Source organism: Jaculus jaculus, chromosome 12 (genome assembly GCF_020740685.1).
Source record: "Jaculus jaculus isolate mJacJac1 chromosome 12, mJacJac1.mat.Y.cur, whole genome shotgun sequence".
Taxonomy (NCBI): Eukaryota; Metazoa; Chordata; class Mammalia; order Rodentia; family Dipodidae; genus Jaculus; species Jaculus jaculus.
In genome coordinates this window covers 78731830-78803918 of record NC_059113.1, presented here as the reverse complement: position 1 = coordinate 78803918, position 72089 = coordinate 78731830, and the positions used below count along the sequence as shown (strand labels likewise).

General features: G+C 37.4%; 1 pseudogene; it reads left to right on the top strand.

Moving 5' to 3' along the window:
• Positions 1-26175: 26175 nt before the first annotated feature.
• LOC101614578 lies at positions 26176-40140 on the top strand (annotated as a pseudogene).
• The last annotated feature ends 31949 nt before the right edge of the window (positions 40141-72089 follow it).

Here is a 72089-nt window from a genome sequence, read left to right as displayed (position 1 = left end):
TCAGACTGATATAGCCAGTAGAATTGCATCCTTGGCTGCAAGGATGGTTCAACATAGCACATCAACAAAATAAAGGGCAATTACTATCTGATCATTTCAGTAAAAGCATAAGTGGCAATAGAATTCAATATCTGTTCACCATAAAATGCTGAAAAGTTAAGCATAGAGGCTACCTCCCCTAAAAACCATATGATGTGCTTTGAAAAAATGGTGTATATAATTAGCCCAAACAGCTGATACTGTATTGAACACAAAAAAGATAGGCAAGAGGAATCAGGCATGAAAGAGCAATAAGGCATACCAAAGTGAAAAAAAAAAAAAAAAAAAGTAACCAGCTAATCACTGTTTGCAAATAAGGCATGCTTTTCTGGAGAAATTCTCAGACTGCATTGAATTTATCCTTTGTTCTAGTAGTGTGGAAAGTTTTCAATGTTAAAACAGAAGAGATCAGAAGCAAAATAAATGTGTGATATTTGGATTACTCCTGAACCATCAAGAGTTCCTAATTGACCAATTAATAATAATCATTGACAGTAACAAAATCTAACAAATGAAATATAAAACTGGTAGAGCCATAAAGTGTGATATTGCTAAGTTATTTTAAATGTAATTTTGACTGAAGTGTATGTAATATATGAACAGCAATTGCTGAGGTGTGTATTTCATCAAGAAAAAGTCATAAAGTAAGTGAGTTTCTCACTCAGCTTCTCCGCTCCACCAGAGCCATGGAGAAATACAAAGGAATGGGCAGTGTCTGCTTTTATTATCTAGTTTATACAAGTTGCTTGGTGATTATCTTCGCAAAAGAATTTCCCAAGTACATCTTTTTTATGAAACAAAGTACTGTAATAACTCAGAGTCTAATAAAATCTTAAGGATGCGGGCTCTCTAGAGATGGCTCAGTAGATGAGTGTGCTTAACATGCAAGCATGAGCCCAGGCCTGACACTGCCTGAGGTTGATTCCTGAGCAACCATGTAAACATCCGGGTGTGGCCACCCATGCCTGGCTTGTAGGAAACTGAGGCAGAAGCACTGGTGCTCACTGATTAGCCAATCTGACTGTAAAAGGATCTAGGTTCACTGAGAGACTCTCTCAAAGAATCAAAGAGAATGACACCAATGGATACTCTGTCCTCTTTATCTAAGCATACATACACCACACACATACCACATCAGACATACTGTGTTCACACGTGCACACACACACACACACACACACGCACATAAAAAAAATGTCTAAATATTTGAAGATACAAGGTATCTTGGATTGGTTATATTGTGACATTAAGGTAAACATTAATTGTACATCTTTAACTGAAGCATTTATTAATGCCATAGATGAATCGGTACAATCGTGAGCATGTTATTTTATGACTGAACACTAAGACCAAGTGAAAGAAAGTATCACAAATCTACTTGTACAATGCCATAGCATGGGCTGCATGACCCAGAAAAAAATATGAATTATTCTGACTAGGAGGAATTACTTTTAAAATTGAATGAAAAAGGTAAGGACAGTGTAACCCAAGCCAAATGCCCAAGTTATTAGTGAAAAGTAGCATTAAGAAAAGGGAGAGATAATTGAAGTGGCTACTGAAGCCATTATGGGTTAAGCGTCGATGGCGAGGCTGTGCCTTGGTGAAAAGGATAGCAACAAAATTGCTGATAATTTTTCCTGTTCATAACAATTATAAAAATGTGATGATGACTTAAGAGCTAAATCGATAGCCTCTTCAAATCTGGAGCAGATCAAAATGGTTTGAGATGCAAAAGGATATTGATCATAAGTGACTTGACCTTCGGAAAGGGAAGCTATGGTCCTTTTAGTAGATGTGGCTAATAGAGCCCAATAGGGGTGAGGAGACATGTTTTAAATTATCAAACATAAGCATGAAACACACACTGGTACCTAAATTCTCAAATGTAACCTGAGTGGCAACATGTTAACTTATGTGATATGGTGATGCTACTGAGTAAGGAAGATCAGAAGTAAGTTCATGACTTCAGTTTAGCTTTCTAAATGAGCATAGTGAATCATGGCATCACCTGCACATGTACCAGCATTGTCAAGGATGTGATAACAGACTGGAAAGTATTTATACTAATTCTAGAAAAGGAATTGTGTGTAATTATGTTCTTCCTACTTTTCAGCAACAATGATTTAACCAGGTACAGTTGTAATACAATAAAGTAATCATAGAGTATATTTAAATCACAGAAATTGATAAATCTTGACAATATAACTAAACCATGTGCCTTCAGTAGATGTTTCCCCATCTTTAGAGTCCCCTATTTTCCATCCTCAGAAAATAATTTGTTTTTTCTTGCTATAAATTCGCTAGCATTTTGCTTGGATGTTAAAAACATAATTGTTCAGTGTGAATTTGATGTTCATGGGAGGAGGGTGTTATTGGTTTCCTTGTTTCCCAGTATAATTCTTTGAGATTGGTCAATATTATTTCCTGCATCAAGAGTTTTATTATATTAATGAGAACAGGTTTACCGTGACACCTGCTTCACCAATCCTATGTATGGATATATGGACTGCTACCTGTTCAAAACCATTAGAAAAAAAATCAGTAATGAAGATTACAAATATCTGCATGGCCAGGTAATTTCTTTACTTGGTAGGAATGGCTAGAGGATTCTTTGTTCAGTGGATGAATGAACTGCTTTTTCCCAAACACTCTACCTTCCTACCAGTGGTGTGAAGTTTGCATTTTTCCCCATGTATGTCATATTTTTAAATTTTAGTTCTAAATATGCAGTCTGAATGTGACAGTTTATATGGCCCCATAGACTCAAGATTTTTTTTTTAACTTTTTAAAATTTCATTTATGTATTTGATAGGGAGAGACAGACATTATATATATATATGGAGAGAGAGAGAATGGGTAAACTGGGGCCTCTAGCAACTGCAGACTCCAGATGTAAGCACTACCATGTGCATCTGGTTCACGTAGATACTAAGGAATCGAACCTGAGTCTTTAGGCTTCACATGCAAGTGCCTTAATTTCTGAAACATCTCTCTGGCCCAACACAAGCATTTTTGATTAAACTTCCTACTTAATCCCCTAGCAGGTAGATTCCTTCTAGAGGGGCCACGTCACTGGGTGCGGAACTGAATCCAGCCATAAGGTATGTTTGAGAGCAGGCCTGAATTTCAGACCAAAGGTGTGGTGACAGAAGTATAAGCTCTGTTTGAGCTTGTTTGCTTTTGATATTTGCTGGGTGCTTGGAAGTTTCTATCTGCTTGGATCTATAACAGGATCCAGTCTCTTAACCATTGACAAACTTCCCCAGGATTTGTAAGCTGAAGTAAACTCAGTCCTTCCATAAACTGGTTTTGTGTTTGTCCCAGAAACAAAGACCTAACTGCAACATATGGGTAAATATTTCTCTCTGTGGCTTAATTTGACTTTTCTTAAACACCCATGGTATTTAGCAACCTGTCATATATTTATTTACCATCTCAATATTTTGTTGTAACATGTCAATTTGTATTGAATTGTTGTAGATACAATATTTTTATTCAATATTGGAGACTGAACCTATGACAATGTACATGCTAGGCAGATATTCGACCACTGCATTGCACCACTAGCCTTGTTACTGAGTTTTGAGAGTTATTTACCAGAAATATGACTAAAAATTTTATCTCTTTTTCTAGCTTGTCCTCATTATCTTATCAATTTTCCCAAGACAACAGGTTTGAATTTCAATATTTTTCAATTAAATCTTATTTATAAAGTTCTTTATTCTTCAATTTAATTCTTTGTATATACCCTGTTTTCAAGTGTCCCTAGGCTTCCTGAGAATTTAATAGCATTTAGATTAATAAAATATACTTAATTATAAGGATTTAAGGTAGGAAGCAATTGATAGATCTGGCATACAGTCAATGTGTTACATATTCACATTCATCTCTTTACCATAGATTGTTTGCCTCAGTGGGTGACTGCTTGATTATTATATAGAAAAGATTATTATAGGAGTATCCATTGTGCCAAGACTCAAGAGCACACAGACTCCTTTCTTGTATTTCAGAAACACTTAGGAGCAAGAAGATATGTAGGATAATAGTAGTTGAATGATTACAGTATTGTCAGCTGACTCAATTATCCAGAGCACATCCACTCTCAGTGGTGTGTGCTTCTTCATAGTATTTCATAAAAATGTAAGCATCTGGTTGCTCTTGGTCCAGTGTTTCCTATGTCACAGGTAGAGCTATTATACTGCCACACCAATCTGTCTTAGCTAGAAAGAAAATACAATAAACATCCCACATTGATTTGCCATACCAACATAAAACACATTTCATATATAAAAACAGATTTTAAAAGAGCAATTATCATGTGTATTACTACTTACATAATAAATGATTCATTAATTAGCATATACTCCACCTGCAGATTATGGCCCATCCTCTGTAATGTAAACCCCACTAAATATGGCTGCTTTGGGTTAGTTGTTGTACTAGGATCCTCTGTCCAACCAAACAGAATCAACACACATTGTTTTGATTTTTTTCTTAGAAAATGCTTGGCTTGATACAGATGCTTAGTTTCAGGTAAGAATATTCAATATACTAATAATATACAGATTCTTAGCATTGATATGATACATCAATACAAAAATATTTTCCATCACTCTACAAACATTATTATTTCATTTCTTGTCATTGTCACCTGACATATGAGAACCAACTTGACTCAGTATAAATTCTTCCTTTACTCCTGTGTGATATTAGGCATTGAGATAAAACAAACCTTACTAATAACATGATCATTCAATGAGTGAGTTGCAACCCTAAATTTTGACCCTCAGTAGGTGCTTTATCCTTTCTATGTATTATCCCTACACTATAAAATAAGCATGAGAAATATCTTATAGACAATAGAAGAGTTCTAGAAGAGGTCAGATACACTTGTGCCACCTACACAATTGCTCATATTCTGAAGTTAAAATCATGAACTGAAATATTTGCAATATTTGATCGGTTTCTCTCTATTCATTAATTTTACTCTTAGAACACATACAGTATTTCTGGATTAAATGCTAATTGTTATTCAAGAAATAGCTGAAATCAGGTAGCTACCCCATTCACTTATATAAGGATGCCTCACTAAGGGTCAGAATGAAAAACAAAATGCTCCTATAAACAACAGATTCCACATGTGAACTTCCAAGTATATATGTTACACAATACTCCTTCTCTTTCTGAGAAAAGAGAGGAAGAGATTTTCCTAACATTTCTCTAACATGTTGTAAACTTGGTATGGAAATCACCATCTCAGTGATTCAAAGTTTATTATTTGAAATATAACCATATTTTAGGGCAAATTTCCAGTTAATTTTGAAGGTTTTTCTCATTATCTCTAATCAGTCTTTCTTTAATTTTACAGCTTGAAGCTGGGAGATCATTCAGTGAGTAAAATGTTCTCACCACATAGGCATGAGGACCTAAGTTGGATTTTGAGCACCCAAGTATAAAACATGCATAATGGAGTGCGCTTATAATCCAAATGTTAAGGAGGCAAAGAAAAAAGGATCCCTAGGGATTGCTGGCTACAAAATCCAATTGAAGCAGTGAGGCTATGATTTTTGTAGAAGGTAAACTACGTGAGACTCCCAACATTAATCTCTGGCTTCAATACGCAAGGGCATATATGGCATAATGCACCTCTAGGCACACATATACCCCCACACATAAGCACATGTAAATTATAAATTAGACTATTATTTCTCAGACTTATACTCTAGTTACACTTGCAGCAACTTTTCTGTGAAGACCAGGGCAAAAGTACAAATACAATTTCCGATAATGTTAAATTTGTTAAAATTACATATAATTATGAAGACTTAGAGTCTGCATGAAACAAATTAACTATGAAATTAATACCTGTATATGGTTTCAACCCTCCAAAAAGATAAACCAGTGTTTACACGCTATAAATAATGAAAGTTGCACGTATCATTGGGTCTTCCCTGCACAACTCCAAAAAGTCAAATCACTTCTAATGAAAATTAAACACAACATGATGTGTTCATCTATATAATTGCCCCTAACATGGGATATAATGGAAATATTTCATTTTAAATAATTATAGATCATGCTTTCTTTCCTTTGAGACTTAATCTACATGCCAACACTTTAATAAGAGAAAGTCAATGAACCTCATGTACCTTTTATAAAACATGACATAAGGCGATATAATTAAAACTAAACTTATTTCCTGGGTGAAATTAACTTACAGAAATGAAGGTGTTTATTTATTAAATGGGATCTCTGGAGCTCAAGCTTTATTCTTTCCCCTCCTGGGGAAGGCTTTGATTGTCTGCCTCCTTTCTCTTGCCTGCTTGCTGTGTAATTTAAAACTGATGCCTTCCTTTGGGAAACAAAATTTGATCAGAGAGCAACCTGCACCACCAGCTAAACAAATTACCAATGTTTTACCCACTTTTCTTTCTGCATTTTTTAAGAATCAAAAGAATTGTGTGTAGTGGTTTGCAAGTCCTGCTGTACTGTTTGGATTTAATTTACAATAATATGGAAGACAGATTGGTCCCTTTAGTGACATACAGCTGCTGACTAGAGCAAGCATAGTTGCAAACTGGTTATTATTCTCCCTTCCCCATGGCCTGAAGTTTGTCTTTCTGTGACAAGCTTTTGGTTTCAAAGGAAATGGATTTTGATTACAACTGATAAATTTATGAAGGCACAATAATTTTAAAACAAGTCATATTAATGTTAGTTTCCCCTGGTTGCATACAGCAGGAGGTAAGGAGTTTTGATGATAAAGTGATGTTGAATATTAACAATTATACAAATAATATTAGTTTGTTAAATAAAACATAAACATTTATTTACTATATATGTATATGGCACACACACACACACACACACACACACACACACACACACACACATATATTTCCAGAGTCTAAGGAAACAATTTATAAATACAAATAGAAATAATATTCCACTTATTCTGGACATCATTTAAGTAACATTCTATTTAATACTGAAGAAAATAAACCTGAAACATTTTGAACCAGCAATCCCCAAGATAGCTCTAAGTGAAATTTCATTATTCACATTTCATGACTAGATAACATTCAGAAATCTGTTTGTGGGTATAAGTAAACTTAGTAAATCATGTGCATTAGAAATTATTTTTCTCTCATGTTATTCCTTTTTTTTTTACAAAGAAAAATCCAATAAAATCCTTTGAGTTTTAAAACAAATCTAACTGTACTTTACAAGTTATTTTTAATTCCTGACTTATTTGTAATTAATGGATATTTTCTGACATGAAAAATAAGTGCCAAACTATTAAATTATTAAATTACATATATGAACTTAATGCTCTGTAGCCAACATCTGTTGAGTCAAGTTAGAAAAATGAAAACATCCTGTCTGTTAGGATGAGTCATGTCTGTGCTGGATAAGTAGTTTTCCCTTCTTCGGGAAACCAAGAGGACAGATTTTTCCTCAGTTGTGACTCTCCTGTTTTAGAATGTATGTCAATTGTTTCTGGGTCTTGATATCCTCCATTACCAGAAAGACAGGTGACCTACCAGGGGCCAGTGTAGAAGTGTCCCATCATGTCCAATGGCCTCATGATCTGGGAGCACAGGCCAAAATATTGGTCTTTTTAGCTCCGATGATTCCAATTGGCTTTGGTTTCTACATAAGTGATTAACACACTTAGAAAGAAAGTTAAACCCACCTGGATGTATGTACATATAGTGAACATTTAATTACTGAAATATATTTAAAGAATGGCACAAGAACTTAAAGTCATTTTGTCCAATCTTTTTAGTGTAGTTGTTGTGTGGAAGCATAGGCCTTATCTGAAGCACAGAAGGTCGGCATATTTTATTGTTTAAATATCTAATAACTCTAAATGCAGGCAGAACATGTATCAGAGAAGCTACTCCTAGGCCAAGATAATTTCTTTTTTAGTTTTTATGCCTTCCTCAGTTCTTTTTCTGTCCGTTTTCATCACTCTTCCCTTTCTTTTTCTTTCTTTCTTCTTTCCTTATCTCTCTCCATTTTTTTCCTTCTTTCTATTTTCCTTCTCTCCCTCCCTTCCTCCCTCCCTCTGTCCTTGCTCCTTTCCTTCCTTCTCTCTTTCTTCTCCTTTCTTTTTTTTCCTTTCCCTCTTTCCCTCTTTCTTTCCTTCCTCCCTTCCCTTCCCTTCCCTTCCCTTCCCTTCCCTTCTCTTCCCCTTCCCCTTCCCCTTCCCCTTCCCCTTCCCCTTCCCCTTCCCCTTCCCCTTCCCCTTCCCCTTCCCCTTCCTTCCTTCCTTCCTTCCTTCCTTCCTTCCTTCCTTCCTTCCTTCCTTCCTTCCTTCCTTCCTTCCTTCCTTCCTTCCTTCCGTCTTTCTTTCTTTCTTTCTTTCTTTCTTTCTTTCTTTCTTTCTTTCTTTCTTTCTTTCTTTCTTTCTTTCTTTCTTTCTTTCCTTCTGGTGCTTATCTTTGAACCAGATTCTCAACTAGGAATTAACATTCTCCAGCACTTTGTATAACCCTGGCCCTTTTTGTTTATGTGTTTCTTTAATTTTTTGAGAGACTCTCAGTAGTCAAGACTGGCTTTAAATTACCAATTTTACTGCCTCAGGCTCCCAAGTGGTGAGGTCAGTGGCCTGTACCACCCAACATACACAACTTAATTTACTTTCTTCTTATCTATTTATTTTTTCAAAGCATATCTATCCAGCCACAACACCCAGTGATACAGTTTAAATGTAGCCTCTCAGGAAAAAACAAAACAGTAACCACAATTCCCAGGCAAAGATCTTAAGAATGTTTCATAAATGTCTTACATGGCCCTATGGTCACTAAATTTTCTCTGTGGAGCTCATGGAAAAGCCCTGTCTCTCCTTGTTCTGATGCAAACTCGCTTTTTCTTTTTAGGGAATATTCCTTGTCAATGTTTACTCTTCACTGGTTCTATTCTTTGAGAGATTCGCCATATCCTATAATCTAAGTGACATCATCAAAAAATCAAAAAAGTGGGAGAAGACTGTATACGTTAGAGGGCTAAATGCAATCATATGCATGTGTGAACATTCCATAGTAAAACCCATTATTTCATAAGCCAAATTAAAAAAGTAATAATAAAAATAGGCTTGGAATAATTGGCTGTCACTGCAGGTGACATATCTCATCAGTTCCCAACATACATGCAGACATTTGAGGTACAAAGCATAGTGTGTGAGTGTGTGAGTGTGTGTGTGTGTGTGTTTATAGCATCAGGTATGAAACTTAAAGCCTTACAAAGGCTTAGCAAGTTATCTCACACAGAACTATACCTCTAGCCACTAAAGCATACTTTTGTCCTCAAGACAGAGTGTCATTGAGATATAACACTTCTATTCATGTTTTAAAATATTATATTTATTTTAAAAATAAAAATTTTAAAAAATTAAATATTTAATTATTTATTTGAGAGAGAGAAAGAGGCAGATAGAAAGAAAGAGAGAGAATGGGTGTCCCAGGGCCTCTAGCCACTGCAAACAAATTCCAGTCACATACACCATTTTGTACATCTGGCTTTACATGGGTACTGGGGAATCAATCCTGGGTCCTTAGGCTTTGCAGAAAAGCTACTTAACTGATAAGCCATCTCTCCAGCCCCTTATATTCATTCTTATTTGTGTATGTGGGTGTAGTCTGTATATGTTGAGTGTTTTGCATGTGTGTGGCTGCATGTATGTAGACAGGCTGAGTTAACATATTTGTGTGGGTAAATGTGTGTAGATGTGGGTGGATGAGGGGTTTGCTTCTAATGTATTTTTCAAATGATCTTTGTCTTATTTTCTAAGGTGGTATCTTTCACCTGGGCACAAATCTCATGGATTCTGCTAATCTAGCCAGTCATTTCTGCCTCCAGAGAGTGGGGATGAGTGCTGGGATTATGAGCAGGAACCACACTCACCACACATTTACTTGGATACTGGGGTTCTGAAATCAGGTCCTCACACTTAAGTGGCAAAATCTTTATTAACTGAGCCATCTCTCTAGTCTGATGACTCTTTTCTTTCTCAGAATATATTAGCATAAAATTAGCAAATCCAGTCACATATTGCAAGATGGTGAATTAGCAAATGGTGAATTTTCTATGTTTTGTTTTGATTTAGCTTGATGTTTTAATAAGGTACCTCCTGGGCTGGAGAGATGGTGTAGCGGTTAAGCGCTTGCCTGTGAAGCCTAAGGAACCCAGTTTGAGGCTAGATTCCCCAGGACCCATGTTAGCCAGATGCACAAGGGGGAGCACGCGTCTGGAGTTCGTTTGCAGTGGCTAGAGGCCCTGGCATGCCCATTCTCTCTCTCTGGCTCTCTATCTGCCTCTTTCTCTCTCTGTCACTCTCAAATAAATAAATAAAAATATTTAAAAAAATTAAGGTACCTCCTACACCTTGTCTATCTTTAAACTCAACTTAATAGTGAATCCCTTGAGTATATAATGGCTTAGACCATAGCCTTAATAATTTGTTTGCATTGAGAAATTTGGATTGCAATAGTTTATGAGATTTAAACTCTGTTTTTACTGTTACTAAAAATGCATGAAAAAAAAACAAAAAAAGAAAAAATACATGAGATCCAGTAATCTATAAACGTCAAAACTTTCTTTTTCATATTTCCAAAGTCTAAACTGGTATATTTTTTGTCAGATGAGAGCATCTATCCTTCTTTCAAGAAAATACTTTGTGGCATGTCTTGAAGAAAGAATGAACAGTACATCCTTACAAGACAGAAGGGTAAAGGAGACTCAAAGGCTAAAGGCTATGTGGCATTCTCATTTATAAGAAACTTAATCCCTCATAATCCTATACTCTTATAAAAGTCCCACTTGTTAATACCATTCCATTTGATAACATTGAATTAGTGTTTCATCATGGACTTTGGAAGACAGCTATGCTAAGCACTCTATCACCAACACCTTTCACCATGTATTTTGGATGGACACAATATTTACAGTGTAGAAATAGCTCACCATTTCACCTTTATTTTTCTGTGGGCATGTTAGTCATTTGAAAGATGCCTGAGTTTGCAAGTGCATACTTTCCAATCATGATTTTGAACTCTTTGGAAATGAAAGTAGTACTTTGCTGATGTTGTTTTTAAATACAAAAAGGTATAATTTGGGGGGATATCTGTATTAATTTCCTGTTTTGCTTTCAATTTTTCATTTTCTTCCTAGTCTTTCTCTATTATATTTTAATATGCCACTGACAAATAAAGGTAAACAGATTGAAACATGTTAAAAATTATAATTTTATTATTTTCTTCTATAGTTCTAAGCTCAATAAACACCAATTATTTAATCCATTCAATTTTAGCAGATTTTTTTTCAGAATATTGTTCTATTTTATGCTATAATTTGCCATTTTAAAATCTTAGATATACATTTTTCATTATAGGCAACATATTTAATTTTTCTTCTTCCTTAGAAAATCATTGGAACACCTAATTTTTAGCCCACTTTCTTTTAAAATTTTTTCAACTGTAGTTCCATAATTTAAAATGAAAACAAAATCTCAGTGGGTAATCAAATTAAGACTTAAATTTATGCTCCAGTTAAAGTTCAGTGCATGGACCCAGCACAGTGTGTGTACAGGTAGGGGAGTTATAACTCAAGAAAGTGTATCAAGGATAAACCAACATCTTCTGGATAAGATGTCCATCTGCAATAAATATGTCTACACTGCCAAACCAAAAGGAGAGAGATTAAAAAAGCACAAACCTACGTTGGATGTGGTATCCATCACATTTTATCTCACCTGGCCTTTGTGACATAGTCTAAGCAAATCAGTTTTTTTAACAACTTGTACCTTCTCTGTCTCATTTAAAAGTAATGTATTCCTGGTCTATCTAGTAGACATACTTGATCTACATTAGATTTGCAACTGGGAAGATTAAAAAAGTTAAAAAATTCCCACCCACAGAATACTTTGTTTTCTTTCCTGAATAAAATTAAGTAGAAATACATTAGCTGAGGATACTTAATTAATAACCAATTAATCGTTTAAAAAATTAGACTAAAAGACATGGAATAAGAATTTCAGGTGTGAGGGCTGGAGAGATGGCTTAGCAGTTAAAGTGCTTCCCTGCAAAGTCACAGGGACCAGGTATGATTCCCCAGGATCCACATAAGCCAGATACATAAGGCAGTACATGGAGTTTGTTTGCAGGGGCTGAAGGCCCTGGTGCACCTGATCTCTATCTCTGTTTCTGTCTCTGTCTCTTTCTCTTTCTCTTTCATGTTTTCAAGTAAATAAATAAAATAAATAAATACAAAAGAATTTCAGTGTGAAATTAATTTAACTGCTAAAAATGATACACACAGAAATTTATAAATAGTAAAAAGTTGTATCTGTCAAGTGATTATCAAATTTTACATTATATTTTGCTACTATTATTTTTAAACTTATGAAAAATATCTAATAAAACATTTGTTCCATTCTGGTGTATAGTTCCTACTTACTGCAAGTATATTCATTTTGAAATAAATATTTATAATGCCTAAGAAATTGGAATGTATGCATTCATTAAATGAAATTTTTCTAAGACTTTATAGTATAAGCATTAGTAATAGATATTACTTCTTTAGATAACTAGCTTTGTTAATGGATGGAAATAGGATGAAATTTCACAGTGAGTTTTTTGTCAAGCAGGCTTTGAGGGCTCCAAAATATTTCAGCCTATTTCCAAGGCCTCTGGTTACCACCCAGACAAGATGGTATTGTCTTATTACTAAAGATATACTACATGGTTCAGTTTCAGGACACTGAGAAAACAAGCTTAAGCTAAGCTGAATACCTCCTCCCTGCTGGTCATAGGGCTGGAAAGTGCTATTCAGCCTACAGGGGGAGAAAACTCTTAAATGGTCATAACCAAAAGTGGACCTTGCAAGCTGCACACTGGCCAGTAAGGCAAAATGGGTCCACCATTATAATAATGGCATGACTCAAACCAGGAAATTCAAGCTTAGAAAATGAAATATAAAAATTAAATAGGAATTGATGTATAACAAAATATGAAAGTACAAATAAATTAACTAGACTTAACTATTGAGGTAGGAGAGATAGCTTTGTGGTTAAGGCATTTACTTGCCTGCAAAACCTAAGGACCTGGGTTTGATTCCCCAGTACCTCCCCCAAAAATAGAAGCATAAAATGGAACATGGATCTGGAGTTTTTTTGCAGTGGCCTTTCTGTCTGTCTGTCTGTCTGTCTCTCTCTCTCTCTCTCTCTCTCTCTCTCTGTCTGTCTCTCTCTCTCTCTCTCTTGCTTGCAAATTATAAGTGAATTGAAAAAAAAAACTATTAGAATGTGATTTGATTTAAATTTTTCCACTCCACTCTCTTAGTATCAACATTTTTTTTGTCATATAATCTTGGTTTGGCAAATTTCATAGGTTCATTCCCATATTACCCTTACACTTATTATTACATAAGGAGAATTTACTACGTAGATGCACCTGACTTTGAACTTGCAGCAATACTTCTGCCTCTCTCTGCCTCTTGAGTTGGCTTTGAACCCCTTATTTTATTTGAATATGTGTGCATGTATGTGTATAGGCATGAGCAGAACATGCCATCATTAGAGAATACCTTCACCATGCCCATCTTCTCATTCAACCTTCTTTGAGGCAGAGTCTCTCTCATTATTTTATCTCTGCTTCTGTCCAACAATTGCTGAAGAAAGACCCAGAAATTGAATAGTATGTAAAAGCAAAGAATATTTATTCTGCAAAACCAGCCAGCATGCAGGGGTCATTTCTATAAAATGGCAACCCTGAGAGTACCATGCAGACCCCTTTTAAGCACAGTTAGGGGAATTTTAGGAGGGTTAGGTCATCTTCTAATGTGATTGGCTAAGCAAGCAGCAGCTACATTTGTACATCTTTTATTGGCATGGTCCAAATTTTATCATCCTTGGACATGTTTTGCAGACTTTGCAGGAACTCACTGGGCCCTGAAGTCTGCTTCCTTGGGCAAGTCCTTTTTTAGGTCATAGTACAGAGGTATTGCAGGAACTGACTCAGTCCTCTGGGTGGCTATCTTCCCCAGCCACATGTCAGGATTGCTCTTACCAGCCCTTTGTTCATATTTTTTCTTTGTTTGTTTGTTTTGTTTTGTTTTGTTTCGTTTTCAGAAGTTTTGTCTGCCTCTCCAGGAAACCAAAAATTAGGCCTAGCTATAACGGGAGCAAATTTGATCCTCTCATTTCCCCTTTGAGATAGGTTCCATCACAAATCCTTAAGAGGGGTCTAGTTGTTGATATTGGGACTTTAATACCATAAGCTGAACAGTAGACATGCATTCTTTGACAAACATTATCAGAGTATTAAGGATATTGGGCCTACAGATGAGGGCAAGTAGCAACACTATCAGGGACCGAGGGTAGTGAGCCAAAGGGACCAATTAAACAAAAAAAGTTTTCATACCACTTGTCAGATTTTGGTCTCGATTTTTTTCTATCTTGTAATCTTTTTGGTGTTAGAGACATTGATTTTTTTGATGATTCCAAAGTAGTTAGCTTAAATACAGCATTGTTTTGTTAGGGCTAGACATAGTCCACCTTGTTGGAGTAATAGGTGGTCTAGTACACAACTGTTCTGAAGGGTAGCTTTGGCTAGTGAACACAAGGAAGTCTCAAGATGTGAGACTGACTTTTCTAGCTCAGATAGATCAGCATCTGTCACTAGGCTTAGGGTCTTGTACTTTTTGTATTGGAAAACTAGGGCTGAGGTGCCCACTCCAGTGGCCCTGGCAACTCTGAGCACTAGCAAAGTGGGGACTAGGACTGCAATGATTGCCACCCATTTTGATCTTCCAGTCAGGAGAGGAGATCCTCAAATCTCCATGTCTTCACCTGAATCATAAAGGATCTTAGGAGTGAGCTGGACCAGCACCCAGCACACAGTGGCTGAGAGTTAAAGTATGAACACAAGAAGTCAACCCAATAGAGCAGGGCCACCAGGCATCATCTGGTGGGGTGAGGTACAAGTCCTGATTTGGGGCTTGTGTGGCATAGGTGTCTGAGTATGGGGGACAGGTTTATGGCCCCCTGCAATGTAGAGTCCGTTCCCTTTAACCAGTTCTAAAGTTAACCTCCTGATGTCCAGGTGATGCCAGCCGCAGGGCCCATTATCCTCAGAGGTGGTGTAATTCCCAAGAATGGCTATTCACCTTAAAATAGCAAGGCCTTGCATCTAAGCAAAACCAGCAATCATCGGTGAGTTCAGGCCTAGAGTTATTTATCACTTTATAGATGGTCTGGAGTAAGTCCCAAGGTCTGGATTGGGGTTGGGGCTCCTGACTTGGGGCAGGATTTCTGGATGAGATATAAGTCACCCTAGGTTTATTTGTTAGGTTGGGCCTTTCAGTAAACATGGCCTCCTGTTCCTATGGTGACATTTTAATGGGTGGCAGGACTGGGTTGGGGCCTCATGGTACTTTAGGCTTGAATTTTATCATTTGAGTTAGGAGCTGAATAGTGAATAACATCCCAAAATTACTATTTGATTAACAGAACTGTAGTCATCATGTGTTTCCTGTTCCCCAGTTGGTGGCTTTTTTTACCTTTTGGGCTAAACTTCATAGTGATTGGATTACAGGTACTAAAAGTGTATGGTCCACCGAAAGTATTTGAGTAGAGTTTGGGCTCCAGTCCATATCCCCATCCTGGTGCATCTGACCCTGGGCTCCATTTTACTATAATGAGGTCATCCTTAATTGGGGGATACCAAGAGATTGTTCCTGTTGACATGCAGCCCTGGCTTGAATAAAAAAAAAAAATGATTCCACTCCCCACATTTGGTTTTCTGAGACTTGAATCTCTTGGACCCTGGGTAGACACAGCATGTTGTGCCTGCTTGGGTGGTAGCAATTTTGGAGATCAGCATAGGCATTCCAATCCCCTTCATTCAATGTGTACATGTCAAATACTGTCAGGGAACCAAGTTCCGATAGGGGCTGAGTGGGATGTGGACTTAACAGTCATCCCTGTAGCCATGTTAGTAACCACCCATGTGAGGTTATATGGCTCACAAGGGTTAGGTACAGTGAAGGCCAAACCCATAGCAGAGATCAATATCAAGATTTGTAAAGTCTTATCTTTAGTGGGTCCAGTGGGTGGGCCTGAATCCTTCATCATGGATTCCAGTCATCAGAAGGCCTCTCCCATGGGTGTTGCAACTGTTGAGTGGTCTGTCATCCTGCAGGTTTGATGTGGGAGTGATGTATCCAGGTTCTGACTGTCAACCTTCATGGCTGTGGACATGGTCAAGATTACCATGTGAAGGCCTTTCCAGTGTGTCTTGAGAGTCTTGTGATTGTGTCTCTTAATCCAGACTTCATCACTTGGTCCAAAGCAATGGGGATTAGGAGGAGGAGCTGTCTATTGGTGTATATCCAACCAAATCTGTTTCTGGAGCATATGGAGAACTTGTAGGGATTCCAGGAACTTCTGATTGTCAAATTCTGCAAGGATCTCAGGTTGAAGGTTAGATAAAAGGGGAGAGGGCCTCCCATGTAGTATCTCAAAGGAAGTTAGGCTTAGGGTATAGGGGGTGTTTCTAGCCTTATATAGGTCCTAAGGAAGGAGGGCTAACCAGTCGCTGCCAGCTTCTAGGGTTAATTTAGTTAAAAATACCTTTAATGGCATATGGGGTAATTATGATCAGTTCCTGACCCATAGTAATCTTATCTGCATCCTTAACCAGCAACAAGGTGGCCACCACAATGTACAGGCAGGCTGGCCATCCTTGAGGTACTGGGTCCAGCTTTTTGGACAGATAGTTTACTCGTGTTTTTCAAGTGCCTAGAGTTTGAGTCAGAACCCCTTTAGCTATGTCTTTGTTTTCATCTACATACAGGTAGAAAAGCTTGTAGATGTCTGGTAGGGCCAGTGCTGGGGCTTTAAGGAGTGTCTCCTTGAGCCGGTGGAAGGCTCTGTCCATCTATGCAGTCCAGTCCAAGGCATTTTCCTACCCCCTTGTGGCCTCATATAGAGGCTTAGAAATTTCTGTGGTTCCTGGCTCCCAGAGTCTACAGAATTCCACTGATCCCAAGAACTCACAAACTTGTCGACAAGTTTTGGGAGTGGGAAAACTGAGGATCATGTCTTTCCAGGCCTGAGGCAGCAGGGGTTGCCCCCCTACCCCCATGCTTGAGTATGTACCCTAGGTTCATTATCTCCCTTTGGCAGAGCTGTGCCTTTTTCCACAGACACTCGATATCCCATCTGGTCCAATTCTCTGAGCAAGGCACCAATCACCAAAAGACAGGTTTCTTCATCTGGGGCAGCTATAAGCAGGTCATCAACATACTATAGGAGGATTGTTTGGGGTGTGCCTGCTGGTAATCACCCAAATCTTCATGGGGTGCTTCATCAAAGATGGTGGGCGAGTTTTTAAACACTTGTGGTAGCCTAGTCCAGGTCAGATGTCCATTGAAACCACACTCCTGGTCACTCCATTCAAAGGCAAACTAGCTGAAGCCAGTGGCAGGCTGAAGAAAGCATATTTGAAATCTTACACTACATAGACATCCTGCTCAGGTGGCAAGCTACTCAGCAGGGTGTATGGATTGGGCATTGTGGGGTGAATGTTTTTTAGCCTTTTATTAGGTTTCCTTAAGTCCTGCACAGGCCATTCATTCCTGTAAAAGATGGTTAGCCTTCCTGGCTGTACTGTTAAACCCAGGTTGTCAGCCAGGCATCGGAAATCCTTGAAGTGTGACTGGATTCGGTCCAGTGGGGTGGAAATCACCACCTGTCCCATGGTGTCTCACAGGAAAGTAGAAAAGGATAAACACGACACACACAGACACGGAAACAAACCTCCCAGGGAGTGAAAAAGAAAACAAAATGATGCTAAAGGCAGCTTATCCCATAAATGGGCTCCTCAGATGGCCATGACCTGACAGTATTTATCAAAACTAGAGTCAGACTGGAGCTCTCTGGCTCCAACAGATGGGGGTGCAGAGCATCCTCAGAAACCCCTGGCCTGGAGGTAATAATTGGTGGGTCTGCCTAACCTTCATGGGCCTCCAGATTGTGTCTGCACACCAGATCTCCCAGTAAAACAAGGAACAGAGCCAAACAAAAGCATATACTACAGAGGGGCACCCCAAAATCGCTGATCAGCAAAGAATCAATTGTTCCCCTAGAGACTCTCCATTATCGAGTCTGTGGTATCTCCAACTATCCCAAGATGAACCCTCCAAATGTATGGGTCTGAGAATAACTGAAGAAAGACCTCTGACTCAAATATTATGTAAAAGCAAAGAGTGTTTATTCTGCAGAAACAGCCAGCATGTGGAGACCAACCATTTATATAAAATGGTTACCCTGAAGTAAGAACTGATGATTCTCCCAATTTCACTTATGTCTGTTGTGATGTCTCCTTTTTCATTTTGAATTTTGTTAATTTGAAGCACTCTTTTTTTTTTTTTTTTTTGCTTGATTAAATTGGCCAGGGGTTTGTCAATCTTGTTTATTTTTTCAAAGAACCAACTTCTTGATTCATCAATTTTATTAATTGTTTTCTTAGTTTTGAATTCATTAATTTCTGCTCTAATCTTAATTATCTCTTTTCATCTGGTGTTTTATGAGTTGGATTATTCTTGCTTTTCTAGTGACTTTAGGTGGATGGTTAGGCTAATGATTTGGAATTTTTCTCTCTCTTTTTTTTTTTTTTTTTTTAAATGAAAGAGGCAGAATGGGTGTGCCAGGGCCTCGGGCCACTGCAAAGAAACTCCAGACGTATGCGCCCCCTTGTGCATCTGGATAACGTGGGTCCTGGAGTATAGAGCCTCGAACCGGGGTCCTGAGGCTTTATGGGCAAGTGCTTAACCTCCAAGCCATCTCTCCAGCCCTCTCTATCTTTCTTATGAAGGCATTTAATGGTATGAATTTTCATCTGAGGACTGCCTTCATTGTGTCCCATAAGTTTTGGTATGATGTGTCCTCATTGTCATTCATTTCTAGAAATTTCTCTGTTTCATTTTTTATTTCATCCACTACCCAATTATTGTTTAAAAGTGTGATGTTTAGTTTCTAGGAGCCAATGGGACTTTTGGTGGGTGTTTTGTTGTTAACTTCTATCAATATAGCATTGTGATATGATAGCATGCAGGGGATTATGTCAATCTTCCTGAATATATGGAGGCAGGCTTTGAGAAGTTTCTGTGAGCTGCTGAGCAGAATGTGTAGTCCATGGATTTTAAGTGGAATGTTCTTTAGATATCTGTTATGTCTAAATGTTCTATTTTTGGTTTGAAGCCTATTTTATCTGATATTAATATGGCTATGCATGCTTGTTTCTTATTTCCATTTGCTTGGAATATCATTTTCCACCCTTTCACCCTGAGGAGATGTCTGTCTTTAGTGGTGAGGTGAGTTCCTTATAGACAACAGGTTGAGGGGTCTAATTTTCTGATCCATCTTATTAGCTTGTGTTTATTGATGGGTGAATTAAGGCCATTGATATTTAGGGTGATGACTGTGAGGTTTGATTTGATCTCTGCGGTATTATGTTGGTTTAAGTGGTTTGGTGTTTTCAAGGACTATGAAGTTTTTCGTGTCTTCTCTGAGTTAGGTTAATGGGATCTTCTTCTTGTAAGTACTTGACGTTGATTATTTGTTTCTTTTGTGTGGAGAATTTCTTGAAATACTCTCTGTAGATTTGGTTTTGTGTTCACATAGTTGTAAAGTTGAGTTTTGTCATGGAAGGCTCTTTTTCTTTCACCATCTATTATGAGGGATACTTTTGCTGGGTAGAGTAGTCTACGTTGGAAGCCATAGGCTCTTAGGGTTTGCAGTGCTCCATTCCAGGCCCTTCTGGCTTTCAGGGTTTCCATGGAGAAGTCTGAAGTGATTCTGATGGGGTCACCTTTAAATGTGATGTGTTGTTTTTCCTTAGCTGCTTTTAGGACTTTCTCTTTGATATCAATATTTAGAGTCTTAATGACAGTATGTCTTGGAGAAGTGCTTCTTTGGTTCAATCTGTTTGGAGTTCTATTAGCTTCTTGTATCTTGATGCCCCCCCCCTTTTTTTGAGAGAAAATGAGAAAGTTTTCTTTGATTATTTTGTTGAAAAAAAATTCTCCATACCTTTGGTTTGAATTTCTTCCCCTCTTGTATTCCCATGATCCAAATGTTGGGATGTTTGAGGATATTCCATGTTTCCCTCATGTTATGTTCACAGAAAAATTTGAACTTACTAAAACTTTTGCACTCTTTAACTGTTTCTTTTGTTTTGTCATCAAGATCTGAGTTTCTATCTTCCACATGGCTGACTCTGCTCTTAAAAGCCTCTAAGGAGTTTTGGGCTTATTCAATTAGGTTTGCATTTTCTGCTACTTTTCCATGTATGGTTTCCATCCCTCTTTCAAGTTCCCTTTTCAAATCATTTTCTGATTTTCTTGATGCTTCTTGGAATTCTTCTTTGAATTTATTTATGTTTCCATTTAGCATAGCCAGCTGGTTTTTTAGGTCCTCTTTCTTTTCACTTTGCATTATATCCTTTAACTGTGTTTGGACCCCTTCTGTTTTCTTCTCTATTAGGTCTAGTCTAGTGATGGCAGTGTCCCCATGATTTTTAGTTATTTGCTGCTTTTGTGTAAGTTCTAAACCAATAGCTTCATCAGGGTTTTATGAGAAATAACTTCATTTTGGATTTCTGATCCTATTGCCTCGTCTATCTTTTGATTAGCCTTCCATGGTAGGACTGGGATGCCTTATTGGAATTACTTGCCTTTTTTTTTTTTTTTTTTTTTTTTTTTTTTTGGTTATAGTCCAGAGGTATTGCAGGAAAAAACCCTTTGTGGGTTTTTTCCCAGTTTTGTCTGCCTTTCCAGGAAACTGAGACTTAGGCCTAGCTGTAAAATGGAGCAAATTTGATCCTCTGGTAATGCCAGCATTGGTAGCAACAAACTTAAAGATTCTCCTGGCTCTCTCCCATAGCCATAGGCATGTTGAGATGGCAGATGCAACCCCAGTAGCATCAATTTGATTCCCTCTTAATGTGGATGCTGGGAAGGGTCAAACTTGGTTTCAGAGCCTTGAAAGTTTCTTAATTCTAACCACTGAATGATGATCTCAACCCAAATATGTATACTTATAGTAGCAATGATTTGGCTTAAGAGTAAAATCTAAAAACAAACTGAACATTGAATAAGGTCTATGGAATTTACCTTTCCAAATTATCTAACATTTTTGAGAATTATTCTAGGTTGAGAATTTGGAGGGTTGCTTTATTGCTTTGCACCAACTTTTCAGAAACCATTTATGGAATAACTCCCTCAGGAAAGTTTGTTTTTCTTCATTTACAACCCCTACCCATGGTTCTTCATTCATGAGCTGCACAAATCCCACTGTAGAACCAGACTTTGCTTTCTTGCAGCATTCTTTGACAAATATATTCTCTTAACTTTTATTTTATCTGTTGTGTGAGTACAAGATTATTTTCATATTTGTCAGAGAGTCCCTGTGGTAAAGGAATCAACCTTCATCTTCAGTATGTTTAATTTTAATTTTAACATATAGTAGAAATATATCTTATTTTTAATAATATCACTGGCCCTTACAGAAAATTTATTTCTTCTCTGAAGTTCTTCTTGAAGGTTTTTTGTGTATTCCATGCATGCTTATAATTAAATCCATTCTTACAAATTTATTATTTGAATGATTTGCAATTAAAAATAAGGTATTCCAGTCCCTCTTTAGGATTTCTGTTTATATTCCCAGAATCTCATTAACCTATTCCCCAGTAGTGCTTGGTATTGAAAATGAATTTTGATTTTGCCATTCTCAGGACTTGGTATGTGTCCAACATTACTTGTCAGTACAAACGATCACATTTCCTTGCTGGCTTATTTACATTCATATCTTCACCCAGAAATATCTTCTAAAAGGGATATTTGATAAGGAAATACATTGAATTTTAATTCAAGTGATCTTTTTTATCAACCCTAAAAATTTAGAAGAAAATTAGAATAATGAAATTTAGATTTTCTTTATGCATACACCAAAGGGCAAGTTAAAACCTGTCCACAAAAGAAAAAATCAATACAGGTGTCACTCTGATAATACATGTACCTAATTTTGGAAGCCCTATTTTACATTATGTTGCATATGTATGATGTACACTGATGGGACACAACATATAACTAAATGCAGCTAATAGAAGGAAAGAGTTTAGTATAGCATACATTCTTGAGTGGAAACTTCTTTATGTCAGAAAAAAGTTGATAGAGCAGAGGCTAGACATCACTCCTTGCCTCAGCAGGTGGAAGATAGCAACAAGATTGAGCTAGGGGCACATAAACCTCAAGGCTCACCCTCAAGAATGTACCACCTTCAGTAAGACTCCATCTCCCCAACTTCCACCAGCAAGGAACCAAACACTTTAACTACATGAGCTTATGTGGGAACATTTGATTCAAAGTATTATAATCTTCAATTTTATTTTGAGTACAAAAATGAAACTAATAAAAGAATAAGTTTCAACAAGAACATGATGAAGATTCATATGTGTCTTTTACTGGAAACAATAAAATATGTGGTATCATATACATTATCAGTAAATGACTACAATGAGACAAGCACATTATTATGGTGTGCATTGCACTTTAGAAGTGGCATGTCTTCCAGAAGAACTGTTGTTAAAATTTGGTAATTTTTTTTTTTTTGGAAGGTGGCATAATCTTTAAGAGGTAGGCCTAGTGAGAAATAATAATATGGGCTATGGTTTTAAAGAGATGGAGCACTAGTCTCTTTCTCCCTGTTTATTTTTTTTAAATTTTTTGTTTATTTTTATTTATGTATTTGAGAGCCACAGAGAGAGAGAGAGAGAGAGAGAGAGAGAGAGAGAGGGAGGGAGGGAGAGAGAGAGAGAGGGGCAGAGAGTGAGGAGAGAATGGGCTTGCCAGGGCTTCCAGCCACTGCAAACAAACTCCAGATGCTTGTGCCCACTTGTGCATCTGGCTAACATGGGTCCTGGGAAATCGAGCCTTGTACCAGGGTCCTTAACTTAGGCTTCACAATTAAGTGTTTAACCGCTAAACCATTTCTCCAGCCCTTGTTTATTGTTTTTATTCCTTGATTTCATAAGCAATCTCTCTCTCTCTCTGTGTCTCTCTCTCTCTATCAAATACATGAACACAGTACAACTACCACTGCCAACATGATGGACTGCTTAGCCAGGGTCCTAAAAGAAACAGAGCCAAGACATCATAGACTGAATTCTCTAAAACAGACAAATAAACTCCTTATTTTTATGAGTTGATGACATCAGTTATTTGTTATAGCAACAGGAATTTGACTAATACATATGTGTTTAGTTGTATATACTTAAAATAGGAAGACTACTTCAAATAGTCTGCAAGTTCATACTGGATGAGGCATAAAGAACAAGTTAAGGAATGGAGAGAGAGATGGGATAACTATCATTTGGAATATTTTTGCTCTATTAATAATTTAAGACTTTTTTGGAAGGTTTCAGTATTCCTTTTGGCCTTTATCCATTATATAGATGGCTTTTCTAGTTTGAAATAAATAAGTTTCTCCTCCATCAATTGGAGAGAGACAATTGGATAGAGAATGGAATGAGAGTGGTACAAATGCTTTATTAAAGGAAAATGAGAAATTTCATATAACTTATATTCCATTTCATTCTTTAGATCATTGTGTGCATTAGACAGAGATGAATCTTGAGGAAATTGATTAAGACTCTTGGGTGCCACAGAGGAAGGAGAGCTACTCTGTCTGCCTTAAAATCAGCAGATGTAGGTGTGATTAGAGGTGGTGAGAAAAATTATAATTGTTGTTTTAAAGATAAAAATGGTGAAGTAAAAATCAGGAAATAGAGAAAGTACAGAAATGAAAGACACCAAAGATTTTGATTCACTTTATAAGAGAGTTGTGAGATTGATTAGAGGTTCAAAATGGCAAAAGATATTATGTTTAAAGGGATTTATGCTCATAAAACAAAGTTGGCCTGGTTAGCACAATTTTTAATAATTGGTAGTGTAGGAATACAAAGGAGGAATCATGGGGGAAAGAAGATAAAGACATCATGTTTTTAAAAAATTGAGTAGAATTTCTAAAGAATAACATTAATGCTTAGATTCCAGTTGATAACCAGCTAAAATAATAGATCAAATGCTAAGGTCAATTCCATACTAAAAAGTTTACAGAGATAATCTTATGAAACCTAAGAGCTACACAGGCTGAACAGGGAGGAAGAGAAGGAGTTACAGAACACAGACAGGCATGTTGTGAAAAGGTCTCATGTTATAAGTGAAGGAGAGAAGAAGCCTGATAGGATACTTTTACTCTATTTTATTGATAAATTTCATACATGTATATAATGTATTTTCTTCATAATTCATTCATTTTCTTCCTTGTCCTTTCTCTATGATCCCTTTCCACTGAACAACCCCCTTGTTTTTCCAGTTTGTGCCTCTTCTACTTTAATGCCTTAGGCCATTCTAGTGTGAAATGATTTTTGGGACTGATAAGTTTGTATAACAGTAGGATGATGGATATTAAATAGGTATGTAGAGTACATGGGGATTAAGTTTTGTAGAAAATCACCTGTAACAGGGAGAAATAGAACAGGTATATAACAACAAAGGGGGATGGTATCAGTTATTATAGGATAAAGATATTGATGATGGTCATGTTAATAACATGTTTATCATCTAGTTAATGACATCTTCATCATCCTCTTGTTTTTGAATTTTTGTTTGCTCCTTTCAATAAGCCCAGAAAACCACTACATCAAGCTAAAAATTATCATTACCATCCATCACCACCTCCTTAAAACCTGTAAAATAGATTTATAGCATCCACAAAAAGCACAGGGCATATATATCTGTACACACACATCCTCCACATACAATCATATACTGCATTTGCCCTACTCACACCTAAAGATCATAGTTTACAGTCTAAATAAATCTATTCAAATTACATTTCTTCAAAGTTACCTCTGAATAACTTGAGGATAAGACGATTCATGTCTAATTTCAGAAAGCATTAAATTCAGAGCTAACTTTATAACAGAATACTTAAATTTATTTATTCACAAATAGGCCAATATTACACTGAATCAACCTGATTGCTTTGAAATAATGAATTCATTTGGGTAAATTAAATTAACCAACAGTTTTCTAATTCTGGAGGACTATGTATGGGATACTAAGCCACTATATCAGGTTCAGGGCCAGTATGTTTATGGATTACTGCACTACTTAAGTAAAGGAAGGATAACATTCCTTTAATGTCATCACATAGCGATAAGAGTCAGTCATTAAACCAAGAATGATTTATATTAAGAAAATAGAAGAGTTTATCAAAGAGAATAAAACATTTGCAGTTATACATTTGTAAACTTTTCATAAGATTTTAGAGTGTCACCTCAGGTATGTTAAAAGGACTTTAAATTTAAAATTTAAAATAAGATTTAGAAAGGCATGGTTCAAGTTTCTCAAGTAACAGAAAAATCCCACACAGAGAATTGGAAACTAAATGTCATATTCATATATAGTACAATTTGTACTAGGATCAGATTATGCACTTTAAAGATAAAGGTGTGAAAAAACATCTCTGCAAGTTCATATTTCTGGCAGACAATGGGGATCCCGAGTGGACAGACCAATATGTAGAATGAACAACACAGATTTCAGGGGAGGATAAAGATTTGACAATGTTCCAAGACATTGTCATAATGATAGAGAAAATAGGGCTAAAGAGATAGCTCACTTAGTAATGTACTTGCCTTGCAAGCAAAACTAAACTTCAGTTGTCAAAGTCCGCTTAAAAAGCCAAGTATGATGTGCTTATAATCCCAACTCTGTAGAGCCAGGCAGTCTAGCCTAATCATTGCGTTTCAGGCCAATGAGAGAAGCTGTCTCAAAGGAGCTGGCAGTGTTTCTGAAAGTGACACCTGATGTTGCTCTCTGTCCTCCAACACACACACACACACAAAGGGCATAACAGCCTTTTAATGTTGGTTTTGGAAGATCACTAAAGGAACTGTAGAGGTTAAAATACCTGTGAGTTGTACAGACAGGATTATTTAAATGCAATGAGCCTGAAAATTTGGGTTTTAAGTGAAAAATGAAAACAGAGACTAACTATGTCATAAAATGGCCAAGTACACATCCCAGAGAAGAAATGAAAGGAACAAGATTAACACAGCAGCATTTTTAGGAGAAAGGTAACTCCTCCCTATAATATTGGAAACTAATGTAAGAGAAAATATGAAGTATAAGACTTTTAATACTATGTCATTCCTCAAGGAGATAAAACAATTATTTCATGTTATTTTCTCCCATCTTTCAAATTCCACATCGATTTCTAGATTATTTATTTCAAGCTTCATAATGTAATTGAAGACTTACTGAACACTAGAAAATGAGGTTTGGTTATTTAAAAGTCCCATGACTTAGAGCAATTCAGATTTATTTTAGTCACTATTATAACTCTTATATACCAGACTTAACCTGCAACAGAAAACACAAAATTGTAATTTTTTTCAAAAGAAGGCTAAAATCATGTGTATTTTATTGTTTATAGCCACAAAGGCATATGGTTTTTGCATTTTATTTTTGTTGTAAATCTTAATTATGGAGTGAAGGAAGTATACATTGAAAGTACTTTATGAACAGAAAATTCAAAAATCATTTTTATTGAATCTTAAAACCTTTGGTCAGTTTCCTTTATCCACTATACTACTCTGTAAGTTCTGTTCTCCAACTGTATTATCTTGTTTTCCAGGAGAGTATAGGGCAGTTGAAACATTTATTATTAGTGATAAGGGGAACAGATTAGAGAGGCAGGAGAGATTGGAGTAGATGTGTATTAGAATGTCTACATACAGTCAGTGAGAAAAGGCAATCATAGAGAAGGCCACTGTGTTCATTATTCCACTCTTTGGGCAAAATAAAGGGGTAAGATAAAACCCTCTAAAGAACAGATTTCAACTTTAGTCACTTTCTCTTCTTAGAGTTAAATAAGTTAAGCATAGCATAGTTCATTTTATCCATTTTTGTTGTTGTTGTTGTTGTTGTTGTTGTTTGTTTGATTTTTCAAGGTAGGGTCTCTCTGTAGCCCAGGCTGACCTGGAATTCACTCTGTAGTCTCATGGTGGCCTTGAACTCATGGTGATCCTCCTACCTCTGCCTCCTGAGTGCTGGGATTAAAGGCGTGCACCACAACACCTGGCTTCATTTTTCTCCATATTTTAACAACACAATTTCACTGGATCATCTCAGTATTAAAAGGTAATTATGCACATTATTGTCCCTATTTTTCAAAAGAAAAAAAGCAAATCCAAGGCTCATGTACATTACAAAGACAATGGTACTGATCAGTGAAGAGTTCAAATGCAGATATTCCGTTTCAAAATCCATTTTCCTCTGCTTCCTTCCCCCCACCCCCTTTACAGTGGCTACTTCTCTCCTTCATGGCTATAGTCTTTTTTTTTTTTTCATTCATCAAATATTGACCATGTTTTACCATTTAGATGTTTTATTGACAACTTACATAATTATAGACAATAAAATAAGACAGTGTCTTAAATTCAAAAGCTTATCTAGAGTAAACAAGGATCCCAAAGTACATAGGATTAATTTGTTGAAAGCAAATTTGTATAATGTATAAGCCAGCCATGAGAAATTGTGTTTCATAACTTCTTATTCAACTGATGGCAAAATCAAGTACAATGCATTTCCTAAAAAGGAAATTATGAATAGCAGGCATGTTTTCTGATTGTGGAAGACATGGAGGATATGTTTAAAATGCACAGTTATCATCAGTTAAATCCCCCAATTCCTGTTGGAGAGACACATAGCCCTTTAAGATATTTTTATTGAAATACTACATTTTTCTCTAATTTATGTGCAGACTATGTTTTTAACCTTTCTCCATCCATCAGCAAACTTAGGTTAGGCATAACATAAAATAGCATTGAATAGTCTGATTGGGCATATAATTGAGTACAAAAGATTCTATAGGAAATGAACTTATTTCTAAACATTCTTCAGAATTATGTTTTTTTTTTTAATTTCATTTTATATGAAACATTACAAAGTTATACTCCTCCATCTTGTTTCCCCAGTGCCTGCCACATGGGGACCCTCCCCTGTGCATCATGTTATCTACTGTGGTCCATGAAGGCCTCAGTTAGTCCCTGTGGGGTAGCAGAAGGACCATGTCTTAGGGTATTCCTCTTAAAAACTTTCCACCTCCTCTTCCACAGTGTTCCCAGAGCCATGAACCAGTCCGATTAAGTGTTGAATTGTCTATAGTCTCTGCCTTTCTATTTGATATGTTTTGATTGGTCCACAAGTCTTTTCTATCACCGTGGAGGTGGTGGTCAGGCTAGCAATAAGGGCAGTATTCATATGTTCCCTTCCTCTGCAATTTCTGCTGGGCCCTGGCCAATACGATAGAAACTGGAAGTCTTGTGGTAGGCAGTCAGCTATCTTCTTGTCTTATTGATGGACCTTCATCTCCTTCATTTTCTCTGCTATCTTTAAAATAAAACAGATCCTCCAAACAAGTTAAACCTAAGTTAAAGGGGGTATACAAAATTGAGAGACTTTATAATGTGCAAGCCCACTGTTCTTCAGAGAGGAGTAGGGGCTTATCCCTGCAATCTGAGTTTCCTGACCATGGCATTCTGACTTGGTTTCCAGTATGTGATATGAGTTATCTCTCTCTGAGTGGTTCTCATGTCCAATTAAGGGAAATCTGGTTACCCACAGAGACTGAATGTTATTATTGCACAAGTATATACTTCTTGTCTAGCTGGTTGATTTTGTAGTCTATAGATCCACTGCTGATTCATTTTGTTGGTGACTGCTGTGCTCTGGCAGCTCCTATCGGGCTCTCCAGCACTATGAGGGGCAGCCAGGAGGAAGTGAGTTTCCCTTTCCATTCTATCATGGTATTCCAATGTCCTGTGACCATAGTCTGTGGTGTCTTTAGCAACACGGTCATACCTTTTAGCTCTGGTAGATAATCAGGTGTTTTGGCAAGGCCCTACCTTGTTTTGGGGACCTCATGGATATCCCTCGCCAACAGCTTGCTGTGGGAGATAAACCAATTCTGGGCTTGGAATTTACTGTCAAGAGCCCATGGTTTTAAGGTAAAGCTTTTTCCATCTCCTGTCTGGGTAGCTCCCTTTCCCCATTTTGGTGGTTATATCTTTTATTATGCTAGTTAGGAAGGGGGTTTCTGTGGAACTGTTTCACGTTGTCTTAATTCTTGTGTAATTGCCTCTCTGTATCCTACCTCTTTAAGCCATTCCCATATCCAGTATTTTGTCCTTCCCCTATTCTGCCAGGTAACTCCTCCTCTCCTCTCTCCCTCTTTCTTCTCTGTATTGGTCTAATTCTGGTTTTATGATCATATTTCTAGTGCTTAGAACTATTTGCACATATCTAAAATTAATTCCAGTTAGTATCTAAAGCTGACAGTACATGAGGTGTTTATCATTCTGAGGCTGTGTGACCTCACTTACCAGGATATTTTCCAAGTCTCTCCATTGTCCTAAAATTTTAATTATTTCATTTTTCCTTAGGTGAGTAGAATTCCATTGTGTATATATGCCATATCTTCATTAACCATTCATTTACTGATGAGAATCTTGGCTTATTCAAGTTACTGGCTATTGTGAATAAAGCAATAACAAAAATAGTTGGTCATGTGTCTCTGTGTCTTTAGAATGTGTACCCAAAAGAAGTATAGCTGGCTCTATTTTCAGAATTTTATGAATTTTCCATACTGACTTCCATAGTGGCTGTAGCAATTTGCACTGCCAGCAGCAGTGGATGAGGGTTCCTCTTTACTCACACCCCTGCCAGTATGGTCTGCCTTTTGATATTTTAAATATTGAGGTTTTAGTTACCTTAGAGAGAGAAACAGGGGGAAAGGGAGAGAGAGAGAGAGAGAGAGAGAGAGAATGGACTCAGTGGGGCCTCCAGCCACCCACTGCAGTCAAACACCAGATGCATGAGCCACCTTTTGCATATGATTTATATGGATAGGAGTTGAACCTGGGTCCTTTCCTTAGGCTTTGTAGGTCAGTGCCTTAATCACCAAGCAGTCTCTCCAGCCCTCGTTTGATTTTTGATGTTGCCATTCTGATTGGAATGAGATGGAATCACATACTAATTTTAGTTTGCATCTCCCTGATGAGTAGTGACACTGAACATCTCGTTTTGTGCTTAATGGCCATTTGTATGTCTTTGAGAATTCTGTTCAATTTCTTGCCCCATTTTTTGAATGGAGTATTTGATATTTTATTGTTTAGGTTTTTTTAAATTCTTTGCAGATTCTTGATATTAAAGCTTTGTCTGAGTTATAGCTGATAAAGACTTTCTACCATTGAGGAGGCTGTCTATTGACCCTATTGATGGTTTGTTTATCTGTGCAATAGACCTTTTTTTTTTTTTTTTTTTTTTTTTTTTTTAATTTCATGTTGTCCTGTATTTGCTTGATACCTTGAGCTACTGGCTTCTTACTCAAAAGTCTTTTCTTATGCCTATATCCTAGAATGTTAACTCTACTTTTTCTTCAAGTTGATTGAGAGTTTCAGGTCTTATATTAAAGTTCTTGATACACTTGGAGTTGACTTCTTTTGTGCAAGGTAAGAGGAAGGGGTCCATATTCAATCTTCTACATGTAGCTATCCAGTTTCTTCAGCAGCACTTTCTGAAGATGCTGTCTCTACTCCACTGAGCATATTTGGCTCATTTTCAAAGATCAGGTAGGTAAAGCCAGGCGTGGTGGCACACACCTTTAATCCCAGCACTCGGGAGGCAGAGGTAGGATGATTGCCTTGAGTTAGAGGCCACCCTGAGACTCCATAGTGAATTCCAGGTCAACCAGGGCTACAGTGAAACCCTACCTCAAAAAAAAAACAAAACAAAACAAAACAAAAAAACAATCAGGTAGGTGTATATACTTAAACTTGTACCTGTATCTTTACTTCTATTCCATTGATCTATGTGCCTATTTTTATGTCAGCACCACACTGCTTTTATTACTATGGCCTTATACCATAATTTGAAATCAAGTGTGGTGAACCCACCAAAAGTGTTACTTTTGCCCAATAAATTTTGGGCTATCTGTTGCCTTTGATACAACCATTTACGTTTAGAGACAGTTTTTTCTAACGCTGAAGAATGTTGCTGGGATTTTGATGGGAATTGCATTGGATCTTTACATTCCCTTTAGCCATTTTAACAATCTTAATTCTCCCAATCCCCCAGTGCTTTCTTCAATGCTTTTTTGTTTTCATTGTGTTTCCTTGGTTCAGGATATTAAAAAGTATTTGATTTCTTTTGTGCACATTTGTTTGTGTGTGTGTGTGTGTGTGTGTGTGTGTGTGTTGTCATGGTGTACATGAGCCTAGTGATTTTTGTTTGTTGATTTTGTATGCTGCCACTTTGTTGCAGTGTTTCTCACTTCTTAGGTGAGACTTTTGATTACAGTTCCAATCGAATTTGATGTTCTCTTTATATACGGGGTTTTTTTTTTTTTTTTAAATCTCATCTGGGTTTAGTTTTGGTTGGTGGTATCAGTGAAGGAACTTATCCATTTCTTCAAGGTTTTCCAATTTTGTAGAATTTAGATATTTGAAGTATATCCTGATGATTCTTTCAACCTCAGTAAGGTCTATTGCAATATCTCCCTTATTGGTTCTGGACTTGTTGATTTGATTTGGTTCTGATCTTGTTTGATTTGAATCTTCTCTTTTTGTTTTCTTTTTAACAGATTTACTAGAGGTTTATTCATCTTGCTTGTTTTGTCAATGTACCAGCTCTATAATTCATCAATTTTTATTTTTATTTCCAATTATTTGATTTCTGCTGTGATCTTGATTAATATTATTTTTCTGGTACTATTGGGTGTTGAAGGTTCTTGTTATCCCAATGCCTTCATCAGGATGGTTAAGTTTCTGATTTGAGATCACTCTGTTTTTCTAATTAAATTATTTGATGTTATAAACTTCTCTTTGATGACTGCCTTCATTGTGTCTCATATATTTTGGTATGTTATGTTTGTATTATCATTCAGCTCCAGAAATATTTTAATATTTTTGATGTCTTCAGCCATCCATGCATTATTTAATATTGAATTGTCCAGTGACAAGGTGTTGTATTTTTTGTTGTTTCCCTTTTTGCTAATCTGTAGCTTTATTGCATTGTAGTCTGATGTAGTGCATGGAATTATGTTGATTTTCCTGATGAGGTTAAGTCATGGTGCCCCAATATATCAGGTATTATAGAAAATTCTGTGACCTGCTGAGAATAATGTGCATTATATGGAATTAGGATGGAATATTCTGTAGATGTCTAAGTCCAATTGATGTTTGGTATTTTTTAACTCCCTTTGCTCACAGTTAACTTTCTACTTAGATAATATGTCTAATGAGGATAGTGGAATATTAAAAAGGGGCTATTTCTGCTTAATTATCCAACATATTTTTCTTTGTAAAATTGTGTTCATATGTTTGGTGCAAATAGGTTGTTTATTGTAATCACCTCTTCCTGTATTGTTCCTTTGATGAACATGAAGTAGCTTTGTTTATCTCTCTTTTTTAAAATGTTTTTGGTTTTTCAAGGTAGGGTCTCACTCTTGTTCAGGCTGACCTGGCATTAACTCTGTAGTCTCAGGGTGGTCTTGAACTCATAGCGATCCTCCTATCTCTGCTTCCCAAGTGCTGGGATTAAAGGCGTGTGCCACCACGCCTCTCTCTTTTGATTACTTTTTGGTTTGAAGTCTATTTTGTCTGGTACCTGTATAGCCACTTCTGATTAGTCCTTATTCCTATTAGCTAGGAATAACTTTTTCTATCCTTTAACCTTTAGTTGTTGTCTATGTTGTTTGGTAAGGTGGGTTTCCTGATGACAACAAATTTTTGTGATCCAGGTTTTAATCCTTGGTCTTTTGTCAGGTGCATTGAGTCCATTGATGTTTTGTGTTAGAACTGTTATATGTGAGTTAATCCCTGTCAAGTTAGAAGCTTTATGAATTTTGGTATTTTCTTGTACCAAAAGTATAGACTGCAGCTTGGAGAGAAGGCTTAGCAGTTAAGAAACTTGCATGCAAAGCCAAAAGACCCAGTGCCCACATAAAACCAGATACACAAGGTGCACATGTGTCTGGAGTTCACTTACAGAGGGTAGAGGCCCTAACCAGCCTATTCTCTCTATCAGACTTTTTTTCTCTTTTGCTTTTCAAACAAACAAATAAGCAATAAAGAATGTTTCACGAATTTGGCTGTCATTCCTGTGCTGGGATCAAGATAATCTCTGTTTAATCCAATTTTAGTGTGTGTGGTGCTGATATGAGCATGGCTACATTTTTAAGTGCCTTTCATGAGCATTAGCCTAAATCACCTCTAAAATCTGTTTGTTCTAAGACTCCAATTTCTATATTTCCCCTTTTTTAGTTTCCTTTTTTGTACTAAGTGAATACAGTCAAGTTGGTACCATTATTAGCCTTCTCCCTGTCCTACCTCTCCTCTGGCCCCTCCTTGTTGAGGTATATGGGTCATGCATTGTGGAGTTAGCCCTCAGTTATGGGTAGGAGGAAATGTCTCTGTGTATCATTACCCAACGTGCAGAGCCAAATGTTTTAAAATTAGGCTTTACTTCCCCACCCCCCATCTCAGGATCCCTTCTTTCCAGAGGTTTCATATCCCTGTTGAAGATTAAATATTTTAGTCTACCAACAAGGAGAAAAGTTTCAATGTTACCAATTTATTTTGGGTATAATTTTGTGTTTATTTACCCCCAGCCTCCTCTTTCCACCTCCAAACCCTTCTTCTCTATTGTCTGGGCCCCAAGTTACCTGTGAGGTATGCCAGCAACTGTAGTTGTTCCAGATTAGGAACCACAGATGAGTGAGAACATGTGACATTTTTCTTTCTGTGAGTGCCACTTGGCCAGTGCACCAGGCTCATAGACATCAGCCAACTCCCTGATCTTGTGAGGGCTGTACAACCCGGCCACTTCTACTACCTATGCAATGCCCCATCCCACTGCCAGTAGCTACTTAGGGCACCATATCAGATTCAGAGAAGAAAACAGGAAAACAGCCAATCAACTGCCTTGGGGAACCAATGAGTCCTCCATAACCAGCCCATCTGTATTCAGTAGGAGAGCAAGGACACAGAGCCACAGGAAGGACACAGTGGAGATCAAGTCAAAAGGATATTAGACATCCCACCTTTGGTACTAAGGAACAGCCAGAGTGGCTGGTGTGCATACACCCTTTAGAACCTGAACATCTCAAAATATAGAGCCATCACTAGCATATTCTATTCAAACATAAAGTAGAACACTCACTGAAGACACTACAAGGTAAAATTTTTGTTTCAACCTTAATTAAACAAGATGCCCATTCTGTAATAGGCAGACCACAACACAAAAGACACAACATGAAACATCAAATGGAGGGAGCACCAAAACACTGCCTAGTCCCACAATAGATGTCTCCAAAGAAAACAAAGAGGAGAAAACAGGAATAGAACCCCAAAATGAAGACATGAAATATTTAATCCTGACCAATCAAATGGCAGATCTGGCAGCAAATAACAACAAAAATCAAACACATAAATAAAATCCACACAACAGAATTAAGCAGACTTCACCTAACATACAAAACTCAGAGAGACCTCAAAATGGAGTTTAGTGAAATGAAGAAGAGCCAAAAAATTAGAGGATATCAATAACCAGCTGGTTAAGCTTAATGAAGATATATGTAAATGCAAGAATGAATTCTAAGAAGCATGAAGAAAATCAAAATATGACCTGAAACTCTAGCTCAACAAAGGGAGGGATACTATAGAGAAGAAGGCAACAGAAAATACAAACCAAATTAAACTAGTGAAAACATCTCTAGAAACCCTCAAGGACAGAGTTAATCATATGGAGGACAGAACCTCAGACATGGAGGACAAAACAGAAGAAATAGTCCAGGAGACAAAAACTTAAAGACATTCAAAAAATCTTATGAACAGAGCATGAGGGAACTGTGGGATACCCTAAAATGACCTAACATTTGAGTTACAGGTATACCAGAAGGGGAAAAAATTAATACTAAAGTCATTGAGAAATTATTCCACAAAATCATTGAAGAACTTTCCCGTCCTCTCAAAAGAGAGTACCATCAAGATATGAGGAGGTATTGGTCATTTTCCCCCAGTCGCCCATGTAGTACCTTCTGGCTCTAAAAGCATTGACTGTCTGGGGACTGACTCTATTCCAACTTCCAGTCATGCCATTCCATTTTACATGTCAACTACATAAGGTGTCTTAAGCAGTAGGGTCTTACCAACAAACTTTGGTGGGTCATTGAGTACTCAGACAGAAATCTGTCTGTCTTTTAGGAAACCTTGTAAGTCTCTCTGATCAAAAGCTCATTGTGGATGATGGCCACATGCTGATACTGGGAGTTACAGGTCAGTGCCTACTAAGAGAAGGAGGAAAAAGATAACTAATATACAAGAGTTAGAGAGAAGAGAGAGGGAGAGGGAGACGGAGGGAGGAAAGATGTAGAAGATTAAGGTTAGTCTTCATCATATGCTCTCTGGTGTCTTGTGGTTCATGTGTTCCCTGTAAGGGCCTGGTGAAAGTTCAACCATTTGGCCTGCCTTTTAGGAAGTAGAACTTTATGGTACCATTGCTGTTTGGGTCTAGATTTGTGTGTCCCACCCTTCGATGCCCTCCCCTCCCTCCCCACACATCTTATTGTCTAGTCCATGAGATGCTTGCTGGGTATGTAAGGCATCTTGGGTAGATTCAGGGTTAGGTACTGTAGATGAGTGAGACTATGTGGTGATTTTTTTTTTTTTTTCTGTGATTGGGTAAGTTCACTGAGAATGATCTGTTCCAGGTTCAATCATTTTTCCTCAAATTTCACTGTGTCATTTTTTTCTTACTGCTGTATAGAATTCCATTGTGTAGATATACCACATCTTAGTTATCCATTCTTCTAGTGATGGACATCTGGCTTGATTACAGCTCTTAGCTATTACGAATTGAGCCACTGCAAACATGTTTGAGCAAATCTCCATGGCCTGTGGTTTGAAGGTTTTAGGGTACATGCCCAGTAAGGGAATAATTGGGTCTGTTGGTATCTCTATAATCAGCTTTTTCAGGAATCTTCATATTGCTTTCCAAAGTGGTTGTAGCATCCTACATTCCCACCAACAGTGGATGAGTGTTTATACTTTTCCACATCCTCACCAGCATTTATTTTCATTTGATTTTTTTATGTTTGCTATCCTTATTGGGATAAGCTGGAATCTCATAGTTGTTTTAATTTGCATTCCTCTGATGGTTAGGGATGTTGAACATTTTTGTCCAAGCAACTCATGGTCTAACTACTTAGCAGCAAATAATCTGTTGTGATGCCCACACAAGTGCAATAGCGGCACACAGCCATGGTAGGAACCCATCTGCTCTTGATTTGGATAACTGATCCCCTCAGTGGTGTGGGACCCATAGCTGGAGCTGGGAAACAAGTTAGAACCATATCCAAACATAAACCCACTCTCCATTATCAAGCTATCATCAATCATGGGCGACAAGAGGGCCTACACCTATTAAATTCTCTATAAAAAAGTAAGGGTTATTTCATTTGTCCTGGTGCTAACTTACTCTACATTGGAGAATCTGCTACTCTTTTTCAGATAGATGTAGACCCTAAGGAGAGAGCTACCCCATCATACCTCAAAAGGGCCCCGGCTGCAACTAAGAAAAATTGGTGAAAGAAGCAAGGTGCTGTTTTCCTGGTGAACCGGAAACCAGCACAAGGGGGAAGGAGATCAACACAGAGAAAAATCAACTCCTACCAAATCAGAGAACCAGAGCCCCAGAGGACCCCAACACCTCATCACTGAAGTAGACCAAAAATGAACCCAACATAGCTCAGGGAAATTTTGCAGAAGAGGTGGCGGAAAAAATGTCAGAGACACATGTTGGGTCATGATATGAAGAGACATTTATCTTACTCATAACTGTGGGCTAACTTCACAATGCATGACCTATATACTTCAACAAGGAGGGGCCATGGGGAGAGGGTAGGTGTCAGATGAGCCTAATAACGGTAGCAAACTGACTGTATTTGCTGAATACAAAACTAATTAACTTTAAAAATAAATAAAATGGGAAAACAAAGATATGAGCTAACAGAACTCCAAACAAAAGTAAAAACTCTCCAAGGCACACCATTATTAAACTTCTAAACAATGAAAAGAAAGAGAGTGTGCTAAAAGTAGCAAGAAAGAAACAACACATGATGTACAAAGGCAACCACATAAGAATTACCTCTGATTTCCCTCAGAGAGCCAGAGATCCAGAGGCCCACAACACCTCATCACTGTAGCAGACCAAAAATGAACCCCACATGACTCAGGGAAATTTTGCGAAAGAGCAGGAGGAAAGAATGTCAGAGCCACATGTTGGGTCACGATATACAGAGACATTTATCATACCAATAACTGTGGGCTAACTCCACAATGCATGATCCATATACCTCAACAAGGAGGGGCCAGTGGGGAGGGAGTAGGACATGGATGAGCCTAATAATGGTACCAAACTGCCTGTACTTGCAGAACAGAAAACTAATAAAAAAAAAAAAACAGTGAAAAACAATAAAATAATGAGAAAGTGACATTAAAAAAACAAAACAAGCAACAAAAAAGTATTGCCTCTGATTTCTCAATGGTAACCCCAAAAGCCAGAAAGGCCTGCAATGTAGCATTTCAAAGTCTAATAAAATCTGGCTTCTAAGCAAAACTACTATGCCCAGCAAAAGTATCCCTGAAAATAGATTGTGAAATAAAAACTTTTAATAATAAAAGCCAACTTTATGATTATATTAACACATAGCCTAATCTACAGTGTAATCCTGTAGAGTTCAGGGACTTCTCAACACAGAATAGTTAAACAACAAATCTCAAGAGCCTTCAAAAATAATATCACAATATAACCAAATAATAATAACCAAATCTAGAGCAGTCTCAAAAAAAGTCCAAGAAAACACAACACAAGCACCCCAACATGGCAAGGATTAAAAGAAACCTCACAGTTATAACATTAAGCATTAATGGTCTTAATCCACCCATCAAAAGACCCAAGTTAACAGGGTAGATAAAAAAAAAATGGACCCTTCAATTTGTTGCCTTCATAAAGCTGACCTCACCACTAAAGACAGACTCTTCCTCAGGGAGAATAGATGGTACATGATATTTCAAGCAAATGGAAATAAGAAAGAAGCATGTAATACAATATTAATATCTAATAAAATAGACTTCAAACCAAAAGTAATCAAAAAGGACAAAGAAGGCCACTGCTTACTCCTCAAGGGAATGATCCAACAAGAGAACATCACAATCATAAATCAATATGCACCAAACACAGGTGTACCAACGTTTTATATAACAAAACTGACTTGAAAACAAAACAAAAATAAACACGGACACCATCATAGTTGGGGACTTAAATACCTCACTATCATCCATATACAGATCATCTAAACAGAAAATGAACTAGGAAGTAAGAGAGCTCAACAATACCATAGATCAATTTGGCCTAATGGACATCTAGAGTATTCCACCCAAAATCTACAGAACACAAATTCTTCTCCTCAGCCCATGGAATAGTCTCCAAAGTAGATCATATATTAGGCCATAAAGATGCTTCCATAATTCAGGAAAAATTGATGTAATTTCCTACATCATATCAATTCACATTGCTATAAAGCTAGAAATTAACAACATGAGGCCATGAGGAGAAGGAGAAGGTAGTGGTCATGGAAGAGAAGGAGGAGGGGGTATGTCATGGAGAGAGAGCAAACAGAAAGCTGGAGGTCAGGGACTAAGCCACTGGCAGTTGCCTCCATTTGCTATTGAGAGCCCAAGCTGGCTCCTTACTTGTCAGCAGTCTGCAAGAGTAGTGCCAGTAAGGGGAAGGGCGAATGAGCAAGTTACTGCCAGTAGGAGGTGGCCTGACCAAGAGGGCACCACAGGTGTAGTGTGAGGGGAAGCCTGCTGCCTGATAACTCCCTTTGCCTTCCCTTTACTCTCCTTCTCTCTCCTCACCTCATGGCCATGGAGCCACACCATGCTGGTGCCCACTGTCATTCAGTAAAAAAGGGCTCAACTCCAACCATGACAGGCCCTATAAGACTTCAGAAAAGAAAAGCAAGAAGCAATTGAATATATTAATGAAGTACAAAATGAAATAGACATAATGAACAAGCCAGTGATTTTTGAAAGTAGAAAAGAAATATAACATACTTCATCAACGATTTTTTCAGAAGAGGTCAGAATTGATTTTCAAAATCCCATATTTTGGGATAACATCATTTGTCACCCATCTACATGGACCTGCATTGCTTGGGGAGGAAAATGAAGACTCACTGTATTATCTGACCAGACTTGAGGTGGCAGAAGTTGAAGATATAAAATCAGGCTATGAAATAGATTTTTATTTATTTATTTTGAGGTAGGGTCTCACTCTAGATCATGCTGACCTGAAATTAACTATGTAATCTCAGAGTGGCCTTGAACTCAGAGCGATCCTCCCACCTCTGTCTCCCAAGTGCTGGGATTAAAAGCATGAGTCATCAAGCCCAGCTAGATTTTTTATTTTGATGAAAATCCTTGCTTTGAAAATAAAGTCATCTCAAAAGAATTCCTTGAATGAGAGTGGTGATCCATCTTCAAAGTTCACTGAAATCAAATGGAAGTCTGGAAAGGATTTGACAAAATGCTCAAGTCAACCACAGAATAAAACCACAGAATAAAGTAGGAAGAGGCAGCATGAAGGGCTGAGAACTTCTTTATGGTCCATTATGATGCAGGTTCAGATGAGTTAGGAGAGGTCATCAAAGGCACTATTTGTCCAAATGCCAACCAAGTACTACTTGGTTCCTGACATGGATGGCAAAGGAAAGGGGAAAATGAAGAAGATGATGAAAAAGGATTGCAAGATATTGATGAAGAAGGACATGAGGATGAAGGTGAAGAAGATGAAGATGATGATGAAGTGGAAGAAGCAGAGGAGGATGAAGGAATAGATTACTAATAAAAAATAACACTCATGAATTACAAACTTTTATTTTTTACTTAAAAAATATCCAGTCCCTGGGAGCAAGTTGAAGTCTTTTCTCTTCACAACCTTTCATGCTCATAGCCTTGCTTTTGAAGTCTCTTTTTCTCAACATTATGGTTCTCAATTTATTTGGGGGTTATCCTGATCAGAATACAACAGGAAAAGAATCTCTTTTCTTGTTGTAAATTCTATTTTATATCTGCCAGTCTAAAGAAGAACTGTATGGAATCAATACCACCACAGTGCTTCATGGGGAAAAAAAGGAAAACCTCCTTTCAAGCTGCCAGAAGCTGGGGGGGGGGTGCTGGGCCTCAGTACTAGTGCATAGATTCTGGCTTCTTTCCTCTTTTCTCAGAGATTACACTAGGTGAATATTGACAGCATTTACCAACATACACCTGTCTACTTTCTTTTCTATCTATCTATCTATCTATCTATCTATCTATCTATCTATCTATCTATCAATGTGGTATAGAAGATCACCAAAGGGTGAGCTTGAGATGTCTTGGGGGGGGGTGCATTTCAACAACATGGCTTCTCCATTTCCATGCTTAATTGTGATGTTTAATAGACTTCCCTACAGTTTAAAATGACCAAGATCTGTCCAAGCAACACATTGTTTAACCTAATTAGCAACAAATAACCGGATGTGATGCCCACACAAGTGCAATAGTGGTACACAGCCATGGTGAGGAATCAATTGCTCTTGATTTGGCTAACTGATCCACTCAGTAGTACTAGACCCATAGCTGGAGCTGGGAAACAAGTCAGAACCATACCCAAACACAAGCCCACTCTACGATATCAAGCTACCATCAATCACAGGGTATAAGAGGGCCTAAACCTATCATACTGTCTATCAAAAAAGTAAGTGTTATCTCAATTTTCCAGGTGCTAACTTACTCTCCGTTGGAGAATCTGCTTCTCTTTTCCAGATAGATGCAGATCCTAAGAAGAGAGCTGCCCCAACATACCTCAAAAGGGGCCCAACTGAAACTAAGGACAACTGGCGAAATAAGCAAGGGTGATGTTTTCCTGTGAACCGGATACCAGCACAAAGGGGAAGGAGATCAACGCAGAGAAAAATCAACTCCTACCAATCAGAGAGCCAGAGCCTCAGAGGCCCCCAACGCCTCAGCACTGAAGCAGACCAAAAATGAACCCAACATGGCTCAGGGAAATCTTGCGGAAGAGGGGGCGGAAAGAATGTCAGAGTCACATGTTGGGTCATGATTTGCAATGACATTTATCATACCAATAACTGGGGGCTAACTCCACAATGCACGACCCATTTTCATTAACAAGGAGGGTCTAATGGGAGGGGGTAGATCACAGATGAGCCTAAATAATGGTACCAAACTGCCTGTATTTACTGAAAAGAAAACTAATAAATTAAATTTAAAAAAAAAAAAAAAAAGAACCGGGTAGATAAAAAAAGAATGGACCCTTCAATTTGTTGCCTTCATAAAGCTGACCTCACCCCAAAAGACAGACTCTTCCTCAGGGTGAATAGATGGTACATGATATTCAAGCAAATGGAAATAAGAAAGAAGCATGTAGTACAATATTAATATCTAATAAAATAGACTTCAATATGACAGGGTAAAAAACATCAACACACAAAAATCAGTAGACTTTCTATATGCAAATGACAAATATACAGAGAAAGAAATCATTGAGGGTGTCCCATTTTTAGTTGTAAGAAAAAAATTAAAATATCTTAGAATAACATAAACAAGGATGTGAAAGACCTACATCCTGAAAACATTAAAACACTTAAAAAAGAAATTGAGAATGAATTGAGAAGATGGAAAGACCTTCCATGATCGTAGATAGGTAGGATTAATATTGTGAAAATTGCACTCCTACCAAAATTAATAACAGGTTTAATGCAATACCAATAAAAATTCTAGCATCATTCTTCACACAGAGGGGGAAAAAAAAGGTCTCAAAATTCATATGGAATGGCAGCAGGCCTCAGATATTGAAATGTATCTTCAGCAAAAGAAACACCTCTGGAGGTATCACTGTGGCTGATCTAAAGCTATATTACAAAGCGAACGCTATATTAAAAATAGTAACAAAACCAGCATGGTACTTGCATAAAAAAAGAGAAGTACATATGAACGAAACAGAATTGAAAATGTGGCACTTAGGTTAAGTAACTACAGCTACTTGATCTTTGACAAACCTGCCAATAACATAGAGTGGAGAAAATATGACATCTTTAACAAAGGTGGTAGTCAAATTGGATAATAATATGTAGAAAAATAAAACTAGACCCACTCATCTCACCAAACACAAAAATCAAGTTGTAATGGATTAAAGACCTCAATATAAGGTCTGAAAATCTTCTCCTCCTTGAAGAAAAAAAAAAAAAAAAAAGGAGGAGCTCTCAACAACCTAAGAGTAGGAAAAGACTTCCTAAACAAAAGCTAGTAGTGTAGGACATTAAACAATCGCTTATTCAATGGGATTTCATGAAGCTAAAAGCATTTGTACAAACATACCATAATCAGAGGCAATAGAATGGGAGAAAATTTGCACCAGCTATATATACCACTAAATTAAAACAACTATGAGATTCTACCTTATTCCAGTAAGGATGGAAATCATTGAAATATCAAATGACAGCAAATGGTGGTGAGAATGTGGAGAAGGAGGCACCCTCATACACTGTTGGCAGGAATGAAACTTGTACAATCACTATGGAAATCAGTATGGGGATTCCTGAAAAGGATGAATATAGAGCTGTCTACAGACCCAGTTATTCTCTTATTGGGTATTTACCCTAAATGCTTTATGCTTCACTAGAGAGATATTTGCTCAACCATGACTACAGCTGCCCAATTCATAATAGCTAAGAACGGGAATCAACCCATGTGCCCATCATTGGATAAATGGATAATGAAGGTTTGGTATATTTTCACGATGGAAATCTACTCAGCTGCAAGAAAAAAATTATATTATTAAATTTGTAGAAAAATGAATGGACTTGGAATAGATCACACAATCACAGAAAGACAAATGCTACGTGAGTCACTTATCTATTTTTCCTAAAGTGGATCAGCTCAAGTTGCTGACATACCTGATAAGCAACATGAGGCCCAGACAGTAGGAATGGAAGGGAATGGAGGAGTAGAATGGGAGGGTGGGGAATAAAAACACAAAACTAAACCTAAAGTGAACTGGCATCATAGAAACCTTTACATAGCAAGATAAAATAAAATGTTAAACCCACAACAGGAGTATGAGGGGAGTACCTGTAAATAAGTGTCCTTGAGAGGGTGGGATGAAGGTTAAACTTATTATTAGTTATTATTATTATTAATTACTTTTTTCTTTTTGGCTTTGGCATGTAACTTCCACCTCAAGTAAACAGTTGCTACCCATAATGAGCTGTTGATCAGAGAGACCTACATAGTCTCAAAATCAAGACAAGCTTCTATCAAAGCACTTGGTTACCCACCTGAGGTAAAAGGTAAAACATTATTGCTGAAGACACCATATAGAGCCAACAAAGAACCCAGAGAGACCTGGCTGGAGTCAGGAAGTGAGACAGACCAAATACAGTTAGCTCCTCTTGTTTTGGAAAGCACTACATGAGCTACTGGGGGAAAGTGGCCAACAGTGGTTCTTACCAACCATGGTTCTAAGCCACTCAGAATCAAACACCCTGACAAGGTCTACAAATAAGTACAATAGTGGAAAATAGCCTTGGTAAGTAACCAAGAGCTTTGGATTGGCTAAGAGATCCTCTCATTGGAAAGGAACCCATCTCACCGGGTGGGAACCAGGCTCCAATCCTATGGAGACAAAGTTTCTGCAGGCAGAGGTGTTGAGTGTCACAGTACAGCACACATGGGGGCGTCAGAGGACAACCTCAAAGTATTGAGTCTTCTTGTAGTCAGGTTCATATTGCTGTTAAAAATCACCTGAAAAAGAGCAGCTTTGGGGAAAGAAAAAAAAATTGCTTTGGCTTACAGACTCAAGGGAAAGCTCCACGATGGCAGGGAAAACTATGGCATGAGCAGAGGGTGGACATCACTTCCTGGCCAACATCCAGTAGACAATAGGAACAGGAGAGTTTGTCAAACACTGGTAAGGGGGAATGAGCTTTAATACCTACAAGGCCACCCCCAACAATGCACTGCCTCTAGGAGGTATTAAGCCCCAAATCTCCATCAGCTGGGAACCCAGCATTTAGATCACCTAAGTTTATGGGGGACACCTGAATCAAACCAGCACATTTAATCCCTGGTCCCCATAAACTGATAACCATACATGATTTAAAATTCAATGCATACATCCAACATTAAAGATCTCCACAGGTTTTATCAATCCCAATGATGTTCAAACATTCAATAGTGCAAGGTCTTTTAACTGAGCCATAATACCAAAACATTACCCTAAAACTCATAATAGCACAGAATAAAAATTCACACTGCAAAAGATGGCATTGGACATAACAAGGAAATATTCAACCAATATAAGATTTAAATAGGGAAAACATCAAACTCTGTAGTTCCAAGTTCAACAAGTCTAGTCAGAGACAAATCTTCAAGTCCCATAATTCTAACCAGCAACATTTCTTTGGAATTCTAATTCCTTCCCTCCAGCTAGACTACTCTAAGTCTTGGAAAACATCATCAGGCCAGCAACTCTCTTTGGCAGCCATTTTGTGTTCCCGGCATCTTTACTGGTTCTCCACTGTAAGCCATGGTTCATCCTCATGGCTCCATTGGGTCTCCATGCAGGCATCCAGAAAACATACTACACACTGCCCAGGGCCATTTCTAAAACACAATACTGTTTTTCAAATTCAATGACCTTCTATTTCCTCCATTTCTTATACTCCATAATACCAGGTAGGATGCCAAGTTGTTAATTCAGGGGGCAGTAAAGCATATTTTGAAGAACAGGACACTCTTTGAGCATTTTGGTCCCTTCAAAAGAGTCTACATTATTTCTCTAGTCCCAGTGCAGGTCAGTTGGTCTAATGTCAATGAGTGTAATCTCTCAATTGCAACTGAATGGTAGAAGTTTCATCGAAAGATTTCTTTCTTTCTTTCCTTCTTTCTTTCTTTCTTTCTTTCTTTCTTTCTTTCTTTCTTTCTTTCTTTCTTTCTTTCTGCCATATCCCTCTGCTCACACCAGTCTTTTTCTATGTAAATCAACAACCTTGCACAACTTCTCAGGACACAGGCATAACATCAAGCCTGTCATACAAACTGCTTCTAGCTCAGTCCAGATAAAGCTACTTTTCACCCTCATGAGCAAAAACACACAGTCCATAGATGATTTTACTACATTCAAGTCTTCAACTATGACCAGAATAGTCCATCAAGCTGTATTTACAGCACTGTAAGCCATCTCTCAGGCCAAGGATTCAAATCCTTCCACATTCCTCTTGAAAATCAGCTCCAAAAGGTGAAAGCCACACAGTCAGATGTCTACCAGCAAATGACACCACTCCTCAGTTCCAACATTACTGTTATACTCAGGTTTACATTGCTGGCAGAAATCACCTGACCAAGAGCAGCTTTTGATAAAAAAAAGGGGGGGTTCTTTTGGCCTCCAGACTCAAGGGTACATTTCCTAATAACAGGAAAAAAATATGGCATGACCAGAGGATAGACATCACATTAGGTGGACAATTGGAACTGGAGAATGTGCCAAATACTGAAAGGGGATACTGGCTATAATACTCATAAGCTTACCTCAAATAATACACTGCCTACAGGAGGCATTAATTATCAAATCTCCATTAGCTGGGAACCTAGCATTCAGAACACCTAAGTTTATGGGAGACACCTGAATCAAACCACCACATGTCTCTAATGGCACCTTTTTTGAAACAAGGTCTCTAATGTTGCTTGGTGTTGTAGTCAGATTCTCACTGTGGGCAGAAAATAGCTGACCAAAAGCAGCTTGCTGGGGGCAGGGGTGCAGACAAACAAGGTTTATTTTGGCTTATGAACTCTAAGGGAAGCTCCATGATGGTAGGGGAAAATGATAGCATGAGCAGAGGGTGGACATCACCCCCTCACCAGTATCAGGTGGACAACAGCAACAGAGGAATTTACCAAACACTAGCAAGGTGGAGCTGGCTATAATACCCATAAGCCCACCCTCAACAATACTCTACTTCTAGGAGTCTTTAATTCCCAAATTTCCGTTAGCTGGGAACCTAACATTTAGAACACCTAAGTTTATGGGGGGCACCTGAATCAAACCCCACACTCTGCCACTGGAAAGACCAATCTTGTTGTCCCTCTAGCTTCTGTATTCTCCTGGCTGTGCCTACTGTTTTCATGTATGCATTGGGGTTACAGATGTATATACCACATTATGTCCAATTTACATGGGGTTTTTTGGACTAGCCCAGTAGACCAGGTTGGAAGTTTTACTTTTCCTATGAACACCGCTCTTTGTTAAAGTAGAATATTTAATGTACTTATAACATTCTTTCTTAAATGTATTTATTTCTGTTATTTACTTTTAGTACGTTTTTCTTCAGCTAGATTCTATAATATGTATACTTAAAAATTTATTTTCCCATTAATTAATCAACATATCACAAAGTCTGGGATTATTTAAAGCAAATTTATGTGGGGAAACAAAAGATTTTAAGTAACAATTCTAGAATTTACATTTCTATAGTTTATATATGCACCTATTCTCCAAGCTCTTAAAAAATTTGAAACAAAAGCACTACGAGGGTCTTTTATAAATATTTAGGTCGCTCTGTACATGTAAACAAAATGATATTGGGTAGTGCTGTTAATATTCTCAAGGCACATTTGTCTTCTTGATAATCAACCTGTAAAAATATATATTAAAAATTCAAGGTTTTAAAATGAAAACAAAATACTTCAACAAATTGTAAGAACAAGTAGTGCTTCTAGTAAAATGTATGCCTATCAAAGTACATCTGAAACCTGAAAGCAATATTTCTTCTCCATGTGTTTTCTTATCTGCTATATTTACATTTTATAGAACATGGGTACTAGGTCTATTAAAATGCACAGAAATTAGACCAAAACATCAGGCACATAATTAATCTACAAATCCAGTGCCAATAATATTGTAGATTATTTCCTTAAGAAGGGAAAAAGAGAAGCATATTATGTTTTGTTTTTCTTGGAGTGGAAAATTCATTTCAACCTAATGCCAAAATTGTCAGGTTTATCATAATCTAGAAAAGATTGTATGTTCAAGGTCATCAGCATAACTACTTTATAAATGATCTCAATGATTTTCTCTGCTCAATAACCCTCACTTCTAACTCAGACACACATTGGGAAAGATAAAACCAAGTTAAAAAGACATTAAAAGGTCATATGTTATAATTCAAACCAAAGAAATATGCCTGCATTTTCTACAATATACATACCATGTAAACTTTTCCCAATGGACACTCACTATTTCGGTACTAATAACATAAAGCATAGGTTAGTATAGTTAAGAAAACAATACAAAATGGACTACACATTTATTGCCATTGGAAAAAAGAAAAACATCTGCTTCTTCCAGGTTATATTTTTAAAATATTTTATTTATTTATTTTCAAGCAGATAGAGAGAGAGAGAGGGAGGGAGAGAGAGAGGAGTGGAGTGCATGGGCATATAAGTGCCTTTAGCCTCTGCAAACACACTCCAGATGCATGGAGTACGTTGTACATCTGGCTTACATGGGTATTGGGAAATTGAACCCAGTTGTTAGAATTTACAGGCAAGTGCCTTAACCACTGTGCCATCTCTTCAGCCCCCAAATAAAACTCTTATAGTCATACAATAAAGTTAGATAATAAGATATGAAAATATTTCTATGGTAATATGGCTTCTAGGTAAGTTCACTAAGCACTGTATTTCTTTCTAATATGCGAACATATACATACATTAAGTTTCTGAATTGAATTTTGATCTAAAAGAATAAAAACTGAAAATAATAACCAGAAGTGAATTATTAAAAGACAGGAAAGCAATGACTCCAGCTTTCACTTTTTGATATTTATTTATTTTTACTTTTTATTACCATGAAACTCATTCTCAAAAACCAACTATAAAGCATTTCTAAGAAAAGTGATGTCCTGGACAGATTGCTCAGTTGGTAAGGCATATGCCTAGAAATCATAATTACCTGGGTTCGATTCGAGTCCCCACAAGAGAACCTGATGCACCAAGTGCACTAGTTTCTGTACTTTGTTTGTAGCATCTCCTCTCTTCTGTCTCTCTCTGCTTGAAAATAAACAAATATTTTAAAAGAAAATTATTTACAGTTACAAAAAAAAAAAAGTGAGGTGTGGTGACACATGCCTTTAATCCCAGCACTTGGGACTTGGGAGGCACACATAGGAAGATCACTGTGAGATCAAGGCCACCCTGAGATTACAGAGTGAATTCCATGTCAGCCAGGGCTAGAGTGAAACCCTATCTTGAAGAATTAAAAATAAATAAATAAACAAAAAAACATATCATGAGTATGAGCTAGCATAGAATGAAAAAAGCTGCAAAGTTATTACATTGAAAAATTAAGTTAATCATGATGTTTAATTAATGATACGAGCAAGAATCTTGCAAAGGTGACTAAGCTCAGTAGGAAGAAAAAAACTAATTTAACCTACAAAAATTAGAAATGAATAATTGAAACCCAAAACCCCATCTATGAATTAGTAAAGATTAGTAAAGGAATAAGTCCTAAATATACAATATAAATAACCATTTGAAGTAGCAAAGCAAATGTATTGGTGACTTTTGTTTTGCTGTGACAAGATGTTAGACAGAAATAACTTAAGGCAGATGCACTTATTGTGGCTCTGTTTCAGAGGGTCTCAGTCTGCCATATAGAGAGAAGCTCTGTGAAATCCATGGAGGTGGGAGCATGTGGTGAGACTCCTAAGGAGGATCAGAAAGCACAGAGGGAAGATGAGTTGAAAGCAGGCTATAACCTTCAAAGCTGACCATAGTGTCCAAAGTCTTAAGAGTCAGAACCCAGCTGCTAAAGGCTCCCCACTCTCCCCAAAAGTGTCATCATTTGAAGAGCAAGCATTCCAAACATACTTGTGGTAGATTGTTTTTTTTTTTATAAATGTTTCAAGTTTAAACCACAGTACAGTTAACATGCAGAGAGGTTCACCTGAGAGCAAATAAAATAGATTTAATTGGAACTGAATGAATGAGGTGATAAAAGAGATTTATACGAAAAATAAAAATAATTCCCACAAAATTCCACATCTAGTAAAAAGAAGCTATTCACAGAAACTGGAGGAATCCTAAAAAATGATAAAGAAAAGATTGTATTTTTGGTGGTATAGAAATCTAATGTCAAATGGAATCTTTTCAAGACCAATATGGAGAAAATCATTCTCATAGCATTTGTTATTAAATTTTCATTTGGTTTCTTACCTACCAGGCATATGGAAAGTCTGAAAACTGGCATCATATCACATACTTGTTAATAACAAGCTGGAGAGATGGCTCAGTCATTAAAGGTGCTTGTTTGCAAAGCCTGATGGCCAAGGCCCGATTTTTCAGTATCCATGTAAAGCCAGAGGCATAATGTGGCATATGTGTCTGGAGTTCATTTGCAGTGGTTGGAGACTTTGGTGAGCCTTCCCCCGACACATACTTGCATGCATGCACACACTCACTCTGCCTCTGTCTAATAAATTAATAAAAGTATTTTCTTATAAATAACAATAAACATTGCTTTAATAAATTTACAAATATTGTTACGAACCAAAACATATGATTTCAAAAATAAATATCTATCATATGAAATTCCACATGAAACAATATTTCAAATTAATAAAAGAATCTAGGAGGACATCTGATACAATGAGGAACAAAAGTCAAGGAGTATCATGTGCATATCCATTATCACTCTGCCTAGAAAGTCAACACTAAATACTTCTGTGTGGATTGTAAACATGAAAGTCCAGTAATGGATAAATGACCTTGTCATTCACTTGTTCAAATGCAAACTGTTCTAAATAAGATTTGTACTAGTAGCATTTGTACCAATTGACTCAAATGATGTTAACTTTTTTGATAAAATTTCAGATATATATAGTATCTACTTTTGACTGAATAGAGGTAAATATGAACAAAAATGCATAATCAATTATAATCTGTAGAAAAATGAGACACAATTGTAAAAGTTGAGAAAATTTTAACAATAAAGGGTTACACATAAATAGCTATAATAAATATAAGCTGAGATAACAAGTGAGTTAAGGAATAAAAACTAATTTAACAAAATATTTTATTTATTTTTTGAGAGAGAGTGAGAAAGTGGCAGAGATAAATGGAGATAGAGAGATAGGAAGGGCTGGAGGCAAGAAGGACGGGCACACCAGGACCAGGCCTAATTTTATATATGGTGTTTAAAAGTACCGTGTGAAATGTAGTTAAGTGACATGTGAAAAGCAAAATAACATGATGAGCAACTTCTAACCAAAATGAAGTTGTCATAGTTACATTGCTGGGGCAAACAGATGGTGGCAATGAGGGTTCTAGCATGGGGCAAAGTATTAAATTCCCAAGGGTATTCTGTATACTTCTAATGATTGGTGTCATCAAAAATGTAACTCTATGCATATTGTCCACCCAACTGTCCATCTAATCTATCATTCATCCAGATGAAAGCAAATCATGCATGTTCCCCTTGCAAGTACTGGCATATGGGAAATGAAAGACTTCTGTCATCAAATAATATACAGTAAAAATTGAGTGTTCATGATTCTAATTGTGGCATAAGCAATTTGTGTAAATATTTATATTGAAAAGTCTAGAATATAGGAAGTAGAATTTTATGGTACCATTGCCGTTTGGGTCCGGATTACTGTGTTCCACCCTTTGATTCCCTCCCCGCCCTCCCATCCATCTTATTGTCTAGTCCATGAGGTACTTGCTGGGTATGTAAGGCCTCTTGGGCAAATTCAGGTTAGGTGTTGCAGATGAGTGAGACTATGTGTCGATTTTTTTTTCTGTGATTGGGTAAGTTCGCTGAGAATGATCTGGTCCAGGTTCAACCATTTTTCCTCAAATTTCTTTATGTCATTTTTTCTTACTGCTGTATAGAATTCCATTGTGTAGATATACCACATCTTTGTTATCCATTCTTCTAATGATGGACATCTGGGTTGATTCCAGCTTTTAGCTATTACGAATTGAGCTGCTACAAACATGGTTGAGCAAATCTCTCTGGCTTTTGGTTTGAAGGTTTTAGGGTACATGCCCAGTAATGGTATAACTGGGTCTGTTGGTATTTCTATAGTCAGCTTTTTCAGGAGTCTCCATATTGCTTTCCAAAGTGGTTGTACCATCCTGCATTCCCACCAACAGTGAATGAGTGTCCCTGCTTCTCCACATCCTCGCCAGCATTTATTTTCATTTGACCTTTTGATGTTGGCTATCCTTATTGGGGTAAGGTGGAATCTCATAGTTGTTTTAATTTGCATTTCCCTGATGATTAGGGATGATGAACATTTTCTTAGGTGTGTGTTTGCCATTTGTATCTCTTCCTCTGTGAATTGCCTGTTTAACTCTGTGCCCCATTTTGTGAGTGGGGTATTTGTCTTCTTATTGTTTAGACTTTTGAGTTCTTTGTAAATTCTAGAGATAAGGCCTCTATCAGTTGGATAACCTGCAAATATTTTCTCCCACTCTGTGGGTATTCTATTGGCTTTGTTTATTATATGCTTATCTGTAAAGAAACTCTTCAGCTTCATATGATCCCAATGGTTGAGTGACTGTTTAAGAACTTGAGCCACTGGGGTTTTATTCAGGAAGTCTTTTACTTAGGAGTAACCAGAGAATAAATACAGATAAAAGTATATAGATTAAATCTAAAAAGATATATCATATTTATGCAATAAAAAAGCTTATAGAAATACATGGCCTATCCTACTGAGGAGGGCCTTCAGTGGAATGGGGATAGGAAGGAGGGAATTGATGGTACAAATAAATGATGTTTCCATACAAAGTTTTTAGTTAATAAAAAATAAAATAAAAAATGAATAATAATAACAAAAAAGCTCCTGGGATTGGAGAGATGGCTTAGTGGTTAAGGCACTTGCCTGCAAAGCCAAAGGACCCAAGTTTGACTCCCCAGGACCAACATAAGTCAGATGCACAAGGAGGCACACGTATCTGGAGTTTGTTTGCAGTGGCTGGAGGCCCTGGAGTGCCCATTCACTCTCTCTTTACCTGACTATTTCTGTATCTCTCTCTCTCTTTTTCTCAAATAAATAAAAATATTTAAAAAACTCCTATGACAATGCATTCAATAATTACAGGTGACATCACAATAAATTGATTTTTAACTTAACAGATAAAATCTTGTAAACCATAAGGAAAAATATGCCAGGAACAAATTATATTTATTTAAAGAACATTATATTGGCTTAAGATGAGAAAAGTTTAAACTCAGATATTTTATTGGTTTTAAGATTGGTGAAGCAAAATCCTAGCACGATTTCAATACACATAGAAAATATATATAAACCTTCAACAGAACACTCTTGGGGACTAAATATATTTAATGGTTAAGGGCCTTGTCAACTCGCAAGCTGACAGTCAGCAAAAGAGGAATGGGGTCCTCCATGCAGTCTTGTGCCTCCTCTAGGAGCTGGGCAGAAGTGACTGATCTGTACTATTGACTCAAGCTTCAGGTCTGAGGCTTGCACATGTATTTTTAAAAGGTTTCCTTTTTCTCCTGCTTCTTGTAGCAACTGATATAATTCCCTTTCCTTTCCTTTGGAACCATGTTTAGAAGAAGCTTGTCTACTCTGCTCAACAGTGGTTGCTGGATTTCCTTGTACTGCTCACATTTTGTAAATGCTGAGTTCAGACTTTAGGCAAGAAGACATTTCTTTGTCTGAAGGAAACAAACTTAGTATCATGAAGCTATGTAAAAGCTACATATGCCTAAAACCTCTCAAGTTGAGTCCCAGTTCCTGTCACAAGGGATTGATTGGAACTCCCTCCCACACTTTTTGCATAATAAAAGTGCCTTAGCATGTGTTGCTATTGTTACCACTACAGTAAGCTGGCTTCCAGATGTTTCCACTGAGCATCATAATAGAGAGTACAGTGTGATAAGAAAAGCACCCGCAATTTAAATATATAGGAATAAATGATAGCTGTGCTACTTGATAAACAAACATTCAATAACAATTAAAAAAAACAAGTTAATGGTGGAACACTGAAATCATTATTTTTAAGAGTATACACTATAAATTCATCCATTCTGTTCATCATGGATGAAAATAAATTACCATAATAATAATAATAACAAAATAAAAAATAAAACTATATTGCAATGAAGATTCTCAGAAGAAACAATAAACAGCTTTGTAAAGCATCATGGAATGGAAAACTGATATAATCATGAAGAACTATGGAGTGTTAAATTTGCTCCTTAAAAATAAATATACAAAATATACAATATACAAAAACAATATACAAATATATATACATAAAATCAGCAAGTAAGAAGTCATAGAATATGAATTTATATAATATAAATATGTTATTCTAACATTTAAAATCATTTAAAAGCTAAAATATGCATCTAGAAAAAATATTCCCAGTCCTTAATAGAGAAAATTGTGAAACTTCTTAAAAGATTGTAAAAATGACAAGTACAAAATTTAGGTATTTATCACATTTTATATTAAAGAAATTTCAATATGTTTCTCCTGCTTCAAAGAATTTAATTGCATCATGAAAATGCCACCTGAGACTTCTCCAGTGCCATTACATTGCTCTACCCTTATAGTTTGAATGTGAAATATCCCTAATCAGCTCATGTATTTTAATCTTGGTTCCCACAAGGCTACACCAAGTGAGAAGGCAGTGGAACATGGCTGAAGGAAGTGGATCATAGGAAGCAGGCCTTGACATGTACATGTTCAGCTCTACGTCCTGTTTGACCTCTGCTACCTGACCTGGAGACATGTGACCAGCTGTGCTTCATGCTCCTACTACCATGCCTTTTCCACCATGAAACTTCTCCTCTGTGCATTTCTCCAAAATGAACTATTCTTTCCCTAAATTACTTCTGGTCAGGTATTTGTTCATAGGGATAAGAACTGGTGGGCAAAGAGAGGAGATACAGGGCTTGGAGGGGAAGTGGTTAACTAAAAGAAGCATATGACTTAGAAGATGCCTCATAGGAAAGACATTAAATTGTAAATACACTATATCTTAGGAAAAAAGAGACAGAGACAACAATTTTATTTGAATTAACCTTGAAAATAGAACATAAATTAGTTCCTTTTGTCTAAAAACAAATATATTTTGCTGGAAAGTAGGGGCAACAATTTTGAAAAGATTAGGCAAATAAATGAATTTCAAAGTCAATATCAAATTGGAACTGTGGAAAATGCCCTCAGCAGGGAATAACTTAAGTGAACCCAATAATCTAGGCCATCCCCATGTTTATGAGTACAAAAATTAAATAATCTGTTATACAACCCAAGGATTATATGCTTTTAGTTATCACACACCCTGCTGTGGAGGCACTGTGTTTTGTTTTGCTTTTTTTTTCTGTTCCATTTGTACTAGGATGGCTTGTGATTCTATGGTTAAGAACAAGAAGGATAATAAACAAGGAAACTTGATATATGAGAATAATGACATCATCAGTCACTCCAGGAAAATATGTCTTTACAGTGACTATCTTGAGATAATTGGGCATCCACATGTTAACAAAAGGAAACTAGATGCCTACCTGACATGTAAACAAAGACCTGATGGATAGGGGACTTGAAAATAGGTGACATGATTATAAAATAACATTTCAAAATTATGAAAGGATATTTTATAAAATAAAAATAGAAAATTATAAAGTATATTGCTATAGCATATGTAACAAATGGATTATTTTTAATGTTTTACAGCATCCAATAGAGGACTACTTGCATAAATTAACTATTTCCACATCACATCATTTTACTGATGCACAATAATTATGAACACTGCCATTTTGTCTTTCAGTTTATGAGAGTAAAGCATCTAAACATCAAAATGATATACCTAGCATTAATGATAAACTCCCAGAGAACTGCATGGAATAAATATATCTCAGGGGATGAAGTAGTCCATTATAATGTAAGTTGACTTGTTATAAAGCAGAAAATGGAGAAAGACCTATCATGTATTTTTAATGCTTAAAATTTACTTTCTAAAGGTCACATCAATGAAGAATTTTAAATTAATTATTTTTTAATAAATTTGAAATTTATGCTCTAAAGACTGACCCACTGTTAATATTATGTCACAGGTTGATGCCTTCCTTTTCTTGACCCTACAGGAAATTATTAAAACAGGTATTTAAAAAATTAAGTCTGTCTTGTCCTCAAGATGTTTGCTGGATATGACAGCATCTTGGATAGATTCAGGATAAAAGCTGTAGATGAGTGAGAGTATGCAGTGATTTTCTTTCTGTAATTGGGTAAGTTCACAGAAAGATGATCACTGCATAGTCTCACTCATCTACAACACCTAACCTGAATCTACCCAAGATGCTGACATACCCAGAAAGCATCTCAAGGGAGGGAGTGGGAGACACAAATGTAGCCCCAAACGGTAATGGTACCATAAAATTCTACATCCTAAAAGGCAGACCAAATGGTTGAACATTCACCAGCCCATTAGAGAGTACACCTTAGCCACAAGACAGTGGAGAGGATATGATGAAGACTGACCTTAATCTTCTACAGCTTCTCTCCCTCTCTCTTTCAGTCTTTCTTTTCTCTAACTCTTTTATATTAGTTATCTTTTTCTTCCTTTTCTTAGTGGGCACTGACCTGTAACTCCCAGTACTAGCATGGGGCTATCATCCACAATGAGCTTTTGATCAGAGAGACCTACAGGGTTTCCTAAAAGAAAGACAGATTTCTGTGAGAGTACTTGATGACCCACCAAAGGCTAGTGGTAAGAACCTACTGCTGAAGACACCATATGCAGTTGACACGTAAAATGGAATGTGATGCCTGGAAGCTGGAAGAGAGTCATTCCCCAGACAGTCAGTGTGTCTAATGCCAGAAGGTGCTACATGGGTGACTGGGGGAAAATTACCAATATCTGTCCAAGCAACTCATGGTCTAACCTACTTAGCAGCATATAACCTGTTGTGATGCTCACACAAATGCAATAGTGGTGCACAGCCATGGTGGGAAACCAACTGCTCTTGATTTGGCTAACTGACCCCCTCAGTGCTACAGGACCCATAGCTGGAGCTTGGAAACAAGTCTGAACCATATCCAAACATGAGCCAGCTCTCCATTATCAAGCAACCACTAATTGTGAGCTACAACGGGGTCTACACCTATTAAATTCTCTATTAAAAAAAGGGATTATCCCATTTGTCTGGTGCTAACTTTACTCTCCGTTGGAAAATCTGCTTCTCTTTTTCAGATAGGTGCAGATCCTAAGGAGAGACCAAGCCCATCATACCTCAAAAGCCCCACCAGAAACTAAGAACAATGGGCAAAACAAGCAAGTGTGCTGTTCTCTTGGTGAGCCAGGTACCAGCACAAGGGTGAAGGAGATCGACACAGAGAACAATCAACTCCTACCATATCAGATATCCAGAGACACAGAGGCCCCCATCACCTCATCACCGAAGCAGACCAAAAATGAACTCAACATGGCTCAGGGAAATTTTGCGGAAGAGGGGGCAGAAAGAATGTCAGAGCCACATGTTGGGTCATGATATGCAGAGACATTTCTCCTACCCATAACCGTGGGCTAACTTCAGAATGCATGAACCATATACCTCAATAAGAAGGGGCCAGAAGAAGAGGGTAGGATATGGATGAGCCTAGCAATGATACTAACTTGACTGTATTCACTGAATACAAAGCTAATTAGTAAAAAATAATAATAATGAATTAAAAAAACTGTGAGCAAATACACACATAGTTCAAATGTACTAATCTTACATAAAAACTAAAAGATAGCCAGTCTCTGTCACAAAATTATCTTGTAAGCCAGTGAATTTGAGTACAATAAAACTAGATTTGCAGGCTGGAGAGATTGCTTAGCTGTTAAGCGCTTGCCTGTGAAGCCTAAGGACCCCGGTTCAAAGCTCAATTCCCCAGGACCCACGTTAGCCAGATGCACAAGGGGGCACATGCATCTGGAGTTCGTTTGCAGTGGCTGGAGGCCCTGGCACACCCATTCTCTCTCTCTATCTGCCTCTTTCACTCCCTGTCTGTTGCTTTCAAATAAATAAATTAAATTAAACAAAAAATTTTAAAAAAACTAGATTTGCTCATTACAGGAATAAGTCAGTTTCACTCTGCACAGCACCCAGTTTAAGTAGCGACTGGCATGAAGTTCACTTTTAAAATTTGGACTACACATTTTAAAAATTAGCCTTTTATTTCTAAAGCTTATGAAAATTAAAGTTAGTTTTGGCTCACCATGCCTTATACAGGAAAAAAAAAAGAGGAAAAAAGCATATTGTTCATATTAAAGTGCCAAAGATGGTAAGCATGCCATTTCAGGATCACGAGGAATCAAGTGCAGAAGAGCTGCATGACACAGTTCCAAACCAGCTGTCTCTTCCTTGAAGTCCAATGTGGCCCCTCTATAGAAACATCGTTGGCTCTGTACACTATAGATTTCTATGGCTTTCTGTATAATGCTTGTCTTTCTCTGTCTTTCATTTGGTGTAACAATCTCTAAGTCTACTTTTCCAGCAAAAATTGGTGTTAGTGAAGTATTGGTCAATGTATCTGAAAGAGGCTCTGGCATAGAATTGGAAAAACAAGAAAATGGGTCAGAGATAATTGTTTTCCTTAAAGGCCTTAAAGAAAGTCAGGCATGGAGTACAGCACACTTAGGAGGAGACAATGAGCCTCCTGGAACAATCCAAAAATTGTTCTATGACTAATTTTTCCAAACGGTGGCAATTGCAGCAAACTATGACTCTTCACCAAGAATTCTTACAGAAAAACTACTGAGGTCAGAAAGAGTTCAATTGGAGGGACCAAACTCTTAACTATTGGAGAGATGTGAAAAGGAAAATTTCAAAATAAATGATTGAGGGATAAATGTATCTATCATATCAGTGATTAATGGTGGGAACCTCCATTTTGTGGTTGTTCTGTCTCTTACTGTTAATATAGTAATTGAAAGTAGGAGTTAAGGAAATCGCAAGAGCTTGACTACACATACATGGGGAAAACATGAAAACAGTTAATCATTATTGGGGCCTGATGGCTTTACTTGATGTGAATAATTATGGGATTTTTTGATGATAAGGAATAACAAAAAGTGTCTATGAATTCTGTGAAACTGTACCTTTCTTGAAGTTTGCTCTTGCATGACATGATCAGAAAATAAAAGACTGAGGCTAAGAGCTGTGGCAGTATAGAAGCAGGGAAAAACAGAGAACACAGAAAAAGACAAAGAAAAGAAAAAGGAAAAAAAAATGGAAAAAGAGAAAAAAAAAAAAAAGAAACAGAGAAGGAAAGAGAGAAAGATGGAGAAACTCAGCTGCCTTCAGCATCAGCCTGTCAGCTTGCACCAGAACTTGACTTCAAGTCATTAACTCGCCACTCCCTTTCACACTTCTCTTTGGGGACCCTCCTTCAAGCCAGGGCTGGACCCTGACATTAAAGGTTATATGTTAAATTCCTTATGTGTAAACAGTATTCTCTTATAGGGAATTATATTAAAATAACTTACCTAGTAGTGTGCAATCATTTATTTCATGGTATTCCACATACATAGATACATAATTTGGGTGAGGAGACAGATTTCCACCTTGTATCTCTAGCTGGTTGTTAACTGGTGATCTTCTTACCTCTGAAAGACAGACAAGTCCACCATGCCAGGATCAATGATTTATTTATTTCAGTTAATTTCTTTATTTACTTTGTAGTACTAAGGATTACATTTATAGCTTTACACATGCTCAGCAAGCATTCTAACACTGAAGTATACCCCCAGTCTTTAATTTTTTTTTCACTTCCTTTTATATTGATATAGGGGCTAAGTTCTCCTGGTTTCCTTTTGCTATAGTTTATATTGGTCATCATATTGTCAAAACCTAAAACAAAGTAAGAAATTAGTCTTTGGGAATACCTGTGAGAAATTATCTTTATTAGGTAGATAGAGATGGGAAGGCCCATTATTATGAGTTGCATTGGCCCACTGTTTAGGGTCCTTGTAAAAAGCTAGCTGAGCACCAGCATTCATCTCTCTTGCTTCCTGATATCAGACTCTAGGTGACCAGCTGCTTCATGACCTTAACACCATTCCTTCTTAGCCATGATGGATTGTGATCTTAAACTGCAAGCTAAAATAAATGATTGCTCCATAAAATGCTTTGTGCATGTATTTTGTGGAAGCAACATGAAAAGTAATACAATCTTGATCTCACTTTGTAGCCCAAACTGGTCTTGAACTTACAATTTTACTGCCCCAGCCTCTAGTAACTGCTAAGATTACCTGCCTTAGCCACTAGGTCTGATTTCAAATGTTACTTATATAAACTTCTTTGTCATGCAAAATTGCTTCTTCTATCTCCTCATTCCTCCCAGATAATAAACAGTCCTATCCAAGGAAGACAGAGTTTAGGGAAATGACAATGTTATAAAAATTTTGGAAATGTTTCAAGACACACATCTAGATGTAATTTGATAAATGCTAGGTTCCCAGCTAATAGATTTGGGAATTTGGGCAGTGTATTGTTGGTGTGGGGCGGGGGGGGAGTCATGGATATTACAGCCATTTTCTCCTTGCCAGAGTTAGGCACATTCACCTGTTGCTATTGTCCAACTTATGTGGGCCAGGGGGTGACGTCTACTCTCTGCTCATGCCATCATTTCCTCCTGCCATCATGGGGCATCCTCTCAAGTCTGTAAGTCAAAATAAATCCATTTTTCCCCCAAAGCTGCTGTTGGTTGGATGATTTCTGCCAGCAATGCAGAACCTGACTGCAACAAGAACCTAGGTTTATTCCTCAATACAAAAGGAGGAAAGTTGTAAATTTATGTCATAATCTTACTAATACTTTGAATTCTGAGAAAATGTTTGCAAGGGTGTCTGAATGCAGAAGTTGTTATAAGTAATTTATAGTTTGAGAAGTATAGTAATCCCAACAAGGAAATAAAATTGTAATTAATTTAATATTGCTTACAGGAAGCTTAAGATGATATATTTCTCCATAATCAAGAAAGACTATTGAAATAGAAAACAATAAAATGATCAGAATGCAGTTAGACATATTTCTCAGGAGACTTCATCATTACCAGTATATACTAATCTGTGTATGTGATTTGTACAGAGATTAGGAAAAAGAAAAAAAAATTCAATTTATATAGAAAATTCTAAGTATCTAAATTGAAACAGAAGAACATAGTTAAATGGATTCACAAATTTTGCACATGTTCAGATCCCACTTACAAAGCAGACTATAGTTTCAATGCTGACAATGTCTGTGTTGAAAGAAACTACCTTTATTGAAACCAATTATTCATTGAAAATAGGTATAATAGTAACTCTTAGAAACAGAATTGCCAAACTCAGCATGCTTGCTGTCAATATTCCTGTTCATGATTCTGTGAAACAATAATTTAGTTGGCATCATCAATGTTTTAATTAATTCTTCTCATTTAAGTTGTCCAACATGAGAATAAATTTGTTTCCTATGGAAAAGAAAAAAATAAGAAGGAATTTAGGAGCAGGCTCCAAAGTTGAATTTTTTAAATATAAAGGCACATTTTTCATCAATATTTTTGACAGTTTAATATTGAATTCAGACCCACAAGATTTTCTGCAGATGTAAGTTTTCCAAAGCTATTGCTTTGGTGATTTTGTACAGTCCATTATAAATATATATATATATATATATATTTTTCCTCCCTGACTTTTCTTCATCTCATTCTTTCTGAAGGCATCCTTTGCACATTAATGTATTTCATGTGAACTCAGCTATTGTCAAAGTGACTTTCTATGAATTTACTTTCACTGTTATCAAGGCCTATGGTTTTGAGTATTTTATTCTTAAAGTTGAAGTATTATATATAAGAGGTTTTCATTCAATTACATATTTAACTTTCAAAAGTAACCTACTATATCATTTGCACTTCCTATAATGTAACCATGTTACCATTTTTCTGAGTATATAGAATAGTACTGATATAATAGCAATTGTTTTGTATGAGTTTTTGAAATAAACAACACAAAATATTTCACTCTATTAACACAGTGCAACAGTTACAACTTATGCAATAAAACATTTATATGAGAAAGTAATAACCGGTTTGCATTTAGGAAAAGAGAAAACCAAGTGATGGCTTCTCCATTCTTTCACCATTTTTGATATTTGTGTGTGTGTGTGTGTGTGTGTGTGTGTGTGTGTGTGTGTGTGTGCTGTATGTAGGTGTGCATGAAGATGCCCATTCAGAGGCCACAGGATAGAAAATTTAGTGGCCTGTACTATTGCTCTGTCTTGTTTCTCTGAGACAGGGTTTCTCACTGAATCTGAAGATATCATTTTTCAATTGGACTGGCTAACCACCCAGCCAGTGACCTTTCTGTTTCTGCAATCATCAGCATGTATATGGCTGTTCCCAACTTTTTATGCATTTGCTAGGGATTAAATTCAGTTCCTCACTCTTGTGCAGCAAGTCTTCTTACCCACTTTTCTACCTCCCCAGCCCAACATTTCCTACATTTGTCTGAATACTTTCTGGCATAGAAATCAATCTTCAATTATTCAAACTTTATTTTCCATGTTTTATGCTGGTAATAGAAAGAGACACTAGTGTGGGAATATATTAAATACTTAATGTGTAATTAATAATTTTTATGGCCTGATGTTCAACAAGTGACCAGAATCTACATGTTTACTGTAGTATAAAATCCATACTTCTATTTATACAAAGGTTCGCTCTGTAGAGAAATCAATGTATTTATGTGAGGAATCTATCTTTTTAAATGCAAGGTAAAAACAAACGTTGAAACCATTGTAAGGGACACACATTAGGTAAAAATGTTACAACTAAATTGTGGATGGGATTAACAGGTAAGACAAGGGAAATATTAATAGCTTGTGCAGGAGAAGTTCACATAGGTGGTCAAAAATAAACTAGGATTGTGTGGAAAATGACTCATGGCTTAAAGAGAGATGACAAATAAAGTGAGAAAGCATCCAAAAATAAGGAAAGAAAGTGTCTGGCATGAAGAATTTCTCCTCATTTCCTAGCTAAACCAAAATTGGAAGGGTGGAAGAGAGAGTTAAAAGCTTGTGTTCAAGTGGAATGATAGGATTAAAGGGAAAATGAGGAAGAGAGATTACACATGCTTTGGGCTCCCTTTATATGGATCAAAATCTAATTTGGATGCACCTCATCATCAGACTCAGGTATATAAGAAAGAGATCTGATTCGTTGATAGAGCCAAAAGGCTGACCTTGGAAGGGCCAGTACGATTCACATGAATGAAGTGTTTTTATGGCTGAATATACAAAAGAGGGTTGTTGCAACGACAAAAATTTTATCTGTGTTGATCTCCTTCACCCTTGTGCTAGTACCTGGTTCACGAAGTAAACAAAAATTTTATCTAACTGATTTTGTACTTAGTGTTTTCCAAACATATAAGATATCCATTTCAACATTTTTTTTTCTGTGTCATTGTGGTGGTTTGATTTAGATGTCCCCCATAAACTTAGGTGCTCTGAATGCTATGTTCTCAAATGATGGAAATTTGGGAATTAACACCACTTGAAGACAGTGTGTTCATGGGGGCAGGCTTATGGTTATTATACCAGTTACCCTTGCCAGTGTTTGGTACACTCCTGTTCCTGTTGTCCACCTTATGTGGGCCAGGGTGTGATGGCCACCCTCTGCTCATGCCATCATTTTTCCTGCCATCATGGAGCTACCCCTTGAGTCTGTAAGCCAAAACAAAAACCCCTTTTCTCCCAAAAGGTGCTCTTGATTGAGTGATTTCTGCCAGCAATGCAAACCTGACTGCAACAGTAAAATTAGTACTGAGTGGTGTTGCTAGTAGACATCTGACTGTGTGTCTTTGGCCATATGGAGCTGATTTTCAAGAGGAATGTAGAGGTATTTGAAACTTTGGCCTAAGAGATCTTTGATCCTAAACTTCTGCCCATTCAGCTGCAATTGTATGAGAGATTACAACCATTGAGATGGGGCCAGTTGACATGCACTGGGAATACAGACAAAATGTAGTAATTTGAAAGATCCTGAGTGCAGAAGGAGTGTCCTGTTCTTTAAAGTCTGTTTTATTCCCCCTAGATTAACAAATTGGCACCTCACCTGGTATTATAGTATATACAAAATGCAGTAAAGAGAGGATCATTGAATTTGCAACATGGTCTTATGTTTTGGAAGTGGCCAGGAGCAGTGTGAAACAGGTTGGCTGAATGCCTGCATGTAGACCAGATGGAACCATGAGGATGAACCATGGCTTGTAGTGGAGACCCAGTGGAAATGCTAGGACCACAAGATGGCTGCTAAGGAAAGCTTTCAGCCATGGATGAAGTTTTCCAGGACTGTGAATAGCCTATTTGGAAGGCCAGAATTAGAACTCCAGGGACTTGTTGCTGATTAGAATTTTCATATATGAAGAATTGTCATTGGCTGGAGTTGCTAGATTTGGTGCTACAGAGTTTGATGTTTGCCCTTTCTAAATCTTGTATTGGTTGAGTATTTCTTTGTATACCCAATGCCATCTTTTGCAGTGTGAATGTTTATTCTACTTTTTAAAGTTTTTGTTTGTTTGTTTTGGTATTATGGCTCAGTTAAAAGATCTTGGACTATGGGAATGTTTGAACATCATTAAGATTGATAAAAATGATGGAGACGTTTAAAGTTGGACTAAATGCATTGCATTTTACATCATGTATGGTTATCAGCTTATGGGGGCCAGGGGCAGAATGTGGTGGCTTGATTCAGTTGTTTCACATCAACCTAAGTGTTCTGAATACTAGGTTCACAGCTGATGTGGATTTGGGAATTAACACCTCTTGGAGGCAGTGTATTGTTTGGGGTGGGCTTATGGGAATTATATCCAATGCCCCCTTACCAGTGTTTGGCACACTCTCTGTTCCTGTTGTCTAGCTTATGTGGGCCATAGGGTGATGTCCATCCCTGGAGTCTGTAAGCAAAAACTAACCTTGTTTGTTTGTATGTTTGCTTTTTTTCTGCCAGTATTGCGAACCTGGTTGCAACAGTCATCTATTTTTTGAATTTTAGTTTTTAAAGTTATATTGCCTCTTACTCACCCCTATTATTCCACTGATGGCCCTCCTCAGTGGGCTTATTGATATTCCCTCTGGTGTGTTAAGGACTCAGTCTGTCTATGTGTATGGGAGGCATGGGCAGTGTGGCTGGGGGTCTGTGCCTCAGGCTAATCCTATCAAACCTGTGGTTCTTATAATCTTCCACTCCTTCTTCTACAAATCTCCCCAAGCCTTGAAAGATGTGTTAGAAATATGGTTTAATTGGCTGAAAAGATGGTTTAGTGCTTAAGGAACTTGCCTTCAAAGCAAAAGGACCCAGGTTCAATATCTCAGGAACCATATAATCTCCCTCCTCTCTCACTCTCTCTCAAATAAATAAATTAAAATAAAATAAATTTATAAGGAATCTGATTTTGTGTTGTATTCTCTGTAGCCTCTGGATTTCCTAACCTTGACAAGATTACATCTCTAGTCAACAATTTTCTAAGGGTTTGTATTTGTATCATAGCCTTTCCTCAGGGATGCTTTCCATTGGTTCAATGTAAAGTAGTTGGGTCATCTTCCTTCCAAATGTTAATGTATTTGACAATACTATCATAAGCATACAGTCTCTGTTCCAGAAATTTTAAACTTGCTTAAGTTTTTGCAACCTAAAATCTTAAATCTCTCAGTCCCATATCTTTAGCCAAGCATAACAGTCCACTACAAATTTAACCTTTATCAAATAAATAGTCTGGGACTTGGCAACAGAATGCAGCCGTCTTATATGCCAGTATCACAGTTAAAATAAGGTTTTCTATAGTCTTTCTTTCCCCTTAGAAAGTTCATAGGCCAAACCTCCAATTTTGGTTCTCTCTGAACTTAACATTTTCAACCTGTCATCAGAGTAGTCCATAATATTTGATTTACTGCAAGTACCAAATCGATGCTCTTTCCTCAAAAACAAAAGTACCAAAAGACCAAAATCCAAATGGTCAGATTCATCTCAACCCACTCCTTGGCACCAGTTCTGCAGTAGATAGCCATAGGTTGCTGAGATGAACTTCCAAACTAGGCACAGTCATGGAGAAAGGGATATTTATTGAAGATAGAGGCAAGTTCCATAATGACAGAAGAAGCTGGTCTGCTTTAATAGGACCAAAAAAAGAGTAAAACCATAAGCTAAAAAAACACACCACACAGTAAATTTCAGGAAACCAGGGTAGAACTTCAGCACTTTGCATATCTTTAGACTGGAATTCCAAATGTCTCACCACACTTTAGGGCTGAACCCTAAGATCTGCCCTGTGATACCTCCTCTAGCCAGGTGGCTACAGATCTAACTTACAAACTGCAATAAAATTCTGAATATATTTGGGGTCATCCATCCAAATTTCCACACCCAGCTGCTTCCATAGCACTTTCCAGGACATTGAGGCCTAACCAGGAAGAAATTGGTTTCCTTCAGCAATAGGGTCTTAACTTTTAGCTCTGGCAAGTAACCAAGTGTTTTGGCAATAACCTGTATTATTTTGGGAAACCTGTGTGACTTCCTGACCAACAGTTTACTGTCTGAGGTAACCCAATCCTTGCCCTTGAGACTTATCAGCTAGAGCCCATGATTTTAGGGTTAAGTTTTATCCATCTTCTTTGGGGAACTTCTGTCTCAGATGTCTGTCTCCTTACTGAGAGTTATATCTTAAGAATCCTGTAGAGGAGAACATTTTCTAAGTTACTGATCCATGTTCTTATTGCTTTCATGTAATCATCCCATCTTCCATCTCTCCTATTTTCCTTCTTTTCTTCTATCCCTCAATTTGCATAAGGAGCAACCTCTCTTTCACTTCCTCCCTATGTCATCTCCTTTTTTCTAGTTTTATTCTAGTCCTATGCCAATCAATATCCCTGATATTTACTGCCACTTACAATCAAGTCAAGCTACCCAGGTTAGCAACCACATGTAAGAAAGAACATACAGTAATTGTCTTATGAACCTATGTAACCATACTTAGTAGTATTATTTTTTCCAAACCTATGAATTTTTCCTGAAAATTTTATTATTTTGTTTTCTTTTTTTACTACCAAGTAGCATTACATTTTGTATGTGGGCCACATCTCCATTAATCATTCATCTGTTTTATGGACATTTTCTGATCCATGACCATGAGATACCATTCCATATTCTTATGTCTTCCTTCAGCTCCATTTCCAGTGTTTTTTAATATTTTCATTGTATAAGTCTTTCATTTCCTTTGTGAACTAAAGCTCACAGAAAACAGTTTTATCTGCTGCACCTACTTCTAGCAAGGCAAAATGAAGTAATAAATTTTCTGTGATCACAGAGAAATGGAATGTAATAAGCTAGACCAAAATTACCTTGGGCTACCTTTAGCACCTTAACAGCCATTTATTTCCCAACTTTGTGTTTGAACTAACATACTGGTGATTATCAGTTAATGAGATGTAACCCTTTTTGTAATGCATAAACAGACTCCCAGTTTCCACCAACCCAAGGGCTAAGAATGTCATAAGATAGCATAAGGAGAGACCTACTATTGAGATTTCCACCCTCCACCCTTCACTATAACCTGGCTACCTGATAGCCAGCCAATAACTTTGAAGTGTCTTGACTTACGACTTTCTTTGTCTTATAACTACAAAACCTTAATGAAATTGTAAACACATTTGAACATGGAATTTGGGGTAACCTAAATCTGTGTTCCCAGGACATGGTCACTCATATTTGGCTCCAAAATAAACTCTCTCTTATCTTCTTTGAGCTTTTGCATTGACACTTATGGCACCTAACTTGGGACCCCAATGGCAATCCACTTCCACTTAGGATTCATCCAGTTGGAGGCAGGTACCAGTGTACCAGTTGTTCCCAACTGTCTGGTGTTGTCTACTTTAAGTGCAGATTAGTGAGTTTATTATGGGGTCTGACCCCCCCCTTGATTTGGTCAATGGTCCACTTGTTTATTCTAAGCTGGTTTTAGAATCCTTGCTGTTGATTTTTTTTTTTTATGCTTTTTTGGTTTGTTCTCAATGTTTGTTTTAAGGTGTCTTTTTTTGTTGTTTGTTTTTGCTTTGGAAGCATTTTGGTTTTGGCTGTTTAGTTTGTTGTTTGCATGCTGATCTTTAAGAGCATTTTCCTATCTGACTATTCTGTTCGGTTTGTCTCTGTTAGCATTAAGCATTTTTCCCTCTTACCACTCCACCCCAAAAAGAGAAAACACGTGGGGGGGGGGGCACTACTATTTGATACACCCCTGGTATGAATATTTTGTTAATTTAACTTGCAAGTATTTGAAAAAAAATAGGGGAAACCTAATTAAAAGTAAATTGGGGTTATGTTTCCCACAATATGGAACATTTAATCCTAATTTGGGGTTAATATTTTTCTAATTTATTTATTTATTCATTTATTTATTTTACTTTCTTGAAATACTAAAGACCTAGATAATAATGCTTTTTTATTCTAAAAAGAAAAATCATAATGTACAACCTGCTTCAATTAGAATTTTAAAACTTCTAAGAAATGCTTAAATTTACAAACTAATTGATAAAAGTTCTAGGACCTACATGTTCAAAGGAGATATTCAAAATGTGTAAGATTTAACAAATTGAGAGATTATAACATAACTAAAAACTGTATAGAATCTTAACTACTCTCATTCATTTCCTCTGTCCTTTCACTCACTTTGTTTTTTCTAGCTCTCTCCAAGCAGTGCAAAATCACAAATCAAAGAAAAGATTGTTGTTTCTTGTAAGATAAACCTAGAAAATTCCATGGTAAGTTAAAATCTTCTTGTGTAAAGACAGTCTCTCCTAAGAGTCCACACCCATGCCCTCGGGTGTGTTTTCACTCTCCTTCTGAATGCCCTTTCCTCTGCCTAAACTTTATGCTTAATTTCATACTAAAATATCAGTAATACAATTTTTAATTCTGCTTCATATTGGCTCTTCCCAAAAGTTTAAATCCTGTATACAAACTGAATTGAGGTTCCTACAATTCTAGGGCATCAAACTGACTCAGTCCCCTTTCTGCTAACATTTTGGTGCTCACAAAAGATACATATAAAATATTGTGGGTTAAGTCTTGATAACGACTGTTTCATATCAACTGTGTTTTTGGATTATATGGTATAATAGTTTCTTTACTTTAATCTATTTTTCTGCCAAAACCCCACGTAATCATTAATGAGTGCCACAGGCACCAAAGATAAGAAGACATTTATATCCCATTCCTGGGTCACATGGAACAATACTTGGCTTTTCTGGGGAAAATCACATAAGGGCTGATTCCCTGATGTTCTAAGCCACTCTCTTTATCCCCAAGACAGCACTGGAGACACAATGAGAAAACTATTATAAACAAGATATTCTGAATCCTAAACGCAAGAGAAGGCCAATTCTCTCTTAACATTTTTCTGCCTATCTCATTGCACCCATATTATATGCTCTGTGAAACTTATAATATCATAAAAAGAGACTTCTTTAGTACTGTTTTACCAGTCCTTACATTAAAAAATAAAAGAAAACTTTTGCCTGAACCTCATCTGTCATTAAATATATATCCTTGTTAGCTGGTATTTTGAAAGTTTCCCTAACTTTCCAGACAAAATAAATAATTTTAATACAAGAATAAGATATTTCCATCTGTTAAAAAAAATTCCCATGCCACTTTCTAGCTCTCAAAAACAAATGAAATAGAAATAATTATCTGAGGTAGATCTATATAACAAGCTTCACCTTTGATGTTCTGTGTGACTGAGTTTTATATCTCAAAGAGAGAAGATTAAAAACTTTTCACTTAAGTTTCCTTTTTTGAGGTGCACTGAAAATTTATGCGTTCATGTCATGTTTGTCCATGACATGTTTAGTTTTTTGTGTGTTTTGTCCAGAAAAGTGACAACATAAAGTTCCAGACATATAAAACTTGAGGCCACTTCAATTTTTTATTATTTTTATTTTTGCCTCAAATATACTTTTGATATAACTAACCCTCTGCATGAGCAGAGGGTGGACATCACTCCCTGGACAACATAAGGTGGACTGTAACAACAGGAAAATGTGCCAAACATTTGTGTAGGGAGTGGGTGTGGCAGCCATTCCAAGATGGCACACGGGACGACTGCCAAGTTGTATGATTTGCACCTGACTTCCTTATACACCCCTGAATAGCCACGTCTGCAGTACGCACTGCGCAGACTCGTTGCTATGCAAGATCAGACCATCTGACGTTGTGCTGACGTGAGCCTATTGAAGAGACTTATGCGGCAGACTCTGAGTGGTGCAGGCCAGGGATTTAAGGATGGACTGGGAAGGGCTTGGGGTTCATTTTTTTCTTTCTTTGCATGTGGTTAAGGTTCCTGAATAAACTGCTTTGAGAAGAACGTTGTGTGGCCTCGTTCCTTTCTGCTGGCCGGACTGAGAAGCGACAAGTGGTGGCCCGTACGGGGACGTTCAGAACTCATCACAGTCAGGGCAGCTAGCTGGTAAGTTCCCAGGTAAGTGGGATGAGGGCAAGATCTCGGCAAGAGACAATAAGGTTCCCGATTGAGGGACAAGTTGCACAAGCACTATGGGAAATACATTTTCTGCCAGTTCAGTCAGTCAGGCCCTCTGAAGTCTTTTAAAAGTGAAAGGAGTTGGCCTTAAGAAAGCTACTGTTGAGAAATTTTTACCAGCGGTTGATGAAGTTGCGCCCTGGTTTTCAGTATCAGGACGTCTTACGGCACCCAGTTGGGAGAAGCTAGGGAAGGATTTAAAGTTTGCTGAAGAGCAGGGCATACTGCTGACCGTGGTGCTGCAGGTTTGGGAGCTAGTTAGGAATTGTATAGAGGATAAAGAGGGCTGCGGAGCGGAACTCGTAAAGGGCACAGAGGTGTTGGAGCAGTTAAGAGAGAAGCGGTCACAGAGATCTGAGGCTGCTGAGAGTTCTGCCGATGAGGAGGTCTCTGAAGATGAGCTTGAAAGCATAGCTGAAAGTTTAGGAAGAGTGAAACTAAAAGTAGAAACTTCAGCACCAGGACCACCACGTCCACCTCCATACACTCCTAATGGAATTTCGGGAAAAAATTTCCCCCCCCAGGTTTGGAGGGAGCTACGAGCTCAGTGTTTTCCTGTATTTCAGGATGCCCAAGGTAACCGCTATCATGAGCCACTTGATTGGAAAATTATTCAAAGGTTAGCTGAGGGGTTCGAGCCTATGGCATTACCGCTGCCTATGTGGTAGCCCAGTTAGAATCTCTCCATCCATATTGCATGACTCCCAGTGATTGATAAAATCTTGCTAGAGCCTGTCTGTCTCCTGGTCAATACTTAGATTGGAAAGTCTTTTATATGGAGCTGGCAGCAGAGCAGGCAGCTGTGAATAATGCAAATGGCCAAGCTGCCTGGGACCAGGATATGTTAATGGGGCAGGGTCAGTTTGCCAACCTCCAGAATAATTACCCTCTACAGGTGTATGAACAGATCAACAAGATAGGGACTAGAGCCTGGAAATCTCTTCCAAATAGAGGAGAAGTAGGTGGGAACTTAACTAAAATTGTCCAAGGGCCAACAGAGCCTTTTGCCGATTTTGTGGCCAGGATGGTAGAGGCTGGAGGCAAGATATTTGGCGACCCAGATACAGCCATGCCGCTGCTGAAACAATTAATTTTTGAACAGTGTACTAAGGAGTGTAGGCAGGCTATTAATCCATATAAGAGTAAGGGATTAGAAGTGTGGATGAAAATATCTAGAGAATTGGGAGGACCCCTTTCAAATGCTGGTTTGGCTGCAGCAGTTGTGCAATTGACCCAAGGTAAAAGTGGACCCAAGAATAACAATTGTTTTAAATGTGGGCAACCCGGACATTTGAAACGGCGGTGTCCTAAATTACAGATTTCAGGGGGTCCTAAGCCAAAAGTGCCTGGGCTTTGCCCTAGATGTGGAAAAGGAAACCATTGGGCAAATGAATGCAGGTCAGTGAAAGACATTAATGGACAGCTGTTGAGCGCTGGATATGGCTGAGCCAGGCCAAAAAACTTGACACAGGGAACCTGACCCCAGGGCCCTCAAATATATGGGGCAGTGGCTGAGAATTGGCCAAGTCTGAGGCCTCCAAAGCAGTGGAGTCGCCCTGGAGAGCAACAAAAGGAAGTGCAGGACTTGACCTCTGTTCCACCTCCAGACTCATATTAACACCTCGAATGGCCCTCAATAGATAGAGACAGATTTTCATGGCCCAATGCCACATAAGACAGTGAGCTTGGTTTTGGGGAGGAGCTCTGTTACTATGCAAGGTATGATAATCCATCCTGGAGTCATTGATCCGGATTATACCAGAGTGGTAAAAGTTATGGTGTCCTCCCCTAGAGGGGTATCTGCCATTTCCCCTGGAGATAGAATAGCTCAGCTATTGATTTTACCCAGTTGCCATGATCAATTTTCGGCAAGGGATGTTGAGCGAGGAGCAAAAGGGTTTGGTTCTACAGGAACCTCTGCCATATTCTGCTCCTTGAATCTTGATACACGCCCTTTGCTAGAGCTTATTATTGAGGGCAAGTCTATTTCTGGCCTTTTAGATACTGGCGCTGACTGCAGTATTAACAGTACCAAAGATTGGCCTTCTGGCTGGCCCAGGCAGAGATCAGATCAGCTGCTAAGGGGACTAGGATATGCTCAGGAACCTGAGATGAGTTCCCGCCTTCTGCATTGGA